This window comes from Solanum lycopersicum, chromosome 3, assembly GCF_036512215.1.
Source record: "Solanum lycopersicum chromosome 3, SLM_r2.1".
NCBI classification, from domain to species: Eukaryota; Viridiplantae; Streptophyta; class Magnoliopsida; order Solanales; family Solanaceae; genus Solanum; species Solanum lycopersicum.
This window is the reverse complement of record NC_090802.1, coordinates 39,073,994-39,146,082: the sequence shown is the minus strand read 5'-3', so window position 1 is coordinate 39,146,082 and position 72,089 is coordinate 39,073,994. Positions and strand designations below refer to the sequence as shown.

Genomic DNA, 72,089 nt, shown 5'->3' with positions numbered 1-72,089 from the left:
CCTCAACTAGGGAGCCTCATTTATAAAACACATAGTCTACTTCATTCATTCATACATACTCTATTTTTATTCGTTCGTAAGCTAGTGTAAACACCAGCCATACCTAGGATGTTGTTTAAGACTTTCATCGGGTTCGTTGTGCAATGACCAAGATTGACCTAGTGTTATTACTTAAGTCAATCTCAAGTCTTGATTATCCTATACTAACACCTTTGGAATCGTTCATTTCATTATGTGCATTACTTGAGGCTGACCTCATTCTTTCTTTGGGAACTTTAACCTTAATCGACATAGATCGTGTGAGCATCATTAAATCGAGTGTTTAACCCCACACCGAAAAGAGATAGATTCGCCGCAAATGTGAACTAAAACATTCTAGCATATATAGGGAGTCGAACCCTGCTAGAACCTTATATTGGCAGTCTAGGTTCAAAGAATAGGAGATATAAGTAGACCCATACCCTTCTGGATGGACAGAGTCATCTCATGAAAATTACACCAACCTCTGCCTTCCCGAAAGAAGGAATCACGACTCATAGCTATACTATCGGTGCTCAGTCTAAAGTTCCATTACATTCATCTCATACATCATAGAAGCTGGCTTCTAGCATGAGGCATCATAGCTCATTCAATTATTTGTCATCTCATCATTACGTATTAAGTGTGAATTGTCCTTACTCTTACATATAGAGTGTGATTGAGACCTGTCTCTTAATATTCAACACTCTCTGAGGTGAGTACTTTTGGTGACCTTATATAGGCATAGGTACAACTTGTTTCACTTGTACTAGCCTCATATTATGGTGCCACGCTGTTCTCTCTTAACATCTTTTTGCTTGATCTTTACTCAACTTTCATTATTTGTTCATCGTATAACATACATATGCTCTCTTGGAGTTTACATTGAGGGACATTGATTTCTAGGCGTAGATACAACTTGTCTCACTTGTACTAGCCTATCCTCATGTAGCCACTATTTCTTTGATTATTCATCATTCAGTATATATATACTCTCTTAGAAATTTCATTTAGTGACACTTATTTTTAGGCGTAGATGCAGCTTATCTCACTTGCACTAGCCTATAGTAATGTAGTCACTCTTTTCTTTACATATTAACTATGAATTAATTCTTAACACTTTCTTTTGGAGTATGCTTGATATTTGACTTTACATCATTCTACACTCACCTTACGTGAATGTTAATTTCGTCATATGCCAATGCACTTGGCCTTTTAGTATGTTTCACACTCTTACATAAACCTCCTAGGTTCACATAATTTGATAACATCCATCTTAGGTTTGTTTACTTTCAAACGTACGCTAGACTTATGGATCCATATGTACAAGCCATGAGGCTTTATTCATAATTATTCTAAGTGACTCATACTTACCCAACATTATGTGGTACAAGACTTATGCATCTTGTTGGTATGCCAAAATCTTGTTTTCGACTCTTATAGGAGGCATTCATTAAATATTTGCTCAAGTACGACTTATATGTCAATAGGAATTGGGCAAGTGAACTCGATTTCGAATTTCTTGAGCAATACTTAATATTATATTAAACTTGGTACTTACATTTTTCAGATTTGGGGTACCCTAGGTTGATCCCCATCACACCCATAATATTTTCTTTCTTCTCCCTCCTCTTTTTTTTCGTTTTAAGGCAAAGAGATTGTGGGATCAATCCCCCACAAACTCATTCTTTTTCTCTTAACTTTATCCAAGAGATTGTGGGTTCAATCACCACTCACCTCATTTTTTTTATTTCTCCTAACTCTCTCATCTATTTAAGAGGTTGTGGGTTCAATCCCCACTCACCTCATTTATTTTCTTCCATCTTTTCCTCCTAATTCTCTCCTCTATTCAAGAGATTGTGGGCTCAATCCCCACTCAGCACATTTTATTTTATTTTTCGTTTTTCTCATGAACTTATTATGTAATTTGCATTTGGTAAGGTCTTGGGTTAAATTTCCAATGACCTTACAATTTTTTTAAAAATTTCAAACATAGCTCACTTTTCAAATTTTTAGCCGAGACCAACATTTCCAGCAAGCTGGAAATTTTGTCTCTTTTAATCCATCTTTCTCTCAAGTTTTAATGTTGATTCGTGGAGTAATTCGGGTGACATTTTTCCAACAATATTACCCTTATATGAACATCACACTTTTTACATTTACATATACGAATACACAATATTTATAATAGACTAATTTCAGGCACCAACATAGTTAATTTATAGCACATGCTCTAACAATTAATGTAAAACATTTTTCTGGAATACATCTTTCATTCCTTACATAATTTTCAAACACACATTCAATACATAATCACAACCAGACCTAAAATTATCTATCAGAAGACATACAAATGCATACTTTGATTCTTGCAAAGGATCTAATAACAGGGGCATGCAACGGGTACAAACTTAGTTTTTTAATCGCGATTAAACTTAACCTTAAGGGTCTCCTGGGAAAGGGGACAAGAGAGAATAAAAAACATACCTTAATGTCGTTCAACACTTTTTTCAATGCTGCCTATTCCCACGACACCACTGCCTCACCACCAAAATCCAAAACCCAATCCGTCTAGAAGAATGTTTTTGATTTTCGTTTTTAGCTTAGCTTTTCGTTTGAGATTTAGTGTGTAAGTTCTCCAAGAGTGAAGAAATATTAGTTTCAGTTCTTTTGATGATCAAAAACGTGAGAATGAGAGCGAGGATTAGGATTAGGAGAGTTAAGTGGAGATTTAGTCAAACTAGGACTTCTCATTATTATTATTATTATTATTATTATTATTATTATTATTATAGTTATTATTATTATTTATTAAAAATATGATTTTACTTTAATTTAAACATAATATTAAATATGAATTAATTTAACTAATTCACTAAATATAATAAACAAATTAAATAATTGCTTCCACCAGTGTTCGAACCCGCGTGCAACAATATTTCGTTCATAGAGTCAATGTCGGCCACCTATACCCAAATTTCTCCTAAACCATATTAATTAATTATGGTCATTACAATTCTAACCTTAGCCTGGAAAAGACCATTTCATCCCTAAACCCTCCAGACTTAAGATTACCCCTTTTTAAGTCCGGTTAAGACTCATCTGGATAAATCTTCACATTCAGTTTTCCTGCATGCCTAGACCCAACCTTTCCTAGCTCAACTAAATCACCAAGTAAGTTGGCTTGGTTGTTGTAGAGATTCAGAGGTCTGGTTTTACGTGCATCAATCTGTGTGAACCTTGTCTAAACTAGGTATTATAGATTCGTTAGACATTACTTAACATAGTCATTTTTAGGGTTGTTACAAACTACCTATAACCATTATTAGAACTCATTTTAAGACTTCATAATATCATCACATACAATATATAATTGCTCATAGAAACGTGAGGCACATAGGTAACTAGTCGTCGAACGTCTTGGTCTCCCCTTAATGTTTGACTTCCAAATCACATCAAACTTTAAACACTGCCTCTAAACAATATTATAATTCATTTTAGGACCTTAGAAACTTAATAAAAAGATGTTAGTCTCTATACACCCTAACTCATTTTGGGAGTCTTACACTTAGAAACAAAGAAATTCCACAAGCAAAATATTGGCATCGACCTTGGAAAGTGAGGAACTACCCACTAGGATTGTAGCGAATATCCAAGTCTCCTTCAAGTCATCTCGAGTGAGACTTCAACGAACGGAACCTAAAATGTTTGGGAAAAAGGAATATATGGGGTTAGTACGCCATTTGTACTAAGTATAAGACCATATGAACATATATTTATAGAACATGCTAAGAAAATGACATTTCTATAAGTATGTATTTTTCTTTAAAAACTTATATGCATATTCAATAATACCACACCAAACAATATTTCACATTTATTAAGTCACAGACATATACATTACAACACCACAACATCAAGTCTAGTCCAATCAACCATTCCTACTATACAAGTAGATACATATTCAAATAACTCCAGATCCAAGTCATATTAAACAACAAGCACTGAATAAGAGTACATTCCATCATACCAAAGCAAGACAATTACCCATGAACCCCTATCAAGTCAACAAGTGCAATGACCAAGCAAAGCCCCATAACCTTACTCAATCAAGTAACCCAATAAAAATCATGACTAACACCCTATTTCATATAACATGAAAGTTAGATATACATTTCATCTTACTTTAACAATATAAACAAACACGTACTCATAGGTGAACTAGTCAACATATATTATTAATAATGTTCAAATCCTTCATATAAATATCATAAATAATCACCAATATAAACATACATAAGAGCATCCTCCTAAGACTACCCTCAAGGCTAACTAGTGCAATGCCTAGGTAGAGTCTCTTACCCCTACCTAGACTAGCTATACTCCTTAGGTTATCCTAGTTAGAGTTCAATACTTTAATTCATTCTACCTTTTGAAAACATTTTTCTCTAACCGATGTAGACCAGATGAGCTAGTGTGGAATTTGGTATCATAAAATCCTACACCGAAGGAAGGCGGACTACTTGCTAAGGTAGTACCAAAACATAAAACATAACAACTATATGGATCCACTATATAGTATTCTTATGGGGGCAACATAGTTCAAGAAATAGGAGATATAGTTGGGACCCTCTTTATACTCCATGCATTGTAGTCTCCAATCTCTAGAGTACTGTAGTTCTCCTACCTTCCCTTTGTGGGAAGGGACACTCCTCAATCTAGTTCAATCAGTGCTAAGCCAGAATCTCTTTTTCAAAATGTCTTTAAGTCTTTAATTATCAATCTTATCTTAGTTTAGGTCATAGGTTCTACCCCTTGTATAATCATCATAAAAAATAGCTCAATAAGCATTATATGAGTATAAGTCCTTTAATTAAAATTCATATAAGTGAGGTTAGCACATTAGCATTTCATTTCATAATATTGCATATTGATAGTCATCACCATCTTCACAATACATACACCTTAATCAACCTCACAACATAGTCAAGACATTTAAATTCAACATCACACCCTCCTATTAATCCTAATACAAGTCTTACTCCAATATCACATCATGACTTAACTACAGTTGATCACAATTGGAAATAAAGATAGAGATCATAAGACTTACCAAGTCTCCTTCATAGCTCATCATTTAAGCCTTACGATAAACCCTGAATTCAATCCAATTTAGATGTTACATATCATAATTTAATAATAAACATTATGACAAGACTAGAAGAGTCACTACACCAAAATTCAAAACTAAATCAAAGCTTAAAATATGATTTTTAGGTCGATTCTCATAACCTAGATGTCTTCTCAAGAACTAGATATCAAAGAATACAATTCATATTAATTTGTTCATGATTAGTGTAAAAGCATCATTTAATAGTGATTTAACCAATAATCAAGTTAATTGAATCAATCACAACCCAATTCACATCAAGATCAAACCTAGGGTTAAGGGTTAAGGATCATGCTCTTCAATTTAGATCAAACCATCACAAATTATCATAATCAAGTTCAAATACATGTTAATATATTCATTATTTCCTAAATAAACCATAAAAAATTTAGTTCATAAGATCAAATTTGTAATTGGATGAAACCAACTTGAAAACTCAACTTTTAGAAGTACTTTTGAAGGAGCCCTTTGAGGAAAGAAGTTTCAAAGGTGAATTAGATCCTATACCTTAAAGTTTGATGAAAATTTGATGGTGAAATATTCCCTTTCCAACCCCCAAAAAATCCCCCTAGATTGTCTGTAGTGGTGTATTCCAATAGGCAGAGAAAGAAGAGAGAAGATAAAGAGTTCATTTTGTGAGTTGTGTTTAGAATAATGAGGGTTGGGGGTTTTATATTGGGGCTTAATTAACTTAATTAGATTCCATTAAACCCATAACTAATCACCTAACCCCCTTACTAATTAATTTAAACCAACTTAATAATGTGCCAGAAAGTTCCAAGCCCATCGACAAGACCTCGACCGATGGGTTGTCCGTCCATCGACGGTAGGCCTCCCTTTCGTGATGCAGAACCATTGTTCTTGTCAGAGACTATGAAATTAGATTTCTTTAAGAAAAATTCAAAGTTTTGGTCGACGGTTGGCAATGATGCCCTATCGAGCTACACACGGATCGTCGTCTGTTTCTTGTGGTTACACTTTGCCCAGGAAGTGTTGACACCAACGTGGAAGGGTCCTCCTCAAGGGCCCTTGGTTGGTCCTTGGTGAGTCGCACACAAACATTTTGACCACGAATCATTTTAAAATCATTTCATACACCCTTCCACCTAATCTTATGAATTTCCGACTTCTAAAAGCGCAACAAAGGCTTAGGCACACTAGTACCTCACTAGAACTAGTTTCCAAACGTGATGGATGTTTTGGTTCCTAACTTTCCTGAATGACCTATATTCATTAGAATAGGTCTTAAAAAGTGTTTATAACCCTTAAAACCTATTTAGGGCTTTAAGACTAGTCCTGGATTTTCGATATGTAACACAAAGGGGTACTATGAATAACGATGTATAATAATTAAATAAGATACATCTCCCACCATGGGGAAAGAAGAATCGAATCTACTAGAGAAATTCTTCCTCTTCACCTAATGAGACATCACCAATCCTGCATGAAGACTATGTAAAAAATACATGCAAAAGTAGTATAAGTACAACCACACATACTTGTAGGCATCATCGGTAAACCCAATGCCCACATCATAATATAAGAAAAGAACAATAGGATCATGCAAGTACCACTCATTTTTTGTAGCAACCCTCATATTGAATTAGGTTTAAATAGATATTCACAAGTGTTTCATGATTTAATAATGTGTTAAAATAGTTAATTTTAGTGCTTGAAGTCAGTTTGGTAAGTTTGGAGGTCAAACTTCAAGGGACAACCAAGATGTTCGGAAACTAGCCTTGTGTGTGCTAGTGTGTCGTTGTATGTCGCATGTATTTTTATGTGTGTTTGGAGTCTAATAGAAGTGGGGATGAACATAACACGTACAAAGACATGTTTAGGGTAAGAACATCCGGTTACGACTCCCCAAGGATAGCCCTAGCCATCCTTGAGGAGGACCCAACCCTTGGACCAGCAATAAGTCCAAGGCAACCAAGATTGTTCCTTAGTGGAATGAGTCCTCCTCACGTAATTGGTCCACTTTTGGAAAAATTGTTGATCGTGGTCATGAACACAACGCAGACTCTTTTATCTCGGAATTTTTTTTCAAAAATCTTATAGGAATAGCTCCAGTTTGCGGACTTGTTTCCTGATGATAACTCCAAAAGTTTAAGTGAATTTTGACTTGTCTAAAAAGATCCAATTGACGTAGAAGTATTTTGGGTATTGTTGGCGCGTATTATATACTTATTTTAGGTCATTATAAACTTATTCCCCTATAAAAAACCCCAAGCCCTAAATTAGAAATCAAAAAATTTGAAAACCCTAAAAAATTCTTCTCTTCCAAAATTCTCTGAAGCCTCCATTGAAGGTTGAGGTCTTGGATCTTGGGCTACGTATGCCAACAGATTTATTCACCAAATCTAGTGGGTTTCGTCATTTTTACGGTATGGTAGTTCATCCTTGAACTTTCTTTCATTCAACGAGTCATTTCTAAGAGATTTAAAAAAGGGTTTCAGAAATATGTTATTTTCAATTTTAGTTGATGATTTTAAGTTCAATGCCCCAATGAACCCATGCTCATGCATTTTATCAACCATTGGGTTATAGTGTGGGTTTAATGTATATGTTTAGAAAATGTTAGGGCTGTATTTTTTTTGTAATATAAATAGCTACTGCCTTATTATGCTTATTTTATGATGATTTTTTTGATGTTTTAAGAAAGGGTGGCTAAGCCTTGGATGAAGGCTGAGTTGGTTTATGCTGTTTGGTTCTTATTGAAGTAATCTTAAGTGGTATAGTCCACCTTTGATGCTGATGTTTACTTGAATTATATGAATATATGAATGAATATGGGTATTGTGATTATGTCCTTAGAGACATAACATGTAAAGTAAAGTGATGATTCTGATGTATATGAAGGTATAGCATGTAAAGTGAAGTGATGAATATGATGTATATGCTTGATATGTCTTATGAAGTATTTAATGTGTATCTTGAATATATTATGTGTAAATGAATTATATGTATAAATGAAGCATCATAGTGTGTTAATTATGATGAATAAAGGTATGAGCATGTTTATAAGTCAAGTTATGAATATGGTGATTATGTAAAAGGGGTACTCACATGTACACATACACTATAAATGAAAGAATGAAGTTATGAATGAAATGGGGGATTCGTATGGTAGACACTCTTCATGAGTGGAGATGAAGTGTCTAGACCATCCCTACTATTCCTATATTATGAAAATGGTTATTTTGTGGTGAACACTCGTCATGAGTTGAGATGAAGAGTTGAGTAGAAACCTCACTATTCCCAAGAGCTTCCCAAGATAGGTTGGAGGTTTGATACCATTCATGAGTTGAGACGTGGTGTCCAAAAGTAAGCTCTAGGGATGAGTACCCTTCGTGAGTTAAGATGTGGTGCTAAATAGTTATCCCTTGATCTATAGTAAATGAATGTTTAAGACTCCGTGGGGAGTTATGCTTAGCACCGAGAGAATTTGAAGAAGGGGTGGGTACACTTAGTGAGTAGATATGTTGTATCCAATGTACCTTTTAAGATGAGTAATCCTTGTTAGTAGAGAATGAATTAAGAATGACCCTACCTTAGGTAAGTAGGGATCCCTAATCTGGTAGGGGTTAATACTGAACTCCATGTAGAGCTCTTATGGTCAATGTAAATTAAAGCTAGACCCCGCAAAAGAATGTAATGAACTAAGTTTTCTAAGGGATGCACTACTGAGGGTAGGTGGTGGTATGGGAGCTATATATCCATTGCACAAGTAGGCATTTGGAGGGAGTCTTGGTGTGCCCTTATGTTAAAATAAATGAATGGGTCATTATGTGATGTAAATGAAGTAATGAGATTTTATGTCTAATGAAAGTGAAGCATGTTAATTCTATGCCTAAGATTTATGAAGTATGATGATTTATGTGTAAAGATTTATGAAGATTATGTAAATGAGGAATATGATGTGCCTAGTTTGAGGGAATCCTCAAGGAGTTCGAAGGTGGAAGTGGTAGTATGGGATGCTACCTTCACATTGCACCAAGTGTAACTTAGTGGTTGTCTTGGAGGAGGGTTCTTATGTCAAGTCCTTAGATGCAAGTATGTTGTTCTAATGTCCTTAATGTTGAATGTTGGCTTGTTAAGTTTGGTGGCGTATGCTTATCTTTGCAGTCTTAAGGATTACTTAGGTGTGTATTGAAGAGACTGTATGGGCGGTTTCTTTATGTCTTACCTTAGTGAGTCTTAGGATAACTTTGGATAGGAAAATTTTGAAATGAGTTTATTGTGAAGTGTAGGCATATGCTGAAAAATGGAAGTTTTAGCCTATGTCTTAAATAATGATCTATTTGATGTTTTATGACTATATTCATGAAGGTTTTACTTAAAAACATGAAAGCTTTACTTCAACTAATATGTCCTCTTTTGCATGTTTTTGCATAATGCCATACTTGGTACAATTTTTGTACTAATTCTATACTTTTCTGTACTCTATGAGAATAGGTTGAAGACAAGTGAAGGTCCCTAGATGGCAAAACTTGGGAAGTTGACTCTCTCAAGACTCAGTATGTCCTCATATATTTGAGAACAAAGTCTATTTTTCTTTAGTTCTTCTTTAAGACTTGTTATGTACTTCTTTCAATGTAAAGGGCCGTGACCCTAAGATATTTAAGTTTTGTCTTTAAGTTGGCTTTTCACGATGAGACTTGCTCTTTAGTATTTTATAAAAAGCTTTTTATTATTATTCTTGTGAAAAATCTTAATTCCTTACTACTTTTCGTATCTTATGTAATGAATGATTGCGAAGATGCTTGTACAAGATCTTTGAAGGGTCAAGTACGCCTTGTGAAGACTCAAGAGTGCTACTTTCTTCTAGGGTGTAGTTGCTGGTCGAGACATTTCTCCACCCTTACCCCTTTCTTACAACACCTTCAACTTGTAACAATTCTGTGTCTACTTGCCATTTCCTTCGCCAACTTCTAACACTTCTAGTTTTATTAAATAATAGCGTTATGCTAACAACATTTTCTACCAATCGATCTTTTCATATTATTAAATTATCGTAACCTTATCTACCCCCAAGACACATAGTTTGTAGTTACTTCCATCTCTAGCCATATCCCATTCTTCTTGGGTACTTACCCAAACAACAACTCAACAATTCTCTCTCTTTTTCTGATAAGTACACTACATAAGGTATCTACACTTCACCCCACACTCAGATACATACACATGGTTCCACCCACCCAAGATCATAATTAGATGATAAAGAAATCATCACAAGTATAAAAACATTACAATACAAAAATATAACATTTTTTGTCTACAACTTGTAACAATTAATTAATCGTCTCACGGAACCCAAAATCAGGCTATTAGTGGAAATCCTATTCCATAGTTGTGTCGGAACATGGCAACCCAATCCAATATATATGTCAAATCATGACAATTCTATAAAATGTTAGCTTGTCGAAATGTGGAAATCTGATCTAATGTTAGCTTGCTAGAACGTGACAATTCGACCCCCAATCACATACCACAATCACAATCACAAGTACATCATAAAGATTATACATTTAGATTATGATTTCATGACTACATTAATAATCTTTCTCAGTTACAACAACATGATTAGTACAACGATATTCATATGCATACAATATCATAATGAGGAAAGAACATGCATATATCACACAAATCATGAAATCACAATCATCGCTTACTACTTTTCTTATTAATTCTTATCATAGAAGAGGCCAAGCTCAATCTTTGTTCTGCATTTGGTTTTGTACTTAGGGTTTTAAGACCTAAATTACTAAAAATTCCACAACGAGTTACTACAACATGTTAAACCCAACATAGATCTGATTTCATCCTCTTCTAAAAGTTACCTTTGCTTATAGAAGGAATTCTGCTCAAGAAAATAATCAAGAACACTATATCAATAATCAATTTTCGAGCTTAAGCACTAACCCCAAAAATGTTTTGGCGTATACCGTTTTCCATAGAATTTACTCAATGCATGAGGGTTTGCACATATCTCATACTACTGATTTATTACATGATAAGAACATATTTACAACTACTCAAAGCATAAAACCTAACCTACCTGGATGGTTAGATATTTGTACTAAGTTTGATTTCTTTTCCAGCCTTTCCGGATTTCGCGACGGTTGATTTGGCAAAGATCTCGTAAGGTTCAACCATCCCCATGCTAGAAATCTCCTTCTCCTTCTTTCTCAAACTCAAAATAAGTTTTCTGGAGATTCTAGTGTAATTGAAGATGTATAGGTTATTTTTTGGAAAGATAGAAAAATAAAGATTTCTTGAAATTTAGATTTTGCCTCGCCGATCAACTTTAGCTGGGTAGGTTTCCATTGCAGCGCCGCTGCTACAGCAGAACTTGTCCCGCTACTTCGGGATAAGGTCCAGGTTTTTTGTGCCTTTTTGTCCTTCCTAAATGACAAGGGTTCGAGTTGTTACAATAGATACCAATTTACCACTCCTTCGTCCACAAATCACTAAGACTCAGTCATCACGCGCTCTAACTTTGGGAAACTCCCTTCTAATGAAACAACTCTTCCACGGGATAACGAAAGATCGTGACCCCTAATGATTCAAAACCCAAGAAGGGTAGACACCTTCTAGAACAGAGGGGTTAAAATGCATTAACAGGAAGAGTACTAGGCTTTCACTCTAGGATAATTTATCAAAAACACAAGAAGGTCAAATTCCAGCTCCAAGTTTTCCTCAAATTTTGCCTGCTGGAGCGGCAACTCTAATGCTACAGCGGGAGATCTCCTGCTAAGTGGAACATCGGGTGATAGTAAGTAGGGGAAAGGGAAAAAATATTCCCCATTTCCCCCATACTTGTTTCGAGAAATAAATCCCTAATTCTTTAATTCACTCTCCTCCTAACATCGAAATTAAGGTATGTTTCTTGTTTTTTGCTCTTATTACTTCCTTTCTTCGTTAACCAATATTGTATGCTAACTAACTGATGAAATTAGAAAAATTTTTGGGTAGCTATTTTCAAAATTGAATTAAGGTTGTAAATGTATTAGGAAATCATAACATGGTTACTTCCCTTACATATTTGTAATGACCGAAGAGTACCCCTTAGATGTTAACAACGTACTCGACCTCAATGAGGTCTTATACAAGCCCTTAGCATAATCATCACTACATAATGAACTCAAAATAATGCGGAATTTAAAAAATTTTACAATAGAAGTTCAAACTTCATTTTCATACAGAAAAATAGTAGGAATCTAATACCATTATTAAACTTACACCATCTACTAATAGGAGTACAACATACAATTCCAAATAGGTTCCTTAGACCTTAGACACAATAGGAATTAATACCATCATTAAACATACACCATATACTTATTGGAGTACAACATACAATTCCAAATAGGTTCTTTGGACCTTAGACACAATAGTCTTATTGAACGAAAGTAGATTGGAAAGAACTACTAAATATAGTACATCAATAGAGAAATCATAAAGTGATATAAAGTGGATTAGTCATCGGATCTTTGAGGACCTACCACATGTCTTGAAGATAAGAAATCCAAGTTTTATTTAAGGATATAGAAGCAAACCACCTAGTTGGAACCTATACTCATAATAGAATAGGAGAAAGGGGTTAGTATAATTGATGCTCTCAGTATGAAGAAATGCATAAAAACGTTTAAACTATGAGAAAAAGGAAGTTTACATTTAAATTATGCATTTATGAGGTTTTTGAAAGCCATTTACATTATCAACACGATATATAAGACAATAACCTAACAACATCCAAGCTATAATGAAAGCATGACTTCAACACTTCCTAAGGTCCACTTATGCAATGTAAAACTTGCATCCCATAATACCAACCCTACAAAGCATACCTTAGAAACCACCTTGGCCACATATATTACCTTTACATGCCATCACATTCCATAATCATAAGTCAAGCACATACATCATGAACAACATTTGGATATAGGAATACGTTCATCCCAAGCATTATCCATTCGACATATATGTTCTCATATTACTTCATAATCACAAAGAAATTTCCACAACACCCTTCTAAGACTACTAGTTCAATGTAAAAGTGATGTCCCATATACCCACTTGTACTAAGTAAACCTGACAGGATATGATAGACTAGTTCATAGTTTATCATTTGTAACTTCGTTATTCAGGGAAGATAAACCATAACCAATATAGACCCTAAGAGCTTACATGAAATTTGGTTTCACAAAGCCCCACACCAAAAAAAAAGTTGTTCTACTTGCCAAGGTAGAACCTATATACTAGCTACTATGTGGATCCACTAGCTAAGTCCTATGAGGGCCCCTAGTCAAGGGATAGGGAGATTGTTCCTAGAGACTATACCTATTGCATTAACGGAGGAGTCCCCATATGATGGAAATCTCTAGAATGACTCAACCTCTTGTATTAACGGGAGGGACTTTTCCTCATTAGCCATATCTTCTTCGTGCTTGTACACTTTCCAAACTTACCAATATTAGTCTTATTAATTCTATCTGCATGTGTGAAGAAGTATTCACTCTTCATTTAATAAAACTCAACATATTCATTAGGTGAGAATACACTTTCATCCTAGAAGCAACATACATATGTGAGTAGCACTTTCACGACATCAATCATAGTGCTTTCATGATAATACATATTCAATCAACACAAGAAACTAATTCCATAATATATAATTCATTCCACACAATAGGTAAGGTTCAAGAGAGTGTAAACCATCCCATACTACCTTACTTGCAGCCTTTCATAAGCCATGTACCTTGCAAACAAACACATAGTTCATATACAACATTCTTACACATATATACAAACCCTACAATTTATCCTATTTTCAAGTTTAAGAATCGATTATCATAATTACCCCTATATACATCAAAATAGGCTTGAAAACAAGATTCTATGTCTAGATAATCGTCAATTACAACGCATCATGTTCATATCTAGTCAATTCATGTATCAACATTTATGAAATCAGGTCATAGGATGCACATGGGTTCTTGTAAGATTTTAAAAATAGAAATCATCAATTAATCACAATATATTCATAATGTGAGGCACATAACACAAAGAAAATGGTTGTGGAGTGAACCCATGGATAGATCACAAGTCCTAAAACGGTTTTGGAGTGAACCCATGGCTAGATCGCATGCCTAGATTTGGTCACAATGTAGATTTCAAAAGTAGAAGTTCTGAAGGGCTTCACAGAGAAACTAATCCATGAATCAACATCCCAATACCTTTTTTTATGTTATTCCACAATTATTAAAGGGAAATAGAATGACTCTTGAGGGCACTATCTTGATATCTTCCTTGTTCTTCAATGGTGGATTAGAGAGAGAATTTGTGAGAGAGGCAAAGTGCATTTTGATTTTTGATTGGAGTTATGAGGCAGGTAGAAGACTCATTTGAATATACTTACTAACTAACAGAATTCATAATTAAGGGTTAAATATATGGTTAACTAAATACCTAACTAAGCTTCATCTTTGCCGTGTGAAGGTAGTCCCATCCATGAGTCCTTGTTGATGGGGTGTTGATGCATCGACTGACCGTCCTGGTTACTCATCGTTTAGGATAGAGGCTTATTTTTTTGTCCAAATATGTTGAGGCCAAGTATAGACTCACGAATCCTATTGACGGGGCGTGAGTCTATTGATGATTCGTCATGGGTCTCGTTAACCCAAGATGTTTTTGACAACTTTTTAGACTCTTCCTTGGGTCCTTTCATGGGTCCATTAGAGGGTCATAGGGTTGTCGTGCTTTAACGTTTTAGTACTAGATCCTTCATTTGGATTTAGGAAGATAGTTTAGGATCTTAACGTTTCATTTAGGCCTTCTTAGAACATTAATATACGACTTAGGCTATAGTATGGTCATTAGACATAAGGGGTGTTACATTATCCCCCTTCGGAAACATTCATCCCCGAATGTCGACCAAGGCACAAAAATAATTTAAAGCACCATAACAAAAATCAACACAACTTATAACATCAAAATTTTCACAACTAGAATTTGCACCTTTCACTACCTAACATCACTATTGTGGGACTAAATTCCTATCAAACCACAACATGGCCATATAACTCATGTTGGTAGGAACTAATTCTACAATTTCAATATGAAAGCACACATTAATTCACATAAGTATGGGTGAAAACTGACTTCTCCAACATCGTTTATGCTCAACACAAACATTTCTACAACATGCTCACCTCATAAATCAAAATGCAATTTTTATAGTACCTGACATTTCAACATGAGAAACATAAATAGTATGATAACATATATATACTAGAACATGAATTTTTACAAGAACATGGAAATATCGGGAAAATCATGAAATCCTACACATAGCACACATGACTCCCCAAAAAATACTAAATTAAGGAGAAACTTGTTAACTCAAGTTGTCATAGAAGTGGAAGGAAAAATATGGGGATAATGGGATGTCATATCGGCCTGGAGCTTTTCATAGGAAATGTTAGTATATATCCTTAAACCTTCTAGAGAAAGGATATACACTAGACCGCGTATGCATTTTTTAGCATAGACACATGGAATACCGGGTGTACCGAAGCCAATTTAACAGGTAACTTCAATTAATATGCGACACTTCTAACTAATTGAAAACTCTCATAGGGCCCCACATAGAGGGACTAAGTTTCCTTTTCTTCCCAAACATCATCACCCCTTTCATGGGTTATTTCTTTGGATAGACCAAATCACCTACAATAAATTCAATGTCAACCATTCTATTGTTGGCATAGGATTTTTGCTAACTGTGAGACGTCTTTAATATATCCCTTATGGGTCGGAATTTCTCCAAAGCCTTATAAACTACTTCGGTACCTATTAGAGAAACCTCACTTACCTCAAACGACCCAATCAGAGACTTACTTCTTCTCCCATAAAGAGCCTCAAATGGGTCTATATCAGTACTTGAGTGATAATTATTATTGTAGGAAAATTCAATCAACGGTAGATGGTCATCCCACTTACCCTTGAAGTTAATGAAACATGCCCTCAACATATCTTCTAGGGTTTAGATGGTTCGTCCTGCCTAACCGTATTATGGGTGAAAACAGTACTAAGATTCACATTAGTATCAAGCCCACTTTGGGATGCCTTCCAAAAGTGAAGTAAATTGAGTACCCCTATCCGAGATGATAGACAAGGGTACACTATGCAATCTCACAATATCCTTAAGGTACAATTTAGCATATTCTTAGGCCGAATAAGTAAACTTGATCTAAATAAAGTGGGCCCACTTGGTCATCCTATCAACAACGACCATAATCGAATCATGTTGTCTTCCAGTACGAGGCAAGCCCACAACAAAGTCCATGTTGACAACTTCTCACTTCCAAGTGGGAATTTTTATGCCTTGAGTCAAGCCTCCCAACCCTCGATGTTCAGCCTTGACTTGGTTATAAGTTGGATATTTAGCCACAAACTCCGCTATGTTTTTATTCTAACTATTCCACTAATATATCTCTCGCAAGTCGTGGTACATATTGGTGGCACCCAGATGTACGAAATATCACGATGCCGCAATGGTACTGACACTGATGAAATTGATGCTGGACTTTCCAAATTGAGAAAGTAATCGTCTGATGATGATGTTGATGATAGTTGTTTTGGTGATGATGTTTTAAGACAAACCCTTTCGTGCCTACGCGGCAAAGGGTTCGCCAAATGAAGGGAAGCGTCACAATTTTGACATAAAAATGCATCATCGCCCGGACAATACAAACGTGCCCTTTTTTTAAATACAATTGTCACATGGTCTTGTTGTTTTTCCACCCATTGCACTTGCCAATTTTCTTTTGGAAATCATCATGAGCCTACTTTGATATTTAAGTACCATGAGCCTCTTCAAAAATTTTCCTTCTTAAGTCATCCACATGCTGCATGTACAACCTACCTTGATATTTAAGTACCCTATCCCATTGGAAGAAAGCTTCAACGAGTTTACAAAGCACTAAGTGTTTCAACTCCATCTATATCAGATCAACGTATTGCTTGGCTTTCACATCAACCACTAAGTAAGAAATAGAGCTAGGTTGGACTATTACACCACCCTTATGAGAATTCACTAGACAAATTCCCAAGCGGGCCAACCTATGCACATCCCGAACTAATTTTTTTTCTTGTCTTCAACATGAGCTACAATACTCATGGACCTACGGCTCAATGCAACCGCGACAATATTGTCTTTGCCAAGATTTTAGAGAAAACTTATGTCAAAATCTTTCATAAGTTCTAACCACCTTCGTTGTTAGAGGTTTAAATCTTTTCGGTTGAACACATATTGGAGACTTCTGTGATCGTTGAACACATAAACATATACATGCAATCCATATAGATAGTTTCTTTATACTTTTAAAGAAAATACCACAACTTCTAGTTCAACATCCTGAGTCAGAAAGTTCTTCTGATGAACCTTCAGTTGTCTAGAAGCATATGCTATAACTTTACCATGTTGCATGAGTACACCGCCCAAATCTACACGGGAAGCGTCACAATAAACCACAAACCCTCCGGTAAGGTCAACACCGGAGCAGAGGTGAGTTTATATTTCAATAGTTGGAAGCTCTTTTCATATGATTATGAACATTTGAACTTGGACTTATTTTGGGTTAAGGCCATTAATGGAGATGCGATACACGATAATTCCTCAACAAACCTCCTATAGTTTCCGTCCAAACCCAAAAAACTTCAGATGTTGGTAGGACTCAAAGGTGTAGGCCAACTTTTGACTGCATTCGTCTTTCTCATATCGACCTCTACCCTTTTACTAGGGAGAATATGTCCGAAAAGATAAATCGATCTCAACCAAAGTTTAGATTTATTAAATTTAGCAAGAAGTGGTTATCCCTGAGTACTTGCAAAACTATCCTCAATATTGTTTATATGTCATTCTTGCTCTTAGAGTATATCAAGATGTCTTCAATGAAGAAAATCATAAACAAGTCAAGATAATTTCTAAAAACTCGATTTATAAAGTCCATGAAAGTCGTAGGAGAATTTGTAAGACCAAAGGACATCCCTATGAATTAAAAATGATAATATATAGTTTGTAAATCCGTCTTCAAAATATCTTTACCTCTTACACTAAGTTGTTCATAACCCAACGTGATGTAAATTTTAGAAAAGTAACTCACTCCTTTGAGTTAGTCAAACAAATCATCGATTCTAGGGAGTGGATACGTATTATTATTAGTAAATTTGTTCAATTACTGGTAGTTAATACACATTCCAAGAGACCCATTTTTCTTTTTCACAAATAACAATGGGGAACCCTATGGACGTATGCTTGGTTCAATAAAACCCTTATGTAGCAAATCCTTATGTTGAGTCTTTAATTCCTTCAACTCAACCGGAACCATTCGGTAAGGAGTGATTTAGATCGGTTTTGTATCTGGCAAAAAATCAATTCAAAAATCTATTTCCTATTCAGGAGGAATTCTGGGCAAGTCACCAGGAAGACTTCTGAAAAATCCTTCACAACGGGGACCAAATCTAATGGAGGATTTTCATACTCAAGATCCTTTACTCTCATAATATGATAGAGACATCCCTTAGAAATCAACTTACAAGCTTTAAGACATGAAATGATTTGACTTTTTGGAGCTAGGTTTCCCCCCTTCCACTCTAAAACGAGTTCATTTGAAAATTGAAACTTTACTACCCAAGTTCTACAATCATTGAAAACAAAACAACCATGTCGTCAATCCATCCCCAAGATGACATCAAAGTCCATAATATCAAGTTCTATCAAATCAACCAATGTGACTCTGTTGGGCTAAGAAATGGGACAACATCTATAGACTTTTTTAGCAACTAGCGACGAGGTAGAAACAAAATAGGGCTCATCTAAGATATCGGGAAGCATATAAAATCTCATAGATACTAAAGAAGTTACAAAAGACAATGTTCCACTGGGAACCAACAATGTATAACAATTACTTGACAATAACTCACAACATACTGATATTAACATCCGGATATCTCTCTTTCTCACCTCGCGTTTGGAGAGTATGGAAGCGATTCTTTTAGGGAGAATCAGAGTTTGGAGCATTAGTGGGAGTTTGGTACCTTATCTCCCTTTGGCCGCATAGATTGGACAATACCTCAATTGGTGGCCACTTTCCCACATCCCTAGCAAACACCCATACCGTCAAGACACTTCCTTTCATGGTTTTACCACACATGGAAAAACTAGTTATTTCAACAAAAGGACCACTCTTATTTCCTCCGTGAGGATTAGGGGTAGTGCTCCTTCCTTGATATGGCTTTGCAGAATTGGAGGGACTTGGATTAGAAGACCTATTTTTTAACCTTGGTTTTTCTTGTACATGAAACCTAGCCTTGGAGAAATTTTCCCCGACGGGCTTTTACCTTTTCAACTCCCTAACAACTTTTTTAAGATTTTGTTCCTTAATTTGTTCGGCATGGACCATAAGACGATAAGTGTCCAATCTTTGAATTAGCATAGCAAACCCATATTCAGGCAACAAAAGATGGGATACCCCCATAACAAATTTATTCATCTTGGCCCTAGAGTCCGCCACCACAGTAGGATCATGTTTGGATAGTTGAGTGAACTTGAGGCTACATTCCTTCACACTCATACCCTCTTGAAGAAGATTGATGAATTCTTGTGTTTTTATCTCCCTTACTGCCAAGGGAAGAACATATCAAGGATTGAATGTTGCCCAAGTAATCGTGCCTTGTCTAACCGGCCTCTCCTCTTTACATTATTCATACCACACTTGAGTGTAACGACCGGGTAGCACCCCCTAGAAGTTACACGGCGTACTCGACCTCTCGGAGGTCTTTTACAAGCATCTTAGCTTTAATTGATTACATAGGTATGAAATGTAATGCAAAATTAAAACTTTTCACAACATAACTAATAAGAAACTATTTTACAAACTAAGGAATGAAGTTTTATCATCACAAGCTAACTTAGACGCGTCTCAACATCATAGGGTCACAACCCTTTACATTAAAAGAAACATACTAAGTCTTATACAATGTCTAAAAAAAGAAACTAAAGGAAACATGGATCATGTCCTTGAACATATGAGGAAATACCACTCTTGAGAGAATCGACTTCCTAAGATCTACCTTCTAAGAACCTTCACTTTTCTTCCACCTATACATTAAAAATATAGAAGATTATGAAGTTGTACAAAATAGTACTAAGTGTGGCAATATGCAAAAACATCCTTAAAGAGGACATTATAGTTGAAACATACTTTTCATGCTATTTTAGTAAAATCTTCATGAATCAAGTTTACGAAGAATCTTACTAGTCATGACTGAATATACATGGTAAAACTTCCATAACCTCAAAATTTAGACACATTTATCAAGTAATCCATTATTCATTTAGACCTTCCTATCCAAGGACATCCTAACTCATCTATGTAACACATGAAGAGACCGCCTATACAACCTCTTCAATATACACCTAAATGATCCTTATGACAACCAAAGATAAGCATGCTTAATTTCAATACAACAAGTCAACATCCATTACAAAAGATACTAGAGGAATCATACATCCATTTAAGAACTTTATATAAAGACCATCCTCCAACACAACCCAAAAGTTACACTAGTGCAATGTGAAAGTAGTATCCCATACTACTCCCACCTTAGTCTGTCTTAGGAATTATCCTAGACTAGGAACATCACATCCAATCATTTACATAATGTTCATCACATTAGATATAAGATCAATATGCTTCATTAACATTAGACTTAAAGTCAACTTACTTCATTAACATCATATAGTAACCCATTCATATTTTTTCTTATGAAGAAACATCAATAATCCCTCCAAATATATACTTGTACAATGGATATATGACATACCTTACTCCTCTATATTGAAAACATCATAATCCATCCATTAAAACCTTTTTATGCAATGACCCACGCTTAGAATTCATAATAGAAGAATTTAGGAATTTGAAAACCTTTTTGAAAAGCCTTTGGATTGGACCCTTGAATGAGAGAATAATCAAGGATAAAATACCATGCATCAATAAGATAAAACCCATAATACTTTGTGAAGAAATCGCCCAAATCTTCAATCCTAGCTCTACCTTGAGTTCAACCTTTAACGTAGTCTTGATAGTGTTTTTTCTTGGGAGAGGTGTTTTGATTTTTAAAAGTGAAGTATAAATTAGGCCTTAGGGAATAAAAAAAACTTATAATACCTAAAAATCCTTAAAACAACTTACCACTAGTTAATTAGGACGTGGGATGAATTTCAAAATTCATCCCAAAGCTGGCCGAAATTGCATGTAGTGTTGAACACTCCAAATGACGAACCCCAGCTACTGGGCAATGTTTGAATAAAAGACCATCCTTATAGACATCATTTGGAACAGGGAGTTACCTTTTGGGGGCTAATCTCCCACAATAAAGTATGAAGCTGCGCTCCCTACAATGGGGCGTCAATTGACTGAAGTAAGGTCGATAGGGGTTGTCGTTTTTGCAGTGCGTGGTATCTTTCATGCCAAGGTTTGGGTACTACTCAATGACCCTTAGGGTGGTCTTGGAGAGTCGTACCTTGATGTTTCAACCCTTATTTAACGATCGGGGAGCACCCCCTAGACGTAACTGGCGTGCTCATCCTCGGAGAAGAGTAAGACTAGACTCTTAGCATTTGTCATAATACGTCATAGGTTAAAATGTAAAAAAGTTAAAACTTTAATACATTGAGGTTGGCATAGACCTCTCAAATACTACTTAGGGAGTTTACTTGGACTCCTCGCATAAAAATCTTACATAGGCTTCTCGTTTAGACAATATAACCAACATATAAGAATTTAATCTAATAATATCATCACACATTAAACTATCTAAAATGAAGTAGAACATTCGGACATAGCCCTGAATACAAATTCATAATTTCCACATAGCGCTTACAACAATATCTTCAACAATAGAAGAGAAATTAATTTCTTTAGACTATTAAAATACTAATAAAGTAGAATACGTGGCACGATCCTTAAAACTAGAGGATATCTCAAAACATGGGGAAAAGTCCAAGCTTCTTGCAATCAACCTTGATACATCAACGGCCTAAACCTGCATTGTTTGAGAAGAAGGGAAAGAATAAGGGTTAGTACATCCACTTGTACTAAGTATGGAAATATATGCACATATAATCTCTGAAATCATACTTAAAGGGACATTTTGTTCAAAGTCATGCTAAGTCACTTTTGAAATCCCTAATGCACAAAAAGAAGAACATATACAAGCCAATGATCACATATTTATTAAGACAAGTCCATATGCAACACAAGACCAACATCATCGATAAAGTCAATTCACATGTATATTATCAACATAAGTTCATATCACATGGATATTATATATTTACATATGTATGTATAATTTTATATATGAAAATTAAAATGCAAGACAATAATTATTTAAAAAGACTTGAATAGAATCTTTGAATCTATTCAATAAAATCTTATTGCAACTTAGAACTTAGAAGTTAATTAAAAAATATTAGTAGAGTAACTAATCTACAAGCAATCTTCTTGAAAGGGTTTTGTTTCAATAAGTTCTCATATATAAAACTATTATTTGGTACAAATAATAGATGAGTAACTAATTTTACGCAACCACCTTCTTGGAAGGGTTCTGTTTCAATCAGTTCTCGTATGTAATCTAATAATATTTTTTTCTCCTTTAAAATTCAATGCTAATTGTCGGATCACATAGATGGTGATATCCTACGATGTTGGAAAACTTGCTAGAAACTCTTGTGACTCTAATTCATAATCAATACATTCAATTTTCGTTTTGATTCAAATTGCTTATTTGGAACTTAACTTTGGAAAATTATTATTCCTTTTATCGGCATTCACCCAATCTCTAAATGAAATTGTTGATTCCAAACTGTCTTCCACCAATATATGTCTATGATCGCTTATTTTAAACTTCGCTACACTGAAAGTAGCCTCCGATGAAACATATGAAGCTTGAATAGCTAGAACATCACGAACCATTTTTCTCAAGATATGCAATGTAATGCTCCGCCTTCTCCACTATCCTAATAAATCGTCATTGCCATCTATGATTTCCAATGCTTCTAATGATTGATTAAGATATTCTTCAAAATCATCACAATTAGTAAAATTAAGACCAAGAAAACCTCACATATACTTTTAAATTCGAACTTCAGAATTAACCTCAGGATTAGAAGTTTGACCAACATCTCCTTGACTATTTTTCATAGTGCTATATTTTTCATACAATATTTTTGTTGTACTTTTATTCTAGACTTACACGTTTCACAATTTTGAATTTCTTTCTGTAAAATTTCTAAATTTTCATAAAAAGTGTAAACAAGTGCATGTACACCTCTTAATATATAATTAGGATAAAATAAAATAGCAGTTAAATAAATTGAGGAATAAGAAAAAATATTTTTTAAAATTTTCAATCATACCTTCGGTTGCAACTCTAAATTATCTATTTTTTTATATTTAGAAAATTGAATTGAATGGACACAAATATTTATTAATACAGATGAAATAGTAGGATAATAAATTCCACAAAATATGGTTGTAGCATCATAAAAGAATTCCACCTTGTTTTAATATGTCTTGAAATTTTTCTAGGTGACAATTTACATAGTAAACAATGCTCATTAAGTTCCCTAATTCTAGCAGCTTTGTTAGTATGAAAAATCTACGCAACAACATAATCACTTTTCATGCAACCACAATAAAATAATGAAATACCATCTTCAACAACTAAATTTAATATATGTGCAACACATCTAACATGAAAAACATTATTGTCAATTGGACATAATCTAACTTTTACATCATAGCAGCGTTTGTGTTGTTAGATGCATCATCTAATGTGACATACATAACTTTATCTATAACCATGTAATAATCTAAAAGATTTAAAATATTTGAAGCTAAATATGCACCAATTTTTCTCTCTACACATTGTTTATAACTTAAGATTCTTTTTTTCAATTTCCAATATGATCAATTCAATGTGCTCTAATAGTTAAATAATCGTTTCCATTAATACTAAAACTCATGTCCAAAATTATAGACACTATATTAGAAGAAATTGACAATGTGTACCGTGATATTCAAAAACATCAGATTTAACAGTGTTTCTTGAAAAAACTCTATAATTAGGACTACAAGTTTGTTGACATATTCAATAAAACCTGAATTTGAAGGAAAACTATAAGGCAAATCCCAAAATGAAACCATTTTAGCTAAATTTTCGCTACCTAATTCCTATATTTACTTTGTGTAAGTGGACCACCTAGGTTAGAAGGACCTAATGTTCCTTGAACCATGTTAGAAGCCCCTACCAATTCATTACCGCTAATATCAAATTCATTAACTGGAATTCTTTTACTTCTATTGGCTAATGCTTTAGCTTTTTTATACTGAATTGGCACACAAGATAACAAATGTCTATTTAAACCCCCCGTCCCACCTTGACCCCCACCTTGTTTATGCTTAAAAGGTTGCTTACACTTATTACAAATAGAAACACTATTTTACTTATCAAATGTCATAAATTGCAACATAACAAAAGTTTTAGGGCGTTGATACTTCACCTTCTCGCTTGTTGGAGGTATAAGGGGTGGACGTCCACAATTTTGCTCCGTTGAATTTATAATTTCATTTGGAACTTGTGTCACCGGACCAGTAGGTGTAACTTGTAAATCCTCTTCTCCCAAATCAACTTCTACTTCTTCAACTGAATTTTCATCAAAATTAGGATTAATATTGCCATACCATCGTTCTAAACTTTCGAGATCGAGTTGAACATTTGAATGAATGTCATAAGCAGTATCATCAGCATAAGTAGAATTATTTGTATTAAATCTAACTCTAGACATTGATTTAGATGAAGTACCACCACATTTACTATTTTTTTCTCTACTATTTTTTTACCAGAATTAAGTATTTCAAAAATGACACTTTGTTCTTTCTTTTTTCCTTACCGGTATATTTTTTTGCTAGAACTCATACTTAATTATATATAAAGTGTAATATAAAAATAAAAATAACACAAAAAATTAAAGAAGAAAAATAAAATATAAATATTATGAAAGAAATGTACCAAACGTCTACATTAATAGCAAATGATAAACCGTTTCTTAAAGCTTGTAGTTTGTTGTAACTTGTAATTGAAAACTCCAACCAATACTTGATAGCAAATATAATATTATATATATGTGTGTGTGTGTGTGTGTGTGTGTGTGAGTGTGTGTGTGTGTGTGTGGGCGCGCGCGCGTGTGTGTGTGCGCGCGTGTGTGTGCGCGTACGCGCGCGCATGTGTGTATGTGTGTGTGTGTCTGTGTGTGTGTGTATGTAAGTGTGTGTGTAAGAAAATTTAGAATAAGAATTGAAAATTGAAATATATGTATTATAATAATATGAGAATTAAAATGGAATAGAAATTAAAAATTAAGATTGAGACTTGAGAGTTGAGAGGATATAGAAAATAGATGAGAGAAATGAGAATGGATTATTTTGTAAAAATTGTAAGGTATACAGGGGTATTTATAATTATAAAAAGGGTTAAAGTGTAATTATGGTAACTTGAGGGTTTAAATTAAAGTATTACAAGTAGGGGCTGGTAGGGGGTGTTGGTGAAGTTAAAAGGTGAAAAAATCTATTGGGGGGGGGGGGCACTAGCCGTTTCTCCAACAGCTACTTTTTTGATTTTTTTTATAAAGGGGGATCCAGCGAATCGGTTTGTTCAGCCGGGCTAGGACCAGGCCGGGTCGATCGGGATGAAGGGGCGAACCGGCCCCCTGAACCCCCTTTCCTAAAACCTCATATATTTGACGGGATCGGGTCAGGCGGGCCGATTCTTGAGCCGGTCGCGCGCCGACCCAGTCCCCCTGCCAGTCTATGCTCATGTGAAGTCCCGTGACCCCACATAATCAAGTAAACAAGGAAAGAGATCATAAGTAATGCTCAACTTCATACAACATAGCATCATGAGTAAACATCATCATGTATAGCAATATAGACCAATAACATGTTCATAAGTGAAACTCACATCATATAGGATCATCAACATTTAAAGTCAAAGTATGCATATCATTTACTTTATAGGAGCACAAGAAAAACATCTTAGGACTACCCTCCAGGCCAACTAGTGCAATGCATAGGTAGAGTCCTTTATCCCTACCTACACTAATAAGAACCCCTTAAGTAACCCTAGTTAGAGTTCACTTTGTTACTTTCATTTTACCTTCGGGAATAATTTCTGTAAATGATAGTAGACCATGTGAGCTAAACATGACATCTGATGTCATAAAACCCTACACCGAAAGAAGGTGGTCTACCTGCAAAGGAAGGACCAAAACATGAACATAACATTCTAGGTGGATCCACTAGCTAGTATTCCTATAGAGGCAACATAGTTGAGGAACTAGTAGATATGTCTTGAACCCTCTACATGCCCAATAGCAATTGGAGCTCTCATCTCATGAGAATGCTTGGTGAATTTCCCTTCTATGAGGGAGTCAACACCTCTCATTGTCAAGTTCAATCGGTGCTACGATAAATTCCCTTTTTTGAAATTCCATTAAGTCATTATTTAACAATTATAGCTTAATTTAGGTCATAGGAGAATATCCCCCTCATATAGAATATTATTTATCTCATTAGGCATAGGATGAGAACTTTTTTTGATGACACAACCATCATTAGTGAGATCAACATATAATTATGTTATCATCTAAAGCACACAAGAGATATCATCTTCAAAACTTGAATTATCATAGCCTCACATTGATGTCACATGCACCATAATCATATCATACCAACATAGTCATATTCATCACATCATGTCTTCCTAAATGTAATCACATGAAATACTTCAATTGAACAACATCATCACCAAATACAATCCATCATTATTGAAGTAAACAGTTCAAGTTCAGAATGTCTTACCAAATAGCCTCCATGATCTTCATTAATAATCTAATCCTCAATTAATTACAGTTACCCAATAACTCAGTCGTCATCATCATAATATAATGAATTAAGAAATAACATAACTAATTATAACAACCCTAATCATCTTCATGTCTAATTCATAACTAGGTTTAGGGTAAAGTATTAAATTCATCACAAACTAAGGCAATGAACAAGAACTACAACAATTAACCCATAAACAATCATATTATATCATCAATAATAATAAAAAAATCAACATTATTTCCAATCGAAACATAATTCACGAAATTTGAATGAAATCCCAAGATTGATGAGCTTCTATAAATTAACAATCCTTGAATACTGATGGAGATAAAATTGGAAATTTTCAACCTTATTGCCGTTGAACCTTGGTCTTCAATGGTGTTTTTGGGGAAAGAGAGAGAAAATGGAGAGAAGGTGGAGAGAATTGAGTTTGGGAATAATGGGGTATTGGGTTAGTTTAATTAGGTTTATGTCTTATAGACCCTTAACTAACTAAATTAAACACCCCATAAACATTAATCAAACACCTAAGTAACTAATTAATTAAGTCACTCATTAAAAACATGGAAAGTCCAAAATAGACTTTAACCTACGAGACCACGACCTATGGTTCGTAGGTCTATCGATGGCCCCATACTACACATGCGTCATTTGGATCAGAGACCATGTTTTCTGGCAATTTTAGAAAATTACGTGTCTAGAAATGGATCCATCGACGGAGCGTCGATCAATCAACGGCTCGTCAATTGGCTTTGTGGGTGCACACTGTCAAAAATAGCTTTTTTGGTCAATTGGAAGGGTTCTCTCCAAGGACCCTTAGGGTGGTCTTTGGGGAGTCGTACCCAGATATTTCGACCCTTAACATAATCTATAACATGTTTAGCACCTTTCCATAAATTTATATTAAATTTCGACTCTTAAAACCCCATGAAACATACCAAGGCACAATAGTGCACATCTCATAATTCACCGGATGTCATGGACATTTCTTAACGCTTTGACTCAAATACTTTTCTAACTAGTTTGAATACATTATTTAGGCCTATAAACAGTGTTCTAAGTCTTAGTTCTTCATTTGAGGCTCTATATTAGGTCTTGGAATTCTAGATTCATGCTCGTCTTGGTGTTAGACCCCTCCCCTATCAATTTGGACACCAAACAACATATGAAATAAGCTAAGGCATACAAGCACATACAAGACTAGTTTTTGAACGTTTTGGTCATTCCTTGATATTAGACTTCCAAACTCTTCAAATAGACCTGTAATGATAATATTCAACATTTTAACAATCTATTAACTCACGATACACATGTGAAGCTTTAGTTTTCCCTATTTCATTTTGAGGGTCATTACATTGAGCCACATAGTTGAGTTGATAGGAGGCTAGTTCCGCATTTTCTTGGGAAAACACATCCATAGCATCTAGCACTTTGAAAATTTCATCAATGACCCCTTGCAATTCCTCCTCCACTTGAGACCAAAAAAAAGGGGATTCATCCTAGTGAAATCCCTTATCCTTGAAGCGAATGTGCTAGCATTGGAGTTAATTTGCACCCTAGTATACCTAGCATCTAGGGTGGCCAACACTTGAGTTAAACTATGGATGGAATCCCTTATCTAAACATTGGACATAACACCCTTTTCAATAGGGACTTGAGGGTTTTGAGGATCTTGAGGGGGAACCACCTCATTCACATTTGCCTCTTCGGCCCTCCTACAGTTTGTCCTTCTTTTGTTCCTGGCCTATATGCACAAGAAAAGGGTTAGAAGGAAAGAAAAAAAATAGGTTTAGTAATTCAAGAACAATGTGGTGTGCTTCTAATCATCTCATATCCTCCTACTCATAAATATGACACGCTTCATATTTATGAATAAGACTCTAATAGACGTGGTGTGTATGACATCAAAACTAATATTATCCCGATAACCTTATGCTTGATACGAAGTTTGAAATGGACGGAGATTACCTCCTAGACGATGTCGGCCAATCCCTTAGCAAAATCAGCACTTCATACTAAACTTGAAATAATGGGGAATTTAAAACTTTTCACAATAGAAGTTAAAACTTCATTTTCATAAAGAAAAATATTAGGAATCTAATACCATTGTCACATATACACCATATACTAATACGAGTACAACATAATGCTTTAAAATAGGACACTTAGCCTTTTAGACACAATAGTCAAATAAAACAAAGTACATAGGAAAGGACTACTAAGTCTATTACATCAATAGAGATATCATAAAGTGACATCAAATGCATTAGTCCTCAGATTTTTGAGGACCTACCACAAGTCTTGGAGATAAGAAGTCAAAGCTTTTTCAAGGATATAGAAGCAAACCACCTACCTGAAACCTATATTCATAATAGAAAAGGACAAGTAGGTTAGTACAATTAATGCATTAAGTACCAAGAAATGCATAAAAACCTTTAAAACATGAGAAAGGGGACGTTTACATGTAAAGTATGCATTCTGATGTTTTTTAAAGCCATTTAAATCATCAACACAACATATAAGACAATACCCCAAAAACATCCAAACTATATTGAAAGCATGGCTTTAGCACTTCCTAAGGTCCAATTGTGCAATATAAAGTTAGCATCCCATAATACCAACCCTACAAAGAATCCCTTAAATGAACCTTGGCCACAGATATTACATTTACATGACATCACACTCCATAATCATAAATGAAGCAGATACATCATGAACAACATTTGGATATAGGAATACGTTCATTCCAACAATTATCCATTCAAAATACATCTTTTCATATTACTTCATAATCACAACAAACTTCCAGCAAACTTATTAGGATATCATGTACAAGATCATATTTTAATCGTTACTTCATTATTTAGGGAATATCAACCATAACCTACATAGACCATGAGAGCTTACATGAAATTCGGTGTCATAAAGCCCCACACTGAAAAGGGTGTTTAACTTGCTAAGGTAGAACCTACATACTAGCTACTATGTGGCTACACTTGCTAAGTCCTACGAGGGCATGTAGTTAAGGGATAGAGATTGATACTTGAGATTCTACCTAGTGTACTAATGGAGGAGTCCCCATCTCATGAGTATCCCTAGGGTGACTTAACCTCTGGCATTAATAGACACGCCACTGCCTCATTGACCATATCATCTCGGTGCTTGGTATACTTTCCTAACTTACCGTCATTTGTCTTTTTAATTGTATCTACATGTGTGAATAAGTATTCCCTCTTCATTCAATACAACTCAACATAAATCTCTTTGATTCATTAGGTGAGAAGACTCTTACATCATAGAAACAATGTACATATGTGAGTAGCACTTTCACAACATCAATCATAGTGTTTTCACGAGAACTACACTTTCAATCAACACAAGAGACTCACTCCATAATGCATAATTCATGCCAGTAAGGTTCAAGAGAGAGGAGTCCATCCCACACTACCGTAATTGCATCCTTTCAGAAGCCCTGTACCTTGAAGCAAACTCATAGTTCATATACAACATATTTAACAGATACACAAACTCTATAATTTAGCCCCTTTTGAATGTTAAGAATCGAGTATCATAATTACACCCATATACGTCACAATTGGCATGAAAGCAATATTCTATGACTACATAATCATCAATTACAATGCATCATGTTCATATCTACTCAATTCATCCATCAACATTCATGAAATTATATCAGAGGGTGCTAATTGGTTCTTGGAAGATTTTTACAATAGAAATCATCAATTAATCTCAATATATTCACAATATGAGGTGTTGACACCCAATTGTAGACTTCCATAATATAAATTAATCACCGATCTTCCTAAATCCAAACGAATTGAAATGATTGACTTTATCAAATCAAAATATTTTTAAAAACTTTTTTTAAAAGTATCTTTGGTCAATTTTTATAATTTTTAAGTGATAAAAATATTTATATGTTTTTTAGATAATAAATTTATTTTACAAAATATTTGAAAATCATTTTAAAAAATTTAGTCTTACTTGAAGTGTTACTAAATTAATTAGTAGTTTATATTCTTGAATCCTTAGTGTATAATTAAGTTAATTATTTTATTTTTGTTAAGATTAAGAAGCTAGTTAATTAATTATATTCGTCTTATTTAAAATTTATCAAAATTTGTTAATATAACTCAATTTAACTATTTCTTAAATTAACCCATCTTTGACTTCCAATTTTGAGACTAATTTTGAACCAAATTCAATTCATTATTCCGCAACCCATCATCCCACTCTTCATTCAATGTTCATTTTCCTCTACTCTCAGGCCCATTCTTTTCTCCCAAATTACAGCCCAAAATCGACTCGTTCAAACAAAAAAAAGATATTCAACACTACATACAATCAAAACAATAAACCAGTATTCAACCCCTTTGCTCGCGTCCTCTTCCTCCAGAATACGTGAAACCCAGAAAGTCCATTTATGAAAACAGTTAGAACATGACCCGAAAATCCTCGAGCAGCCAAGAATTGTGACGTAGTCTAGTCGCGAGAAGCAACCATCGCGATATCCAATGACCTGAGTCCAGTAACAGTGCGTCTTTCTCCTCTCGACGTGTCCTGATCTTCGCGATTCACTCGTCCTTTGCTCGAGTCGGACGACTCTCCTCTCTTTTCCATTAGAAATTGGTACAATGAATAGCTCCTCAACCTTCTCCTTTCAGTGAATTTGAATTTTAAATTCTAAATTCTTACCCTGTTATTCCTCTTTTATTCTACCCTTATTTCCTACTTTAAAAACTCCTTTTGGCATTCAGTCTTGACAGTTGGAAAAAGTTGGGAGAAGAAAGTTTGAAAAAAAATAGAAGAAAAGCTTGGGGGGAAAATAGAAGAAAAATTAGAGAAAATAGAGGAAAAGGAGGAACAAATAAAATTTTTAGAATATATATATACATACATACATACATATATATGTATATATATATATATATATGTATATATATAGATATATATACACACATATATATATACATATATATACATATATATATGTATATATATAGATATATATACACACACACATATATATACATATACATACATATATATATATGTATATATATATATATATATATATATATAGATATATATACACACACATATATATACATATATATACATATATATATACATATATATATATACATATATATATACATATATATATGCATATATACATACATATATATGTATGCATATATACATACATATATATGTATGTATATATACATACATATATATGTATGTATATATACATATAGGCCTAAGTCATATGCAGCCCCTCAAAGTTGTCCGCATATTTCACTTAGACACCTCAACTATACGATGTTCCTACTGAACACCTCAACGGTTAAAAAGTCATGCCCATTGAACACAAAATGCTGACATGTTAAAAATCGTGTGGTTTACTCTCTTTAAGCGCGTAAAGGTACAAAAATAATTTTTTCTCTCTAACTTTTACACCTAAATTAATATATTTTAAAAAGAAAATAATTTTTTTTTTAAAAAAAGAGTTGTCTTCTTCCCCTGCAACTATTCACAACCCACCCCTATATTTCCTTTACCTGCAACAACCCACCCCTATATTTCCTTTACCTGCAACAACCCATCCCTATATTTCCATTACCTGCAACTATGCACAACCCACCTCATGCCCTGCACCTCTCTCTTTCTCTCACAATTTATGGTTCTTCTCTTGCTTTTTTACTTTTTTTTAGATCTACGTCTCAAATATTGATTCAGAGAATTATTTGTTACCAGAAAATGTTATAATTATAATTATTTCACGACCAAAGCTACGAAGATAATGCACTAGTTATGTCAGTGAAAGAGATAAAATTGAATGAAAGAGAAGGAAGAGGCATGGCATTGATTTTTTGGCGTCGTAATTGTCGCTGGCGGCGGTGAAGACAATGGGTCGGGCGGGGTTAAATAAAACAATAAAAACAAATAATTTTATATTTATAAAATTATTGAATTATTTAAATATAGACTTGTAAAAATTTTTAACTCAATCCATGTGTCATCATTTTATTGGTGGGTAGTTTTTTCAAAAAATTCTTTTCAATTTTTTTAGTTAGTAAATAGAACAAAATAGTTGTATTTTAGAATATCATTTTTTAAATAAATTTTTGGATTGAAATGCCACATGTCATCATTTAATTCACCAATTTGTCATGTCACTGCCATGTCATAGTGAGTGCACTACACACAACTCATATATTTGGCTGATTGTCAAAAAATGTCAAATAGGTATCAATTTACATATGTATATATATGTGTGTGTGTGTGTGTGTGTGTGTGTGTGTGTGTGTGTGTGTGTGTGTGTGTATATGTATGTATGTATGTATATATATATATATGTGTGTATATATATATGTATGTATGTATGTATGTATGCATATATGATTTAACTCCCCGTAATCACATAAAGACCGGGAACCAGGTTTCTTCCATCATTTCTCTTGCCATCCTCTATTTCGTACATCAAGGTTCATTGGATTTATTGATGTGGTCGTGGAAGCTCTCTCACTCTATTGTTCGTTCGTTTTCAGGTGACTGCCCCGTAAAAGGTAACCCCTTTTCATCTCAAAATTTATTTTGTCATTCTTGTTAAGTTTGGATGAATGTTATGTGAGCTAATTGTGTGATTTGATTTGGTGATTTTGTAGTTTCTATCCATTATATGTTTCTGCATTTTTATGAAAGTCATGGTTATGTGTCGTTTAAAAAATGGCCAAGTTTAAGAATCTTATCTATAACTACTATTTTCCTTGTATTTCCAGTTGCTATCTTTTTTTAGTCATCAAACTTTTTTGCTCGTCTTTTATTTTCTTTTGGTCGTTCAGAGTTTGTAGTATTGCATATTACAAAATGTCGTTTCCTTCGTTCTTCCACCACAAGTGTGAAGAATGAGGCAACACATCAATATTTCGAGCTCAATTAGCATTATGTAGATGTTCTTTCGAGTTTAGTCGATCGTGTTAATTTAATTTCATGCTTTATCCATTCGAAGCTCATCTTGTATATGGTGAGTTGGTCAAATATCATATTTAGTTTAAATTAAGGGTTTATTTCTAACACATAACGGTATATTATTCTTGCATATGCCCTCAAGCATGAATTGTTACTTTTCTCTTCTTATGATAACTTCTTCGTGTGTTGGCTGAGTCTCATTTTTGAAAGTTAAGTATACACGACGAAACAGAAATATACAAATTCAAATATATTAAAAGTACAGGTGTAAGTGCAGGAGTATGGAGTTCAAATAAAATTACAGGTCTAGGAGTATGAGAATTGATGTTATACGTGATGTATATGTCAAATATACACTTAGTGTATTTCATGGAAAATGAGAATGGAAGGGGGCCGAAAGCCCAAGGAATTTTTCAGCAGACCCAACAGGTTAAAAAAATGGGCAAGACCCATTTTGGTCATGTTAGCCTCAGGGCATGTTATGAAGATTTGGGCCAAAGACCCAAATATGATACTCTCTTCCATTCTTGCTTATATTGTATTGTTTTGACTAACTTTGTTTATCTTATGGTTTAATTAATTAAATTCCTGAGATTGTCATTTCTATTTATATTCAAAATATAATTTTTTATTTTATATCAAGTAACATAGCTTTTATTTTATTATTTGTCTTACAACCCTAAGTTACTCCCTCTTAAAAAATGATTTTCTTTTTATTTTATTTTCCTAAAATAATTAATTATAAAACAACGAGAGTATAAGTAAGTAAAGTAAATGAATAAAAATGAATTTTCTTACACTTTGATAAAAATATGGAAATATTATTCGAAGAATCATTTAGTCAAATCGTCGGTCAACCGTGAGTTAAGGGACATTCCGAGGGCCTAACATCTTCTCGGAGTATACATTTGAACTCAGAATTCTTTTTCAATTGATTTTATCTGTTGAAATCTTTTGAAAATAATTATAAGTTTTTTCTTATTTTTTTATACAAAATTAAGTGGCGACTCTGTTAATTCGTGAAATTAATTTCTCTTAAATCATAAGATTAGTTTATTTTTTGAAACTTAGTGGTTTTTTATTTTACTATATTATTTGATAAAACAACAAATGACGACTCTTCTGGGGATAGAGTAAGTTCTAACAACGAGATTTGACTGTTTGACTAATTGTTCTTAATTGTTAAAATGATATTTGTGTTGAATATGTTTAAAATATATAACTGTCATTGCATTTCATGGCACCTTTTGATATATATGTATAATATATAAAATGACGGTTTGCGGAGCTACAAATGAACTTTTTTATACTCAACCCTTTTTCGGAACGATTGATAGTTTATTGGTTTGTCATGCTTCCAATAGTTATCGTGGATTCCAACCTAAGTTGTCTGCTTGGGTTCTGGGTATTTCAAATCCACTCTTAGTAAACTAGCAGAGAGCCGAGAAAAATTTAAAATTTAGGAGCATTTGAACTAAGATGAACCAACATCCATGGCGTGTTTGTCCCATTAGAGAGACCACCTTGAGTCAGAAATGACATACGGCCAAAACGGACGTACTTATGTATTTAAACTTAAAGGATATATACGTTATTTGAAAAATCATTGTCTCCTGGGCTAAGGATTATATTATAGTTTATTTAGGTTGAAGAAAGACCTTTATAAGTTATTAGTTCATCCACAGACGTTGGCGCCCGGAGATGATAGATAAAGAAAGAAGGAAGACCATTCATGGAGACATAGGTTAGGGTCGTACCCCAGCGTGGGATTGATTATTTGTGTCCTTTTTTTCCTATTATGTATCTCCATTCATTTTATTCATAAAAATTGTATAATTTTGAGTTTTTGGGGCAATTAAATGTTCAAATGACGTATATATCCCTCACATCGCTAGGCCTACCCTTGGCACAAAAAGGTCACGTAACTATTTGGATCCCGTAATAACTGTTTTTGTTACAACTACTTATGTGAATATGTTGCATTATTTGGAGATAATATAGCTTACTCTTATTCAAATTATTTTTAGAGCCCCTAAGCACAAATGTCAAGTCATTATGAAAAGTACGTCCAAATACTCTTTGAGTCTTTAGCTTCCCAAAAAAATTCGAACATCATTTTTTCAATTATTACTCTCATATAAGAAAAAAGATTCATCGTCGCAAAGTGAAAAAAAAATCAAACGGGTAGAACTACGTAGGACCTCTATTCTCCATTGTGAGATACGTAGGCAGCGTTTCAAGGTTCGGTCCCCATTTTGAGAAATTTTATCTTGTCCAAAGAAACTAGACTTACATCTCAATCAATCAAAAGTACGACAATAAAAGATACCGCCGACTTTGTCTCGACTTAAGTCGACATTTTTTATTTATTAATTTCAAAGTCAAGTAGAAAAATTTCTGTCTATTTAGTCAATTCTCTATATTGGTGGACCAGTTTATCTATGAGTAAAGCGACTCTCCTGTGTTTACACCTATGTGAGATATCTTGTACTATTTATCCCCTTCAGGCACTAACCCATTTTCCTTTTGAGATTTTTAATTTATCAGGTACTTAGAACTGATCTGTGTTGATAAGTTGGCTAATCGTCCTTATTTCACAAGATCTAAGACCCCCAAAGATTCCTTCCCTGATGAAATTTTGCAAAAAGAATAGGCAGTAATGGGTGATAACAATGATGATATTGTCTTGAATGATGTTCCCATGGCTCAACCCGACGTCGCTGAACAAAATGAATTGATTATTCAGGTGATGCAATAGATTGTCGAAATGAGGGTCTAAATGCAAAGTATTCAAGATTTGTTTATTCTAATTTTATCCTTCAACCCTCCAAGAGATGGAAGACCTCCACTCCACTTTCCATCCCAAGTGCTGAACGAGTTTAGAACCTACCCTCTATGTCAGACCCCAAAATGAGATAGTGTGTCGAAATCCTAACTTATTTGTTATAAGCTTATAAGGTCCTTAAATGACTTATAATGTGTATTAGAGTCAGTGTGTACAATTTGAAATGATTTGGATGTTGAACGTCAAGGGACGACCAAAACGTTCGACGACTAGTTACCTATGTGCCTCATGTATCTATGATGCTTATATCTGTATTTCATGAGATTGTAAAGCCTAAAAATGATTTATAATACTTTTTAATGATTTTATATTAATTTTAGAGAAGTTTGGAGATCAAACGACCAAAAACGTCCAAGGTGTTTGAAAGATAGTTCTTAAGACGTTCATTGTGTGTCTTGATGGGTCTTGGCCTGTTTAGACATCTTCTAAGTGTTTGTTTTGGATGAGATTTATGTGGAATGTCTAAAACATATTAAGGTATGTAATAAAATTGGAAACATCAGGGAAAGACTTCTAAATAGGCCCCATAAGAGGCCCACAAGAAGGACTCAAGGCTGGTAGAGACACTTCCTTGGCAGTGTCCATCGACGGACACAACGACGGCCAGTTGGTCCACCTACGAACCGTTGGTCAGGTCTCGTCGACTGTCAGTTGTATTGGGCATGTCTCACGCTAATAATTTGGCAAATTACTAGCCGACGGAAGCTAGGCACGATCCGTCAGTGCCTTTGTCAATGGTGGCGTGCAGCTGGCAACAACGTCTATTTTAATTAAAAGGGTGAATGGAAAATTCATCCCACATCCTAACTTGATAATAATAGGTTTATTTACTTATTTTTTGGTGTATATAAGTCATCAAAAATGTGATTACCTTATTCTAGAATCCTCTCACACAATTGAATCCTTTCCCTCCAAAAATATTTCCCTTCAAACCTCCATTATTGGTGAAGCTCAAGAACTGATTGGAGCTGGGTTTTATATGAATGAATCATAAATTTTTAGAGGTATTAAGTTATACAAAGATATGGTGGTCCTTCATCTCTAGTTATCCTTTCTTCTAGAGAGTTAATCTCAATGTTTTCAAAGAGGTTATATGATCAAGTGCTTCTTTTTCATTGTATCCATGAGTTCTTTCTTAAATTGATTTCAAAAGAATAATATGAATGTATTTATTATTATTTACTTATTTGGAATGGGTTTTCAATCCAATTGCATGATGAACCAATGCTCCATCACCAAAACAATTTATCCTTGCATGGGCTTTGTAAACTTGACTTGCTACCGATTGAATTGTGATTCTATTACATTGAAGTGGTTGTATCTACTGTTGTTTACATTAATTTATCATGATTTTCTGATGAAGGATCCATGTATGAAGAGTTGAACATGCCTCGCTTAGTATTCTAGGAATTCACTGTAACATGGCCCTTTTTATGATTAACTGTTGAACTCGATTATGTTGTGGTTCTTGTAGCTACTGTTTTAGGTTTATACCATGGTGGAATTGTAGATATAAATCTTTTATGACCAAAGTAGAGAAGGCTTGGTTTGAATTAATCTAGGTTCTTCTAGTCTATGGAGTTGTAACTTGTGATCTTGACATTAGGTTAGTTGTTATATGAATTGATCATGGTTAATGTCTATAGCTGCTGCCTGTAACAAAATATGAGGTTGAATTATATGTAATAAACACAATATGGATCAATTCATAATATTTTGAATAGGATTAACCTATATAAACTTACCTTCCATGAACACCTTTTATGAAGCATGCTTGTGTCGACCTTAATGGCAATTGTAGTAGTGTCTCATATAGACTATGATTTAATTAGATACTTCCTAGCATGTAACTTATTGTTAAGATATGATTAAGGATCAATACTTGGTAAAATTGATAATTTGTCATATTCTCTCTACTCTATTTTGAATCGACAGTTAAATGCCTACAATGGTATCTTGATCTTGAAGTGCTTAAGCATGTTTTCATTGTGACTAAGTGTAGTATCAGCTACTGCCTTAGAGTGATATGATTCATTAAATATGATATATAATCCATATAAAAAGAAATTGTCTAATGGTCTATGTTGTTCTACTTCCTAATACATGTGAGATGTCTTGTATTATGTTGTAGTATGATCTTGTAGCGACTTGTACACGATTCGATTAAATTACATTAAGATACATCCTTATACATGAATTATTGATAAACAAGGTTTATTGATCAATGATTATCATAGGGTGAGAAATCCATAAGAATGTTTATCTCTTCTACTTTCCATATAGTATTGTAGTTGATGAATCCTTGTATGGCATTGTGTCGTATGGTCCACTTATGGTGGCGGTGTTTTTATATTAATATATATATATATATATATAAATTTGTGTGTGTGTATGTGTGTATGTGTGTGTGTGTTTTGACCATGACCTTGAAGGCAAATTGATGAATATATGAACAAGTGCTTAGGATGATACTACTCGAAGATGATGCCTACTTTCCCATTTTAGTTGTGATCTAGGGTGTATGGCTATTGTATGAGCATGTGTATATGCATGTTAGGGTGAATTATAGGTGATGCCATCAATAATTTAAATGATTAATAATCCATTATCTATGTACCCCTATGTGAATGCATGAATAGCACAAGTTAGGAGTCCTAAGTGTAATGTGAAATTTACTTGTCTCCTATGCTATTGTGTGTTGTGTGGTCTATACTTGGAAGTGTAATGTTGTCTAAGAGGGTGGTTGACTCGATATGTTATTTATATCCATTATGTCATCATGTTGACCAATGTACACAAACATTCACTCACATGCATGTTACAAGTAGTATAGGTCATGGTGTCTAGATGAAAGGTTGTTCTCATATTTACTAATGTCTACGACTATGCATGTAAAGTATATGTATGTGAAGCATGTTATGTATTCCCTACTAGAATGACTTGATAGGTGTACTAGTATGGGCAAGGGTATGGGACTTTGCCTATGCATTGCACATGTGTACCTTGATAGGATAGTTCTAGTTTTGGTTTTGATATGTATGAATATGTCTGTATAAACTTGTGTGACTTAACGTGTTATGTTAAAGGTTTTCTCACCTATATGTATACACACACATGTATGAAGATATAGTCAAGAGAGGCACCTTGAATGATGTATTCATGTGTACCCTAAACTAGACGATGCTTTAGATATGCTATATTCATGTGAATGGATTCTTTACATGATTTAGGTTGATAAACTTCCATCTATGACCTATGAGTTAAGCATATGAGGGGATGACTCTCCTAAACCTATGATTTATGAAGTAAAAATATAATAATGGTTTTCAAGGAAGGGAATGTAGCTTAGCACTGAGTGAACTTGAATATGAGTGTGTATCCCTTCCAATGGTAGGAGGGTAGGTTACCATAAATCTCATAAGGTGGATAACCACAATGCCTTAATGGGCATCAAAAGGGTTTTTGTAAGTGAATAATTACAATTCCTAATCTTACCATAAGAGAGTTTTCACATGTACCTACAAGTTCCAAAACTATGTTTCCACCATAGGATGCTAGGTAGTGGATCCACCTATAAAGATATGTCACATTTGGTTATACTTTTGCCTTTAGACAACGTCATTTCGGTGTGGGGTTCTATGACACCGGATTCCATGATTAGCATCACATGGTCTATGTCGGTTAAGGCTATAGTTTCCCTAAAGTAAAATGGACAATGGAAGTAAATGACGAGGACCCTAAATAGAATGACTTAAGGGATGTTTCTTAGGATAGGTGGAAGTAATGAACCCATCTAGACATTGCACAAGTAGCTACTTAGGAAGTTCTAGGAAGATATTATAATGCATGTCACTATGTATGTGTTCCTTATGCATGACAATGTAGTATTTGTCTACTTGTTATGAAGATGTGCATGATATGAGTGTTTAGGAATGATGTTGATCTTGTTGACTATATGATGAAGGTCTCGACTTAACTATGTTTATGTTGTATTATAATTTTATGATGGTATGTGTTGTCTTGTATAGATGATATATATGATTTTCCTTGTGGTCCTAAGGTGATACATTGCACCAAGTATCCCTAAAGGATTACTTGGGAAACTAATGAATTAAAAGAAATAGTTCACTGTAAAGAGGAATGAGCTCACTGTAAAGCGACCTCAAATTGGACTTAAATTGTATATGTGCTCTAATATGATGTTTGGCCTTTGCTTATGTTTATATGAAGTATGAAAATGATGTAAATGCTATTGTTCAAAGGTTTCATAATGATTTTCTCAAAAAGGCATGAAATATGATTTTGAAGAAAAAGGTCCCTTTTAAATGCATGTTTTTTCATGGTTGTTATACTTAGTGCATTCTTGTACTAATCCCATTCTTCTATACTTTTTCCATAAGTGTAGGTTATGGATGCTTACAGGATGTCTTGAATGATGAAGATCTTGGTAGGTGATTCTCAAGCTCAAGGAAAGGAATCCTTAAGTCCAACGATGTCCTAATGTGTATTTATTGTAAAGACTTTAAATATTGTATAGTTATGTAATGTGTCTTATAGGTTGTGTCCTTAATGTATTCTAATGTTGTTGAGTACAATATGGAAAAGATACTTAGAGTATATGTGTATTAGACATATATTATATATGTATATGAAGTAACATTTCTAGCATATGAGGTGCTATAAAAAATTTTAAATTTTTCGCTAAATCTACTATGTAATTGCGATGAATGATAATTATGGTCTTGTATAAGACCTACAAGAGGTCAAGTTTGCCATGTTACTCCTAGGGGGTGCTCCCCGGTTGTGACACTCTAACACCACTCAAAATCCTCCAACAATTGACTTAACTACCCCCCAATCCCCATCATGCCACCACCTCGTGTCAATCACCACCTCCTCCTCCAAGTACTAATCTTCAAACTTTTCATCTTCCTCAAAAAATAAGTATGAAAAATGCACAGTCCTTCCCCCATATTCAAAACCAAAATACCAACCGTCAAACTTTCCCTCAAAATTATCAAGCCACTCAAAATACCAGAATCTCTCCATTGCTCCACCCTAACCTAAAAAGTCTACTTTTAAAATCCCATTTCCACATGAACCTTATGCTAACTATACCGAGATTGATCACTATATTCCTGTAGTTGATAGGTTGATTTATGAGGATTTGTGCATCCATCCAAATCTAGACCTCCCAGAAGGGTTTAAAATTAAAAAATTTGACACTTTTGGAGGAACAAGAATCCTTTGGCTCACTTGATATCCATCCTATTCTGAAAAGCTCGTGGGAGTTGGAAGGAATGAAGCATTATAAATACAGATTTTTAGCCAAAGTTTGAATGGAGAAGCGTTGGAATGGTTTACCTCGCATGAAATAAAGTAGTGGTCTAGATGGAATGCACTAGCAAAAGATTTCATCGAATAGTTCGCCTACAATGTGGAGTTCGTTCCTGATCATAATTCTTTGGAGAGAATTAAGAATAAATCCATTGAAAGTTATCGTGAATATTCATATAGGTGGAGGAAAGAGGTCGCTCGAGTTTGACCTCCTATGTTTGATAAGGAGAACGTTGAAGGGTTCATACGCATTCAAGAGTAACAATATTATGACATGATAATATTGCTCATTAGAGAAAAATTTGTGGAGATAGTCAAGGTAGGTGAGGCTATCAAATATGGGCTTAAAACAGGAAAGATTTCACATGTCGCCGCCCCTACTGAATATTTAGTATTTCTGAAAAAGAAGAGAGGCGATGTGTCTTCCATTTCCTACGCATCTAATGGAAAAGGACACTTTATAAAATCCTCAACTTACAAAGGTTATCCTCGAGCTCAACAAAATTAATATCCAGCTTATTATATCCATCCCGATTATCAAATTCCGCCTCCCAATTACAAAAAATACTGCCAAGTTACCAAATTCCACCTTTTGTTTACCAATATCCACATCCAAATTACCAAAATACCTATATATATTTTCAAACTCTTTTAGTTGATTGTTCAAATATATAACCAAGTTACCAAAATCCAACACTATACTACCACTGTACCCTTCCTAGCTACCGAGCTCCAAAATATTCAAATTTCCAAAAAAAAAAGCACCAACTCACCAAAATATTCCAAACTACCATTAAGTACCTTTTACACTGTCCTCCTCGTCCAAATCATAAGAAAAAAACTTCTAGAGTATTTACTCCTTTGGTTGAGAGCCAAATACAACTTTTTGAGAGATTGAAATCAGTTGGCCTGATACAGACAATTGATCCAAAAAATATCAAAGTCAACTCCAAGCTTTATAGACCCGATCTTTAACGTTCTTAACATTAAGGATGTGTTGGGAATATCATTGAGGATTTTGTCAACTTGAATCATAAAATTCAATAATTGATAAATCAAAAGGTTGTCACTCTCCAGAGTGCCACCCCTAATGTCAATATTAACCCCATGCTGAATCATGGACGGGTGAGTATTCATATGATTAAAGTTGAAGATGATTTGAATGTGGAGGAAGCTGTAATCCAAGCAAACCTTAGAATTTTCGAGAAAGTTGTAGCCTCTCTGACCAAAAGAGAGAAATCCAACTTTGTGATCATGACACCTCATCAAACTTTTGCTTTAGTGCCGAAAGAGGGTCAGAACAAGCATAAAATCGATCAAGGTTTTGCAAAATCCTTGTCTCCTTCATATAAGTCTTTTCAAATGCAAAATGGTATAGGGGAAGGAATCAAAAATTTATTAAAAGAAGTTGATATTGTGCTTAACAATATGATTGAGACGCCAGTCGTATTAGAGAGCGATCCAAAGGAGCGGATGCCTAACTGAACATCCACCCCGCTGTTGATTCCTCGCTCGTCTTGGTAGATATAGACAATTTTAAATGTTATTTCAAAATATGTGGTGTTTCTAATGAGGCTCTAAACACATCCTCTACTCTATCTTTTTTGCCCCACAATGTTTTAGTCTCCCTCATAATATTTTGGAAAAAAGGGAGCAAAACAATTTATAGGCAAAGATCTTATTTTCTCATTTCAAACAAAAACCTCATTTATTGTAAGAATTTGCTTTCCTTGTTTTTATATTTGCTATCTAAAAATATCTGTATGAAATAAATCAAATTGATAAAAGTACCATGTGAAATCTTCGGTTTTTCCCCTTCCCCGATCCCTATCCCATAGGCACAATGTTTAAATAAATATAGAAACTTTTGTTCCGTATGAATTGATATTATTCTATTCCAAATCCTTCCCGATACCTCACAAGGAAAATATCTAATTTGGATCCAAAATTGACGGGTTAGTGTGAGCTTATCCATGCAGTGTCAATAATTATAGTGAGAATATTTCAAAATTGTCAATGTCGTGTCATGTCACAAGCTGAATGAACAAACTGGTGTAGATGCAGATGAGTTTGAGGACTACAGTGAGAAGATCACGGTACCCGAACACGTGATTAGGAATTCAGATAGTTTCAAAGTCACAAAGAGTTGAATTCAAAAGAGATTGGAATAGTGAATCTAGAAAATGATGAATGCGTCAAAAATTTAAAATTGGTGTCTATCTGACAAAATCACAGGAGAGAAAACTCATAAATTTTCTTAGCGAGCACATTAATGCGTTTGTCTGATGACATTATATGGTTGAGAATGAACATTAGATCTCACAAGTCATCAATCTACTCAAATATTGTCGAAAGATATCATGTTTGAAAACTCGATTTGTATTGTTTGCTTGTAATCGCTTTTATTCGTTCATAATAGTTTATGCTTAGACGTGATCTCTTTGTAATGAGCTACATTTGACCTGAATTCTCAAGAATGAGATATGTAGGCGGCCTTAATCGGACTTTATCACTCCTTTATCCCCTGTTAATGTTTCATTGTGTATTTGTACTACGTAGGCGGCCTATGCCGGTCTCGGTCAGTATTTTATAAATTTATTATTTTTGTTAACCTTTGAGGGGGAACTATATTTGACTAGATTCCTGCCTCAACAAGGTACATAATCTCCACAAATTCGGTCATATCTCCCATAAGATTTCTATTTCTCTTTGCAATAGAAATTGGGACAAAATTTTTGAGAGGAACTCAAAATTCTCGAGAATAATATGTTTGCTCAACAAGTGAAGAATGAAGTTACTTTGAGATTTGCAACTAAGACAAAATTTTTGATAAGTTCCCAAAATTTCTGTGGCTGGCTCACCAACAGTTAATTGGGATGATATTTTGAGGTTTATCGGCAGTTTTGAGCAACGTTGAATGACTCCCAACAAGTAATCATATAGACCTCGAGATATCAACCTCAAAGATGGTTATTAACACATGACACTTGGTAGTGACCTTTTCCAAATACTACTTTTTGAAATCTATTTTCATAAAATGCTTCCTTTATATTTCATCTATCTTTGCATAAAATATTTTGTCTTATCTATCAAGATTCGAATGATCAGAAAAATCAACCGATGATAGAAAGACAAGGAGCAGACGACCAAAGAGATCGACATATATCAGTTCATTTTAAAATTAACAATTTTTCTATGGATGCAGGTTTATAATTTTACCTTGAAATCAGCAAAGTCCTCCATTCAATGAATATGGAGAAGTCAAAAGGGCGAAGAGCTCCCCAAAATTGATATTTTTTCTCTGTGTGTAGGAAAGAATTTATGTTGCTTATGTTAAAGATTTGGGAATATGAATAACGTTATTATATTCAATTCCCACCAACATGAAATCACTAATGAACATGCAACTATGTTTAGAGATGGAATAAATGAAAATCCAGACAAAAGACAGTTTACTCATTTCCATCAACTAAAAATAACCAGAGGTCACTATCTGCACCATATTATCAAACATCATAATATTACTCTCTAGAGAGTGATTTATATTGTATTGTATTATGAGACTATACCACTATTCTGAGGGCCATTTTTATTTTTATTTTTGATTGAGACGATATTCCACCAAGAAAATACATAGAAGATCCCCTGTATTGCTCGGTGAAGCATTATCTTGGCTCGGAATCAATAGACATCATCCTATCAATGGATAAACATCATCATATGAACGAATATTTATCATTTATATATTTGATATTCTAATAATGGATCAACATTATTCTACCAATGGATCGGCATAATCCTAAAAATTGATCAATATCATCCTACTAATAGATATTCATTATCATTATCCTACCAATGGATCAATATTATCCTATCAATAGATCATCATCCTCACCATCCTACCAATGGATCAACATCGTCCCATGGACAGATGTTTATTAGAATTATCCAACCAATGGATCATCAACAGTTTTCAAACTATGGATATTTATTTTTATCATCCTATCATGTGGCAATATTATCCTACCAATAAATCAACATCATGCTACTGATGCATTATCGTCATCTTACCAAAGAAGAATCATCATCATTTTTTTCATTTGCAAGAATGTCATAAAGAGAGCCATCAGAAAATATTATATCAGTCAATATTTTATTTCTTCGACATCAAATGAAGAATAAATTGAAGATTATATTTCAAATATAAGACAAGCTTTATTTGCTTTACGTCAAACCCAACAGATTTGACATCAAATGTCGAAGGAAAGAAATTGAGTGTAAATGTGGTAAAAGACATTGTCTCCCATTTGGATTGCATTGTTATGCTAATGAGTTTTACTTTTGTATTTGTCGAGAGGATCCGAAAGGATGAATTCTCCAAAAACAAACCACAGGTGCGGACGACATCAAAAAAGATGCATCACAAGGTGGAACCTTTTCTTAGAAGCGAACTGGGACATAGTCCAGAGAGGAGTGTCAAACTCTTAGGACGCGAGTAGAGGAGCGAATTCCTTTGCAATCAAACCACATCCCTATCAGAAGGCATGTGGACTTTCTTTATATTTCTTGGATTTTTTGTTCCATCCAACATTTTTTTGGTATTTACCGGAAGCAACTTTCCAATCCAAGTGACAATACACCCAAAGCTTTGGAAATTATATCTGTGTAAGTTCTTACCTATGGATGTGAATATCTCTACATTCATGCCGAAGAGGTTGCAAGCATCTTTTTAATACTCGACTTATTTGTTAGTCTTTCAAAACCAAAGATTTTCTAGCATAATAGATTTCCTTTTCAATCAATCAAGTCGAACTACAAATAGCATGATTCCTAAGGTCTAAGGATATGTAGGAAAGCTCAATATTGAAAACTTGGTTGTACCTTGATATCTTTCTCAAATCTTATTCCTGAGTATTCTAATTTCTTCATAAATTTATATCGCGATAACTTTTGAAATCATTCAGAATCATGCGTTAGATAAAGCATATCGAACTACAAACGGCCTAAATTCTCATATAGCCTGAGATATGTAGGAAACTTATTTCCGGGGTTCGGCCATATTTCCTAAAGTCCGTACCAAATTTCTTTTTTCAAAGATGAAGATGTGGTAGGTTAAAATTGGATTCGTCAATTTCATTTGCTTAGGATTTCTTAAATCAATCCAAGTCAAACGACGCACAGTTGTTGACACCCAATTTTGAAATTCGACAATACAAATTAATCATTGAGCTTCCTAAATTCCAAACGAATTTAAATGATTGACTTTAAAAAATTCAAAATATTGTTTAATGTTTTTGTAAATTAGCTTTAGTCAATTTTTATAATTTTTAAATGACATATATTTTCATATGATTTTTATATAATTATTTAATTTTATAAAATATTCAAAAATCGTTTCAAGGAAAATTTAGTCTTACTTAACGCGTTATTAAATAAATTAGTAATGTATATTCTTGAATCCTTAGTGTATAATTAAGTTAATTATTTTATTTTTGTTAAGATTAAGAAACTCCTTAATAAATTATATTAATTCGTCTTATTTTAGATTTAGCCAAATTCGTTAATTAACTATATCTTAAACTTTACCCATCTTTGGCTTCCAATTTTGTTACCAATTTTGGACAAAATTTAATTCATTATTTAGCACCACATCTGCCCACTCTTAATTCAATATTCATGTTCCTCTACTCTCAGGTCCATCTTTTCTCCCAAATTATAGCCCACAACCGACCCATTCCATAAAAAAAGATATTCAACAATACATACAGTCTAAACAATAAACCAGTACCTGACCCCTATGATTCCGTCATCTTCCTCCTCAACACGTGAAACCCAGAAACTCCATCAGTGTAATCCAGCTAGAATGTGAACCAAACATCCTAGAGCAGCCCAGAATCGCAATCCAACCCATCGCGAGATCTGACGACCCGAGTCCAGCAGCATCGCGTGTCTATCTCCTCTCTACGTGTACATATCTCCGCAATTTACTTGTCCTTTTCTCAAATAGGAGGACTCTCCTCTTTTTTCCGTTAGAAATTGGTAAAATGGACAACTCCTCAACCTGATCCTTAAGGAAATTTGAATTTCAAATTTGAAAATTTCCCCCTGTTTTCCCCCTTTTATTCTACCCTAATTTCCTTCTATAAAAACTCCTTTTGGCATCAGTCTTGAGGGTTGGAAAAAGTTGGGAGAAAAAAGATTTAAAAAAATAGAAGAAAAGCTTAGGGGAATAATAGAAGAAAAATTAGAGAACAAAGTTGGTGAAACAGAGGAAAAGGGGAAACAAATAATTTTTGGAAGAAAAGAGATTGAAAAAGATATTTCTATAGAACCAACAAGCTTGAGAAAAAGAAAGACATTCCCCGTAATCACGTAGAGACCGAGAACCAGGTTTGTTCCAGTTTTTTCTCTCTCTGGCCTCTGTATCATACATCCGGGTTCATCAGATTTATCGTTGTGGTCGTGGAATATCTTACTCCATTGTTCGTTTGTCTCCAGGTCGCTGCACTGTAGAAGGTAACCTCTCTTCATCTTGAAATTTATTTTTTCATTCTGATTAAGTATACATGAATGTTATGTGAGCTAGTTCCCTATGATTTAATTTGGTAGTTCCTATCCATGATCTATTTCTGCATTTTTATGAAAGACATGGTTATGTGTCATTTAAAAAAAGTGAAGTTTGTGAATCTTATCTATAGTTACTATTTCCATTCTATTTCCAGTTGCTCTCTTACTTTAGTCGTCAAATTGTTTTGCTCGTCTTTGGTTTTCTTTTGGTCGTTCAGAATTTGTAGTATTTCATAGCACGGAATGTCATTTTCTTCGTCCTTTAACCACAAGTTGGAAGCATGAGGCAACACATCTATGTTTCGAGCTCACCTAGTATTATATAGTTGTTATTTCGAGTTTAGTCGATGGTGTTTATTTTATTTCATGCTCTGTCCATTCGAAGCTCATTTGTATGTGGCGAGTTGGTCAAATATAATATTTAGTTTAATTTAAGGGTTTATTTATAACACATAGAGGTATATTATTCTTGCATATTCCATCAAGCATGATTTGTTACTTCTCTCTTTTTATGATAGCTTCTTCGTGTGTTGGTTGAGTCTCATTTCTGAAAGTTAATGGTCTTACTGGTTGAATTTTAACACATCTTTGTTCAGCTTTTAATGTATGCCTCAATGTATATATTTCTGGTGAATCCTACTGTAATGTATTGTCCTTTGAACCCAGTTTTTTCAATTCGAAGTTGCGAAAGATGCCAACATTCATCCTCTTATTCATGTCCGAAACTGCTGCAAATAATTGACATTTTTTAATGATTTTTTTACTATTATGTCCATAAGCCAAAATTCTCAAATATAGTCCATGTATACACAATTCACTTAATACCTTTGCTTGAGTCTGCATTATATTTTTTTTTTCAAAAAAATACAAACAAACAAGCAACAAAGCTTAACAACGTCAACTATAATCGTCTGTTCTTTTCTTTGTTGATAATGGCTTCCTTATTTCTATTTTTGTCTAAGTAAATATGCTTAAATCCCTCCATTAGTAGTTTTTTTAGTTGTTACTACCGTTTGATGTTTTACTTAGTCACATGGAGACTAGTAATTTACTCTTAAGTCATGTATATTCCATGGTGATATCAAAATCTCTTTTCTTTGGCAAGACTTTGTGTTCTTTGATTTATTTTCTAAAAGTTTAAGTGCTTCTCATGAAGGTATATGACATTTAAGTTCCAATTTCTTTGTATGCCTTATGACAAATAAAAATAGTAACTTAGTCGTCTATATATCTCTACGTGAAGCATTTAAGTTGTAATGTTTTTCCTAAATATGTCAAAGCAAAAGTCATCTACTCGAAGGTGGTTTATTTATCATAAATCTATTGTAGCCTTACTCCAAGCTTATAATGGTGGTGAAGTTTGTTTTTCTTTTTTTGAACAAGTCCAATAAGCAAGCCAACATTAATTTTTTTTATTTGTGTTTTTATGTTCTTATTTTTATGTCTTATATTCCTTGGTAATGCAATCATTGTATGTGTATGTGAATCTGTCATGAGTGTTCATTGACTCCTCTATTACCTTTACATTCCCCAGTTGAGCGATAAAGCCTCTATCTTTGTTGTTCGAATTAACAATCAAACAGAAGAAATAATGATCATATTGAAGGCAATACAAGTCTGCATATTGAATTTCCGAATCTCAAAGGACCATAGAAACTGGTCATACCAATTGTATAGTCGTTGTATACACTGGTATACACGATGAAACAACAATATATAGGTGAAAAAATATGAAAAATATAGGTAAAAGTGTTGGAATTATGGAGTTCAAATAAAGTTACAGATCCAGGAGTTCGAGAATCGATGATATACATGGTGTATATGTCAAATAAACACATAGTGTATCTCATGGCAAATAAGATTGGAATGGGGCCAAAAGCCCAAGGAATTTTTAAGCATGCTCAACATGTTAAAAAATGGGCAAGATTCATTTTGGGTCATTTTAGACTCAGGACAAGTTATGAAGTTTTGTGCCAAAGGCCCAAATTTGATAATCTCTTTCTTTGTTACTTATGTTGTATTGTTTCGACTAACTTTGTTTTATCTTATGGTTTAATTTAATTAAATTCTTGAGATAAATATAATTATTTATTTTATACAAGTCACTTAGCTTTTATTTTATTATTTGTCTTACGACCCTAAGTTTCTCCCTCTTAAAAAATGATTTTCCTTTTAGTTTAATTCCATAAATAATTAATTAGAAAACAACGATAGTATAATTAAGTAACGTAAATGAATAAAAATGAATTCTATTTTACATATATAAAAATATGAAAAAATATTAGAAGAGTCATTTAGTCAAATCACTGGTCAACTACGAGTTAGCGGGCATTCCGAGGGCCTAACACCTTCTAGGAGTGTACATTTGAACTTCGAATTATTTTTCAATTGATTTTATCTGTTTAAATCTTTTGAAAATAATCATAAGTTTTTTCTTGGTTTTTTATTAAAAATTATGTGGCGACTCTTTTAATTCGAGAAATCGATTTTCCTTAAATCATAAGATTAATTGATTTTTTGAAACTTAGTGATTTTGTCTTAACTATATTCTTTTGATAAAACATGAGGTTCATAATATAAAGAAAATGGTTATGTAGTGAACCCATGGCTTGATCACAAGCCTTAGTTTTAGTCACATTACAAATTTAAAAAATTAAAGTTTTGAAGGGCTTCATGGAGAAACTAATCCATGAATTAATATTCCCAAACCTTTTTTGATGTTATTCGACGAGTTTGAATCGAAAGAGAATGAATCTTGAGTGCCCTAGCTGGAGTTCTTCCTTGTTCTTCAATGGTGGGTTAGAGAGAATTTGTGTGAAAGGGAAAAAGAGTTTGGACTTCATAAAAATGAAGATTTTGGGACGAAAATACGCCATTTTCGTCTCTGGAGATCATCCTAGATGAAGCAGCTGCCTGCATAATCCTGTTGTAACGGAACGATGACGGTTGCAGTGGTATAGCCCAGACCATAAACTTTTGTTCCTTTTTTCTAATCATTTTCTCTTTCTGTGTAGGATTCCTTCTCTGGTTAATACTGTCCTACCTTATTTTTTTTCACACAGGTTCTCTCAAATGGATGGTCCAAATGGCAACAATGCACCTTTCATCCGGTTTTCAGATGTCGATTGTCGTGAGAGGTATCACGACTCTCGTGCAATAGGGTTTTGCTGTGAGAGGGCACTGGTATTACATAAGGTGTAGGAGAGAGATCTTGCTTTCTAAGCTCATTTCGTCAAGTTTAGGTAGCTTTTGCTTATTGAGGCTCCCCATGTGCCTGCTCTAAGTGGGTGAGGGAGTTCTATGACATCCTCCCCACCACACGTTGGGATGATCCATCCCCAGTCATTCGCGTTCAGGGAGTGCACATTCCGCTGAACGCCATTACTATCAATAAGGTTGTGGAGGGGCCACAACTCTCAAATCTGGAGTAAGAGGCCAAACTAAGGGACATTGATCTTGACTGGTTGCAGGACACTATTGCTAATTCTGCGTAACGGGATCAGGTTTACTGGGTAGGGCCTCACTAGTGCTGATTGGTCACCGGATTCTAAGAGGGGTCTACACCTGATATATAGAAGGATTCACTCATCGACCAACCGTACTAACGTAACCTTTCCTCGGGCTCTTGTGGTGGCGTGTTATATGCAAGGTATTTACATAAATGTGGGGCACAAAATTTATTTCTTAGTGGAAGATATTCTACTGGGGCAAGAAGAAGACATTCTTCCTTTCGGGTGTTATCACTGCCCTATGCAAGCGAGCAGGAGTGCCCTTGGTGGATGTCGTTGAGGTATTGCCGATGGATCTCCGTATCCACTTTTTGTTGGTTTGGTAAGGTTCTGTTTCTATGAGTTAGAGGAGGAGGACGATCGAGGTAGTAGTAGCAAGGCGATCGCGGGTTAAGATTGTTAGGAACCCCTCTGAGGTGAACAGGTCGAGATAGATCTGAAGATGGTATGGAAGAACATGGGGAGTGAATATGCTGACTTCACTCTGTGTCCTTTGAACACTTCCCATGAGAAAGAGTTTCTCCACCGCCAGCTGTGCAAAGAGATGAGGACGGGTGTAGAGAGCGATCGACTGATAGCCTGGACCTGGAAGACCATTAAGTCCATGTTTACTTGCATTGCCCCAGGAAAGAAGATACCCCAGCTTGAACCGAGGAACTTCTCAAAGTTTTCAATGCCAAACGAGGCCTAGGCTGGGTTGAAGTACCCCGAGGATATGGAAAGTGACACAGACAACACCCATCTTGAGAGTCCCTGATTTGATGTCCTTTCACCCTTCTTGTTGTTGCAATTTAAGACAATTAATTTTATTTTTTTTCCTTCAAGCATTACTATGTTTTGTAGCACACTTATGCTAGTTTTTGGCCATTTGAAGCAACCAGTTTTTTAATTCTTTATACATTTAGTTACTACTATTGTAGAACACTGGTTTAGGTGATGGAGGGATTGGTTCAGATCCATTCCGTGTTGTTATTTGGAAACAGGGAGGAACAAGGAATTTTCTGCGAGGTTCTGCCTCCCTCTATCCCTCTTTAGTGGGATAATCTTCCTTAGTGGCACCGCACAAATGGTAAAAATTCCGTTGCAGCGGCTAAGACGGGACCAAAAACTTGACAAGGTGTTTCTGAGTACTTTTTCACTTCCCAATATTTTTCCAACCTCTTATTTCACTATCCCATCAATTTTTAAGTCTTACCCAACTAGGATACGCGAGGCCTGAGTTCTAAAACTGAAAGGTAACTCGAGACCACAAATGTTCACATTCCTCAAATACTCCCAGACATCGCAGCTAGCACGATTTTAACAATTCAGTCATTAATTTAGGCAATCCGAAAATACTCCCACATACATAATAAATTCATTCAATGAGTGAGGTACAACATATATAAATTCAAAAAACAAAACACAATATAGTTAAATTAAAAAAACAAGGCACACATTTCCAATTATTTCAGGCAGCAAGGAACACATATTATAAGTTCTCTAACTACGACGCTACAAAGTTCAAATCCATTAGTTATTTCATGTCGTAGATGGTCATTATTGGCCATCCATGCTCTTTATGGCCCCTAGGTCTATATGCCAATTGGAGTCTTTCGGTTCCAATTGACTTGTTGGTGTTTTTCGATTGTAGCAATTACGCCAATCAAAATCGTGAAGATACCAATTGGACTCAACCTATACAACAAGCGAAGCTTCACATGAAAGGAGTAAAGGAGTTGAACGACTTCCTAGAATTTTTACTAGCCTCTTGTAAATTAAATGTAGACGTCAACACACTAATTGACAAAAGTATAGTTCACATTTTTCTCTTGTACGTAGGGACTGGTAATCTAGGCTTTGATACCAATTGTCTCGACCCAACAACCGGTTTGTGCAGGCACCCACTCTAACACCTACGTAGGAGAACCCTCATATCCTAATAGACAAAAACATGCGGAAATCAAATAAGATAGACAACAAAGTTAAAGAAAGTAAATAAATAACACTTTTTAAATACACTCTTTTTTAAACTTGTAAAATAATTTAACAACCCCAGGGGTCTAGTCTAGCAGGTACAAGAGTGATTATAAATAACAATGTACAATAATTAATTAAGGCATAGCTCCCACCATGCGGAAGGAAGAGTCGAAGCTGCTGGAGGAATTCTTCATCTTCACCTAATGAAATATCAACAATCCTGTATACAGACCATAAAAAAGACATAGCAAGAGTAGTATCAGTACAACCACACGTATTAGTAGGTATTATTGGCCAACCCCACGCTCATCTTATAATATAACAAATGAACAATTGCATCATGCAAGTAACACTCGTTTCTCCAAACATCCTGAACTTTTAACAATTCTCTAACTACTTACAGTTCTTTTCCCAACTGCTAACACATCTAGTTTTATTAAATCATAACCTACATATTCCAAACCACATTAGATAATCCGAAGCACCGCTAATACCATTTTCTACCAATCAATCTTGTAAAATTCTAAAATTGTCTTCACCTTATCGACCCCCAAGCCACACAGTTTCTCCTTACTTTAATCTCTAACTATATCCCATTCTTCGTGAGTTATTACCCAAGAAACATCTTAATAGTTCTCTCTTTTTCTTACAAGTACACCGCATTAGGTATCTACACATCACCTCAAACTCAAATACATACACATAGTTCCACCAACACTAGGTCATCATTAGATGAGAACTAAATTATCACAAGTGTAAACACATCATAATACTAGAATTTGACATGCTTTTCACTAAAACATATGACAGTTAGTTGGTGTTCTCACGGAACCCAAACTCAAAGTGTTAGTGCACTGACATAGTACCCGATCCCAATTAGCTTATTGGAATGTGGAAATCCAATCCCATAGTTGTGTGAAAACGTTGCAACCCGATTCATTATTTATGTCAGAACATGACAATTAAATCTAATGTTATCTTGTCGGAACGTTGAAATCCAATTCAATATTTATGCCGAAAAGTGGCATTTAGATCCAATGTTATCTTGTCATAATCTGGCAATCCGATCCTCAATCACACACCGCAGTCACAATGATAAGTACATCATTAAGATCATACATTTACATCATGATTTTATAGATACATTATTCATCTATCTCAGTTACAGCAACGTGATCAATATTGATACTTTCATATACCTACAAGTATCATAATTAGGTAAGAACATGATTAAATCACAAAAATCATGAAATCAGAACCATCACCTACTACTTTTCCCCTCGATTCATATCATACTAGAGTACAAGTTCAGCTCTTGTTCTTCATTGGGGTTCGTCATTAGGGATTTTAAGACCAAAAATACTGAACATTCAACAACGAGTTATTTCATTGGGTTAAACCTAGTATAGAACGGATTTCACCCCTTTTTACCGGATATCCTTGATTAAAGAAGGAATTATACTCAAGAAAATAGCTAAGAATGTTTGATCAATCATAAATTTCCTACCTCAAGCACTAAAACCAAATATGTTGCAAGCATATAATTTTTCCTTGTAATTTACTCGATGTACGAGGGTCCACACATATCTCATACTATTGTTTTCATATATTACATTATAAGCACAAATTTACAACTACTCAATGCATAAAACCTAACCTATATGAGCGCCAAGCAATTTGTACGGAGTTTTATTTCTTTTCCAGTGTGTCTAGATTTCACTACGGTGAATTTGGCCAGGATCTCGCAACATTCCTACATCCCCATGCTAGAAAGCTCATTCTCCTTCTTTCCCGACCATCAAATAATTTTTTTGGGGTTTATAGGATAATTAACTACCAATAGGTTATTCATGGAAATGCCTCTTGGTTAAAGATGAGGGAGTACTTACCACTACACTACAACCCTTGTTTGTAATAAATATTTTAGTATGATTATTTAATTTTCTAATAAATTTACTAACTGATTGGTAATTTATTGGTAATATTTCATTCAAGTTCAATGTTAGCTTCGTAATTTATTGACAATATGTTCAAAATATTATTAATTGTATGATTATACAATAGTCAAATGTTTATCAATTTATTGCATTGAAAAATAAAAGAACATGAATATAAGACCCAAAATATTAATCAATTTTATAAATCATATTTGAATAAAATAATGCAAAATATATGATAACAAGTTAAATTAATCTCAATATGACGCAAATCATTATATCAAAAAATTCAATTTGAGCACGTTTATCAAAAATATTGACAAAGTGTAAATTTTGGCCAAAAGTTAAAACGCCTAACAACACAAACTGAAACTGAAAGTCTTAAAACCTGAAACAACCATCTTGTCGAATATAAAAATGACCTTACGAAGGTAATCGAACTGATAGAATTTTCATTAGATCACGTTTACAAAATATACTAAGCAAAATCTAATTTTACCAAAACTTAAAAGTTAAATCATCTAATAGTACAAACTGAATATGAAAACTTTAAAATCAAAACCAGCAATCCTATAAAGCAAAAAATGACCTTTCATAGTTAACTGAGTTGACAATTCAAATTTGAGCATGTTTCACAAAAAAATTGACCAAATTCAAATTTTAGTCAAAAGTTAAAAGTTAAAACAAGTAATGACACAAACTGAAAGTAAGTCTCAAATTCTGAACCAACCATCCTATGAGATCAAAACTGAACTTATATTGCTTACTACAATGACAAAATGTCAATTCGAGCACGATTACCAAAAATATTGACTAAATTAAAATTTTGGCAAAAACTAAAAATTTAAAATGAATAACGACATAAACTAAAATATAAAGCCTCAAAATCCGAACCCTCTATCTTATTATATCAAAAATGACTTTTTGCATCTAACGGTAACACTTCAAAAATCCAAGAAGATTCTTAAATCCTAACATAGGAACCATAGGATCTAAACATTGTTTTAAGACATACATTAATGACTATAGGTCATTTAGGATGTTTTGTAACCAAAACATCCAAGAACATTCATGACATTCGGAAACTAGTTCTAAGGGGTACTAGCGTGCCTTAGCCTATTTAACTAGCTTTAAGGAGTCAAAAATTCATGAAACTAGATCGAAGAGTGTATAACATGTGTTTAAGGTGATTCGTGGTCGAAACTTCAAAGTACGACTCCCCAAGGACCAACCAAGGTCCCTTGCAAGTTGATGTCAACACTGTCTAGGAAGTGTGCACCGACAGGATGCAGGCGACGATCTGTGTGTGCATCGACGGGGTGTCATTGCCAATGATCGACAAAAAATTGGAAAAATGGAGGAATCCCCTGCCTTTACCAGTCTCTTACCGAGATTACGGTTGTGCAGCACGGACGCATACCTGCCCATCGATGGACTAACGATTTGTCAATCGTGGTCTTGTCAATGGGGTCTGCGACTTTTCTGCACGTTTTAAATTATGTTCATTAAAATAATTAGGGGTTTTAGGGGTTATTTAGGGATTAAATGAATATTAATTAACTTATTTAACCCCCCCATATAAAGACCGAAACCCTAATTAATCTAAACACAAGTCACATAATAAACTCTCTTCATTCTCTCTTTTTTCTCTCTCTATTTCAAGACACTAGTGAAGACAAGCTTAGGGAAGGTTTTGGGGCTGGAAAAGGATGATTTAACCATCAAATCTTTATCAGATAGTGAGGTATAGGATCTAATTCACCTTTGAGATTCTTTCCTCAAAGGGATCCTTCAAAATGGATTTCAAAAGTTGAGTTTCCAAGTGGGTTTCATTTAAGTACGAATTTGATGTTATGAACTGAGTTTTTTATGGATTCTTTAGGATATAATGGATTTATTAACATGTATTTTAACATTTTATGATCAGTTCTTTTAGTTTAATTTCATTTTGAAGAATATGATCCTTAACCCTTAACCCTAGGTCAGATTTGGATGTTAATTGGATTGTGATTGATTCAATTGACTTTATTATTAGTTAAATCATTATTAGATAATATTGTACAAAAAATATTATCAAATTAAGATGAATTGTAGTCATTCATACTAATTCTTGATAAGTGATCTAGGTTATGAGAATTTGCCTAGGTAATCTTGTTTTAAGCATTTATTTAGTATTGAATTGTGGTGTAGCGACTCTTCTAGTTTTATTATCATGTTGAATATTGAATTATTATGTGGAAAATCTATATTAGATTGAATTAAGGGTTTGTGGTAAGGCCTAAAAAATGAACTATGAAGGAGACTTGGGTAAGTCTTGTAATCCCTATTCCTTACTTCAAGTTGTAGTTAATTGTGATTAAGTCATGATGATTGTGTTGGAGTGTGACTTATTTCCGATTTATTGGGTTGTATGATGTAGAATTAAAATGTATTTAATATGGTTTTGAGGTTGGTTAAGATGTAAATGCTATAAGTATGGTTATGTATACCAATGCTCCTTATTATAAAGTGATAAGTAATGTGTTAACCTCACCTATTTGAATTGTGATGAAAGGATTTATACTTATACAATCTTGTTGTTCTATTAATGATGATGATTATACAAAGGGTATACCCTATGACCTAAACTAATCTATGATTTATAATTGGCGACTTAAAGATATTTCAAAAAGGGACTCTAACTTAGCACCGAGTGAAGTAGTTTGAGTCCCTTCCCACATAGGGAAGGGAGGAATACTCAATTACTCTTGAGATTGGAGACTATAATTCATAGAGCATAAATAGGGTTCCAACTATATCTCCTAGTTCTTGAACTATGTTGACCTTATAGGAATACTAGCTACTGGATCCATGTAGTTTATATGTTTGATGTTTTGCTACTACCTTGGCATGTAGTCCGCCTTCTTTCAATATAGTGTTTCATGACACTGGATTCCACACTAGCTCATGTGGTATATGTCAGTTAGGGAAAGATGTTCCCAAAAAGGTAAAATGAATTAAAGAATTGAACTCTAACTAGGATAACCTAAGGGGTGTAGCTTAGCCCAAGTAAGGGTATGGGACTCTACCTTAGCATTGCACTAGTTAGCCTTGAGGGGAGTCTTAGGAGGATGTTCTTATGTATGTTTATGTCTATGATGATTTATGATATGTATATGATGGGCTTGCACATTATGGATACTATATGTTGCATAGTTCAATTATGACTACGTGTTGGTTTATATTGTTAAAGTAAGATGAAATGTATAATTAAATGTCATGTTATGTGAAGTACGGTGTTATTCATGATTCTTGTTGAGTTACTTGATTGAGTGAGGTTATGGGGCTTTGCTTGGTCATTGCACTGGTTAACTTAATAGGGGTTCACGTGTAGTTTTCTTACTTTTGTATAATGAAATGTACTTTTATTCATGCTTATTGTTTAATAGGACTTAGATGTAGAGTTACTTGAACATGTATCTACATGTATAGTGGGAATGTTTTGCTGGACTAGAATTAATGTTGTGGCATTGTGATTATCATGTCTATGAATCAATAACTGTGAAATATTGTTTGGGGTGGTTTTGCTGAATATGCATATAAGTTTTAAAGAAAAATGCATACTTACAGAAATGTCCTTTTCTTAGCATGTTCTCATACTTAGTACATTTGGAGCACTAACCCCATTTTCTTCCAATTAGTACATTTGGAGCACTAACCTCATTTTCTTCCAATTTCCCAAACATTTTAGGTTTCAGTCGTTGGAGGCTCATTCAAGACGACATGAAGAAGGATTAGATATTCTTTATCATCAAAGTGGGTAGGTCCTCACTTTCTGAGGGCAATGCCAATATCTTGATTATGAACTTGCTTTGTTTTTTTAAAAGAATTTTATGATTCATTCCACTTTCATTTGAGTATAATTTCTGTAAGACTATATGTGGCTTCTTTATATTTAATCTACGGGTATGCCCAAATTTCAATGATCGTTTAGATGGTATGAGATGAGATAATCTTTTAGACTCTGTGTCTATCTTATATATATATATGTCCAATAAAAGTAGAAGTCTATGTAACCTTCCAATACAAAGGGTCTTCTATACTCGATACGACTATATTACGTGTATGCAGAGGTCTATGTAAACCTCCTAGTAGAAATAGTAAATGTTTTTATATTTCCGTAAATTTCAACCTATGAATATAATGACATGAGACTATGAGGCTAGTCTTAGTCGTTAAAGAGGACGGTGATGACGTTTATGTCTAGGGGGTAAATCCGAATTTGAAAAACATAGTATTAGAGAATGAGGATAAATATCATTGAGTTACGTCTCTCTCTCTACTACGTCTACGTCGGTTCATATTTATAATTGTGAAGGACGCCACACTTCGGAACTGCACTATTTCTTAGAAATCTTATATCGTGCCATTAAAGTATACTTATGGTGTTCTTTTGAATTTTATTTTATTGTTGTTCTTACAAGAAGAATGAACAATCGAACGAATGCTGCACGAAGACTTTAAGAGGAAATTGCCCATTCAGGAGTTCCTCCCCGTGGTGAGCAAGTTCTTCCACTTGAAGAAGATGCTAATGTTGACCAAGATCCGGTCATATTCCACCCTTTACGGATGGAGATATAAGATCTTCCCTCATTCAATTATCTCAAGCCGCCACTGTCCAAGAACAAGCTATGACGGCGTAAGACAATCGGAAGCTTGTACCCCATCCTCATCAACAAGTCACTACTATGGCTTCCCGTGTAAAGGACTTCTCTCTGATTAACCCTCCTACTTTCTACAGGTTTAAGGTTGATGAAGACCCCCAATAATTCATCGATGAGGTCTATAAGATACTTTTGGCTATGGGTTCGTCTACAATTGAAAAGGCCGAGTTGGCCACTTCTCAACTCAAGGACGTGGCACAAGCATGGTTTGTACAATGAAGGGATAATAGGCCATTGAGGAGTCGTCTGTTGACTTGGAATATCTTTAAGAAGGCTTTTCTAGATCGGTACTTTCCTAGAGATATGAGGGAGGCTAAAGTGATAGAGTTTATCAACCTTCGCAAAGGAGGTATGAGTGTTCATGAATTCTTTGAAATTCACAAAGTTGTCGAAATATGCTCCTTCTTTGGTTTCTGATGTTATAGATGAACTGAGCCATTTTGTGACGGGGGTGTTGGATGATTTGCAAGAGGAGTGTCATTCGTCTATGCTACACGAAAAAATGAAAATTTCTTGTCTTATGGTGAATTCCAAACATGTAAAAGAGGCAAGGGCTAGGAGGTAGTGTAATGATGCTAAGACGACAAGATCTTTTGATCGAGGTTCTTCAAAGAATAGGCTTGAGATACAAGACAAGACTAGATTTAAGAAGCGAGTTTCAAGTCAAGTCCCTTCCAAGTTTCGAAAGGCTAGTGGTGATAGGGTATCTAACCCAAAATTCAAAAAGGAAAAAGGTACTAATTCACCAATCGAGAAGACAACTTGTGGAAAGGTATACCGACATCTTTGTTCGGTATTCGGATTTAAGGTCCGGCCTCGACTATGAACATACTTATGTAGAACATTCATTTAGAAGTCCGACCTCAAGTATTTAGAGCATTCAGTTAGATGTCCGGCCTCAGTTACTTATATTTTTCAATTGGCTACTTGGGAAATTCTAGTGAGCATCCGGTTCAAGGCCCGACTTACGTACCGTCAGATTCTACTATTTGGTTCAGTGTTCTTTGGCCTTGAATTCTATTCTCCTTATTTTTTTTACTCATCAGGGTTATGGGGGTCCTTCGGCTTTTTACTTAAACTTGCGCACGGGTGTACCTTCTAGGCTTATGGTGGGGTCCACTTAAGTGTAGTTAGCTTATTTATTAATTTAGTTAGATCTTTATACACTCGTGTGAATTCCTGTTTTACTTAGCCTTCCGTTCTTGACCTCTAGTTATGTGATTCTGTCTATTCATATTGCTTTATTTTTCTAGTTTAGTCGGCCAATGATGCCTTCTGGGTACTTTCTATTTGGTACTCATGCTACACTCTGCATCTATTTTTGTGATGAAGGTCCGAGCACCAGTAGTCAACGTTGATCGAGTTTGGAGCATTTCTGGTCTGGAGACAAAGGTGAGCACACGACGTTTTGTACTATTTCAGTCTCAATCTGTTTATATAAAGAGTTGTCTTTTATTTTTTGAGACTATCTAGTTTCAATGGTCCACTGTTGGAACTTGTACTCGTTTTATTTGTAGCTCTGTATTAGTGACTTCTAGGTTCTGGGAGGGATCCTTAATTGTATATATGCTTTGGTTTGCTTATGTTATTATAGTAATTTTACATAGTCTTGTTTAGTTTCTACCGTCACACCCATTACGTGTTGTTCTGGGTTACAGTTTCGCTTACCTACTGGTGGGTTATAGTAGGTGCCTTAATGGCTTGAGAAATTCGGTCTTGACAAATTTATCCTATAATGTTGCCTAACAGAGTTTTTAATGTTGATCTAATAGTTCATATGGTCTCTAGATCGCTAAAGTCTAACTCCCAAATTAATAATGATCTTGGATCACTTCTAGAAGAATCACAAATAAGTTAAAAGGTTTTAATTATGATTTTAGCATGCATTGACTGTCGTTTTATGATTTAAGATTTCTAACTATTTTATATCATGTTCTAGCTTGGTCAATTGCATGTCACGATATAAAATGTTACATTTAGCTTAATTTAAATTTTTTATGCATGGCTTTCATACTTGTTAAATTGTTTTGGCTAACATATACTCTTTCCTTCATTTTCCGAAATGTAGTGTTCGATAGTCAGTGTAATCAGCTTCGTAGGTACATGTTAACTTTAGATATTCCAAGCTTTTGTGAGTCCTCATGCTTCAAGGCAAACTTCTATTGATTTTAGTTTCATTCATGCATTTCCATTTTGGACATGATGTTTGGGCTAGGCCCAATTTCCTTTTATTGTATAAAATGGCTATGATGAGATAAGTGTTTTACAGTTCCACTTTTCTTTTATTAAATGTTTTCGACTTGGACTTTTTTTACTCTTATTGTAGTATTTGTTATGTTATGACAACTAAATGGCTTGGATGGAGTCCTTAGGGGTTCGATACACCATGTTAGATCTAGGGGGTACCTCTTGTTCATGAAAAACTTGGTAACTAGATAAAATGGTTTAGAATTATCCTAGGATATCCCATAAGCCACATTTAGTACTGTCTTATTCATGAGTATGAAGCGCTCCACATTTATGAATGGGAGCCTGTAAGATGATTAGGAAACTCCATTTTTTTGGAACTCTAGGTCCTACGATAGATTTTAATTGTATAAGGTCTCTCTCCTAATATGTATATAATTCTTTACAGGATATGGCCCCATGAAGATCTTATACCATAAGAAATGTAACTAATAATGCGGACCAATGTGCTCCTCCCTAGATCCTCAAGTTCTGGTCGATTTTTAAGATGAGAAAGCAACCAATGTTGAGTTTAGGGATGCTTTACAAGTGTTGTCTCAATCTATGAAGGCCAAAGCCTATCGGGAGGTCTTGATTACCTGAACCCATATATGGGTACAGTTGCTTCAAGAGTGAGGGATTTCAATAGGATGAACCCTCTGATGTTTAATTGTTCTAAGGTTGTGGAAGATCCTGTAGTTGAAAAGGTCTACCAAGGTTCGATGATCATGAGGGTTACACCGCAGGAAAAGGCGAGGTTTCCGCTTATCAACTAAAAGGTATATCTCAAATATGTTATAACCAATGAAAGGAATGCAAAGCAGAAGATGTGGATCCTCTTTATTGGGAGAAGTTAAAGGCCACCTTTCTTGATAGGTTTTTTCCCCTTGAGATAAAAGAAGCCAGTGCGCTTGAGTTCATTAACCTTTGACAAGGAAGTATGAGTTGAAGGAATCGCTCTAAAGTTTGCATAATTCTATGAGTATGCTCCCTTAATGGTTATCAATTAAAGGGCTAACATGAGTAAGTTTTTTTCTGGTATGTCCAAAATAGGGGTTTAAGAGTTTTGAACCGCCATGCGCATTAATGACGTGGACTTCTCTCGCTTAGTAGTTCATACACTACGAATTGAGGAGTATAAACGTAAGGAAAATTCTATAGAGGTAAAAAGAAGAAGGATAACATCGGTGAGGAAAATTTCTCATAAGCAAAGTTCAATTGAAAAAGTCAGCCTAGATTTCGACAATGCTTTTCTGGTCAATATTCCTCCAATGCTCTTCCTAAGTTCAATAAAGAAAGGGTGTATAACCGTAAGCCTCAAGGAGGAAATGATAGTGGATCCTCATTTCCTATGTCTACTTATACATGTGAGGATGGAAGCATGACGGTAAGTGCGTAGTCGACATGGATAGTTGCCATTGTTGTAGTCAGAGTGGTCACAAAATGAGCGAGTGCCCGATGCATATAGATAAAGGAAGAGTGGACAATTAAGTTCCTCTGAGTGGTTTAGGTACCACTTAGTTAGAGAATTCCCAAGTCGTGATGCGGGGTACTTGACCTCTCATAGGTCTTATACAAGCCTCTTAGGTTTCATCAAATAGGTATGGAAAGTAGTGTGGAATTAAAATTATTCATCATAAAGTCAATAAGGAATCTCTTTTATAAAAAGTAAGCAGATGTAAGTCTTATCATCACAATACATCTTAGACACACTCATTATCATAGGGTCTCAACCCTTATATTCAAAGAAATATATTAGTCTTTATCTAAAGTCTTAGTGAAAGGAAACTATAAATGACATACACGTCATAAAACATATGAGACACACGAATAGTTTTGAGAGAACAATCAAATTCTCAACCACCTAAACTTGTAGAAATAGAGAAGAACATGGAGTAGGTACAATTAACTACTAAGTATGACAAACATGCAAAAATATACTATAAAGAGAATATTTTAGTTGAAAGATGCTTTTCATGCTATTTTGATAAAATTTCATGAGACAAGTCTAAAAGACATCATACAAATCAATTATTACATACAATGAAAAATTTCCATAATTCTAAACATATAAATATATTCAGTAAGTAACCCATTTATCATTTAGACACTCTAACCAAAGTTATCGAAAGACCCACCTAGGTAAGACATAAAGAGACCGTCCATAAAATCTCTTCTTTCCATACCAAGTTTTCCTTAAGAATATAAAAGCTAAGGATATTTTCTTTTTATCAGAACTCAACAAGTCAAAATTAATTACTAGAGATATGGAGGAAACATTCATGCATTTAAGAACTTCGCGTAACGACCATCCCCTATGATAACTCTAAGTTACTAGTGCAAAGTGAAAGTAACATCACTTACTTCTCCTTCAGAACTACAATAGATTGGGAACATCACATTCACAAGTCACATAATCTTTATTAATTTCAGTTGTAAGACCAACATGATTCATTTTCATTAGACATAGAGCCAACTTACTTCATTAACATCATCTAGAAACCAATTCATTCATTAAAATGTCAAGGACACACGAAGACTCCCTCCAAATGCCTACTTGTGCAATGCATAGATGGAGTCTCATTCCACCACCTACCCTAAGTAGAACACACTTACGAAGACCTAGTTATTTGCATTCTTTTGTGGGGATAAGATTTAAACGATATAGACCATGGGATCTTAACATGGACTCATGGTATTAACCCCGATAATATGAGGGATACCCACTTGCCTAATGTAGGGTTATTTTTTATCCTTTACATGGAATACCACTAGATATGCGAGCAAATAGTTAAGGGATAAGCGATAACTTCTACTTACTAAACCTCAAGTCACAAATAGTACCCATCTCAAGAGGTTGCTTTTAAGTACTCGACCTCTACTTAGGGGAGAGAACTCACCTCTATCATATCTTCTAGGTTATAGGAATTAATCCCCATGGAGTATTTTGACTATCATTACATTCATTAGATATAAGTTAAGGGATTTATACTAAGTACTCTACCTCTACTCACGAAAAGAATAGTCATCACAATTTATCATTCATTCATTGAAGAGGTCTTAGGAATAATGAGGTTGTTACTAGATACTAGATCTCTACTGACGAAGAGTGTTCACCCCAAAATCTCCCATTCATTCATTAGAGTGTTATTAAGAAAACCTTTCAATAGACTCTCATTCACTACATTTTCATTAGTTTCATTCGTTCATTCATGTTTGTATATGTGAGAAAGACATTCACATAATCACCATTATTTATGACATCATCTTCTAAACATGATCATACTACATTCATCATAATCCACACACACAACCATACTTCACAGTCATATTATCCTTGAACGATCATGCTACCTTCAAAAATCACATGTTTAACTCCATAACACATGTTTATACATATGCATCATAACATTACTTCAAATCATATTCATTGCCTTCAAAGCTACAACCACATTACATACACATATTCAAGTACATTAACGAAACACGACCACCATAAGTGGATCATAGCACACAAGATCAATTCAATAAGAATTAGAACAATTTTGGTCAACTTACCCTTCATCAAAGCCATGATCACTCATTTACAATTCTCAAACATTTCATCATAATTATGCATGGATATCAATATATAACAATAATACAACATATTATAAAATAAATTCTAACAGTATCCAATAACATTCATCAAACCCATTTTGTAAGCCAATTCAGGAGGTTTAGAAAAAACATGGGTTCTTTAAGGGATTCCATTAAAATAATAATATATAAAACTTGATTCAAAATTAATACCTCCTTATCATTCCTTTTAAAACATTGTAATAATGAACCCATGCATAGAATAGAAATCGGGGAAGTTAATTATTTATTCACCTTTGAAAACCTTTGAATTGGACCTCTTGAATGATAGGTTATTCGAGAATGAATGAATACCATTCCTTATTATTAAGAAGACCTAAAAAATTAGGGTTGAAACCTTGAAAAATTGATCTTCTTCTTTGGAGCTTGAGAGTTCTTCAATGAAGTATTTGGATAGTGAGAGAATTTGGAGAGAAGTGAGATCAATTGTGTTTTTGATTTAAGGATTTTTTTTGGTGGGAGAATGAGTGTAAAATAATTCAAATTCAATACATAATACACCCCAAAATACCCAAATAATACCTACAATAGTTGGACCCTTTTAATTAAAGTCAAACATAACTTTTATGTTCGGAACTATCATCGGGTAAAAAGTCCACGTCGTAGAGGTGTTTTCACAAGTTTTTGGAAATTAATTTTTTGTAAAAATTGTCAACTATATATTCCATAACACAGACAAATTTTTTCTTCCTAGGTGGAGCAAGTCCACGAAACTGAGCCACTTCATCAAGGTAATGCCAAAAATCTGCCTTGGCAGCTTCTCTTCTAAAGTTTGGGTCCTTCTTAAGGACCCTTAGGTTGGTCGTTAGGGAGTCGTATCGGAATTTTGGACACTAAACATATTCCTTTAGGAGTTAGGGTCATTTCCTCAGTGACTTTAGACTCCAAACAACACATAAAAACATGCACAACATACAAAGATTCACAAACACATAAAAGATTAATTTTTGAACATCTTGGTTGTCCCTTGACGTTTAACTTCAAACTCTTAAAAACCGAATTCTAAATATATTATTAACTATTTTAAAAAGTTATTAAATGATAAAACATATGTGATGCTCTAGTTATTCCTATTTAATTTTGAGGATGTTTAATTAAGTCTCGTGCTGCAAAAGAGGATTTTTCAGATGTGGTCATCAATATGTTGAATGTTTTCTAATTGGATATTTAGGTTTTATTTGATCCCGGTGCTACATTGTCTTGTGTGATACAATATGTGTCTATATGGTCTAATGTTCTTCTAGATGTGTTGTTAGAACCTTTGATTTTCTGTACTCTTGTAGGTGGCTCTATTGTGTCTAAAATAGTCTATAGAAAATGTCTCATTTCCTTGTTCGATAGAGTTATTGTTAACTTGGTAGATATTGACATGTTAGATTTTGACGTTATCTTGTGTTTGGATTGGATTCACTCATGTTATGCTTCTATAGAATGTAGAACTCATATAGTAAAGTTTTAGATCCTAAATGAGCCTTTCCTAGAGTGGAAGAGGGGAAATTCTATTTCCAGGGTCATATTTTTTCTTAATTAAAGCTAGAAAGATAATTTCTAAGGGTGAAATTTACCACTTAGTAAGGGTAACACATGTAGATTTAGAAACCCCTACTCTTGAGTATGTCCCATTGTTAATCAGTTTCTGGAAGTGTTTCAAGATGGTTTACCTTGTATTCCTCTCGAGCAGGAAACAAACTTTGTTGTTGACCTTCACCCTGATACACAACCATTTCTATTCCTCTTTATCGATTGGCTCAGGCTAAACATAATGAGTAGAAAGAACAATTGACAAATTTTTGGATAGGGATCTCTCCACTAAGTGCTCCAATTTTGTTTGTGATAAAGAAAGATGGTTCAGTTCATATGTGTATTGACTATCATTAGTTTAACAGGGTAATCATTAAGAATAAGTATCCTCTCCCAAGAATAAATGATTTATTCAACAATCTTTATGAAGAAAGTGATTTCTCTAATCAAAAATTGAGGGTGAAGGAAGATGTCATTCTAAAGACGAATTTTAATTATTGGTACGGTTATCATCCATCTTTGGTAATCTCATTAGGGTCAACTAATGCTCCGGCGACTTTTATGGATCCGATTAATATGAAGTTTAGACAATACATTGAAATGATTGTGATTGTATTTATTGATAATATATTGATCAATTAAAGGAGTAAGAATGATTATATTGACCAGTTTGGAATGTTTTGTAATTCATACGTACAAATAATTTTTTTTGCAAAGTTTAGCAAATATGAATTTTTGATTAAGGTCTATTGCTTTTGTTGGTCATATTACTTCATGTAAGGGTATTGACGTAGATCCTAAGAAGACGGATGGGTCAAGAGTTGGACTAAACCTCTAACTTCTTAGGAGATTTGAATCTTCCTATGTTTACCTGGTTATTACAGAAGGTTTGTTTAAGGTTTCTGTTACACCTAATAAATCCAATAACTTAAGCTAGGGATTCATGTGTAGTTCAATGACTTAAAAAGGGTTTTAAGGATGTTAGAGGTTCAATTTTATTGTAAAAACGAAGATTACCCCCTAGACATTACCGGCGTCATCGACCTCAATGAGGTCTTAAACAAGCCCTTAGCATAATTGTCACTGCATAATGCACTCGAATATTGCGGAATTTAAAACTTTATAAAATAGAATTTCAAACTTCATTTTCATAAAGAAAAATAGTAGGAATCTGATACCATCATCACACATAAACCATCTACTAATAAGAATAGAATATAAATCTTCAAATTGGGTCCTTAGCCCTTTAGACTCGAAAGTCGTTTATAAAAAACGTACATAGACAAACAACTAAGTCTATTACATCTATAGATAAATCATAAATTTGAATCAAATTCATTAGTCGTCGGATCTTTTAGGACCTACCACAAGTCTTGTAAGTAAGAAATCCGAGCTTTCTTCAAGGATGTAAAATGGAACCAATTAGACGGAACCTATACTGATAATATAAAAGGAGAAAAGGGTTAGTACAATCAATGTACTAAGTATGGATAAATGCATAAAAACCATTAAAACATGAAAACGATTCATTTATATGACAGTATGAATTAATGAGATTTTTGAAAGCCTTTTACATTGCTCACACAAAATATAAGGAAAACCCCCAACAATGTTCAACGATAATGAAGGTATGACCTTAGTACATCCTAGGTCCTCGTGTGAAATGTAGAGTTAGAATCCCATAATACCAATCTTTCTTCAAAGCATTTCTTAGAAACAATATCAATTGATCCATATATATATATATATATATATATATATATACATACATATATATATATAATATAAGGCACCTTACTTGAAAAAAGCAATTCTGGAGTGAACCTATGACTAGATCATAAGCCCTAATATTTTAATCACAATATCAATTCCAAAAAAGATGTTTTGAAGGTCATCATGGAGAAACTTATCCATGATCAACATCTCCATACCTTTTTTGATGTTATTCAATGATTTTGAAGTGAAAGAGAGTTAATCTTGAGTGCCCTAGCTTGAGTTCTTCCTTGTTTTTCAATGCTTGGGTAGAGAGAGAATTTCTCAAAAGAGGGAAAATGGATTTTGATTTTTTTGAAACCTTGTTTTAATGTTTTAATATCTTTTAGTATACTTAACAAACAAAGGGAAGTTGTAATTAAGTGTTAACTAAACAAGTAACTAATTATCTAACTAGCCCTCACTATGCTGTGTGAAGGCAGTGCCCATGAATGAGCCCCCGTTGACGGCGAGTCGACGCATTGACGGACAATTCTAGTCACTTTTCAATTGGGACTGAAAATTTTTTTAGTTGGAAAGTTGGAGGAGACCAAGTAGGGACTCATGACTCCCATTGACGGGGCGTGACTCTATCGACGAGCCGTAAATGGGTCTCATGAACCCAATTTATTTTTGACAAACTTTTGGACTCTTCCTAGGTCCCCTCGTAGGTCCTTGTAAGGGTCCTAAGGTTGTCATTCCATGAAGTTTTAGTATAAGAACCTTATTTTAGAGTTGGGAACATTCGTCGCTGAATGTCTACCAAGGCACAAAACTAAGTTAAAGCTCCATAAAAACATCCCACACAACTTATAACATCAAGTGCACAACTAAAGTTTGTATTATTCACTACTTAAATCACTATTATGGGATGAAATTCCCATGAAACCATCACATGGCCATAGAACTCAAGTAGGTAGGAACTACGTCTACTAACTCAATATACAAGAACTCATTATATCACATAAGTATGGAAAGAACTAACTTCTCCAACATCGTTTATGCTCAACCAAACAATGTAGAACAAAAGTGTGATCTCTTCGCACTTGTACCTAATGAATAAAGATGCTCCTTTTATAGTATAGGCCATTTAGAAATGAATAAATCGTATCAAAACATGACATATATACTAGAACATGAATTTTTACAAGAACATGCACATATAGAGAAATAAAATAATGAAATTCTACAGATAGCACACATTACTCGTAAAGTACAAAATTAAGGAGGACTTTGTTACCTCAAGTTTGAATAGGAGTTGAAGGAAAAAAATTAGTATAATGGAATATCATATCGGCCTATGCCTCCCAAGTAGAACTTTCCACAAGATTGTTCCTCTAGAGAACCTCACTGAAAGCTACTTCCATTTTTCTCAACCTCTTCACCTGCTGGTCAAAAATCTTGACAGGAACCTCTTCATAGGAAATGTGAGCATCCATCCCTAAGTCTTCTAGAGGAAGGATAGAACTGGATCGCCTATGCACTTTTTGAGATTTAACACATGGAAAACTGGTGTACCAAAGCCAATTCAATAGATAATTTCAATTCATAGGAAACACTTCCGATGTGTTGCAAAATCTCATAGGGCCCCAAACACCGGGGACTAAGTTTTCCTTTATTCCCAAATGTAATCACCCCTTTCAGGGGTGATATATTTAACTAGACCAAATTACCCACCATAAATTCAAGGTTTCTCTTTCTATTGTCGACATAGGGTTTTTGCCAAGTGTGGGACATCATCAACCTATTCTTTATGTCACATCCTGAGACCATACGCTAGACGATATAGCACTCTTGGAGTGCAACCGACGTACTTCACCTCTCGGAGGTCTTGAACGAGACCTTCCGTACGTTCATCATATATAAACGTATGAAAAGTAATGCG

At 34.4% G+C, this 72,089-nt stretch overlaps 2 long non-coding RNA genes across 2 annotated transcripts; one reads left to right on the top strand and one right to left on the bottom strand.

The window, feature by feature from the left end:
- Positions 1-29,267: 29,267 nt before the first annotated feature.
- LOC138347224 (uncharacterized) lies at positions 29,268-48,644 on the bottom strand. The gene is made up of 2 exons (XR_011219982.1): positions 48,180-48,644; positions 29,268-29,573 (listed from the first exon to the last, which is right to left on the bottom strand). It is a non-coding gene; the product is annotated as an uncharacterized lncRNA (long non-coding RNA).
- Positions 48,061-53,356, top strand: LOC104646315 (uncharacterized). Its single transcript, XR_740465.4, has 3 exons — positions 48,061-48,907; positions 50,493-51,912; positions 52,021-53,356. It is a non-coding gene; the product is annotated as an uncharacterized lncRNA (long non-coding RNA).
- The last annotated feature ends 18,733 nt before the right edge of the window (positions 53,357-72,089 follow it).